The sequence below is a fragment of the Apium graveolens genome, chromosome 4 (genome assembly GCF_009905375.1).
Source record: "Apium graveolens cultivar Ventura chromosome 4, ASM990537v1, whole genome shotgun sequence".
Classification (NCBI taxonomy): Eukaryota; Viridiplantae; Streptophyta; class Magnoliopsida; order Apiales; family Apiaceae; genus Apium; species Apium graveolens.
Genome location: NC_133650.1, coordinates 309,039,397 through 309,111,485, shown reverse-complemented (window position 1 = coordinate 309,111,485; position 72,089 = coordinate 309,039,397). Strand labels below are relative to the sequence as shown.

Below are 72,089 nucleotides of genomic sequence, written 5' to 3'. Positions count from 1 at the left end.
GTTGGAACCATTAAACTTGTACCTCAACCTTCTTCTTCTTATTGCTTTTTTTGCTTCTGACTTGTGAACAATATCCATCTCAGTTCAAGTATAATATGATGCTATCTTTTGGAACCATTGATGTTATTTTCTTGCTTCTAAGTTCTTACTCACTTAAAACTAGTTAAAATATATTCATGTAAAACCTTCACGGTTACAAGGATGTTGCTACATCAAATATTAATACATATTTCTAGAGTGTACATCAAATATTATCACATCCTACATTATCATCAGCCATCCACCACCAGTCTCATTTTTCTTAAATAAACCCATCACAAATACTGCCAAGCAAACCATTAAACATGTCATCAATGAATTCTTCATCAACGATTTCTTACTTTTCAAAACTCTCTTTTCTTCCTTTTCTTCACTTAGTTTTGATTCCAGAAATATGATTTTCTCTTCAAGTAGACTCATTTTTTCCTCCAAGAATATTCGCCTATTATTCAAGAAAGTTACAACTTCCCCATGTCTTCCAACGACCACACCATCATACCACTCAAAGTAATCACATCTAGTCTCCTGCATGATGAAAATTATTAAAATTTAAGCATTCGAATGAGACATTATTCGCTAAGATAATGAGATACTACTTACCGGTTTTTGGCAACATGTATAAAATGTCCTTCCCGGATTATTTAGGGACCAGGAGGTATACATCCTAGCCTTCTTACCACATTTGCATATAAATCGAGCGGAAGATCCAATAGACGATGTGGAGATTGAAGCCATAGGGCTTTTCGATTCCACACTATTTTGAAGCAACTACTTTCACCAATTAAACTCTTACATAAGAATTATAATGTTTAGAAGAAATAAAATGAAGAACCCTAATTGTAAAGATGCTCCCATACATGTATATATAGAACTGAAGTATAATATAGCCGTTGCTAGTCCAGGTAGGAACCAACTCAACCAATCAGTGATTCTGTTTTCCACATCACATGTTGACTGTTAAAAAAAAGAGTTGACTCTAACGGCTAGAACAATATGACGTAACCAGTGTCAGACTTGAGTCAGATTGGAAAGTAGGGGGTTACTTGATACTTTTGAACGAAAGCAGGGGGCAACTTGATATTTTTCCCCTTAGTAAACTTGTAAATATAATATAAAATGTTCTTGGTGATTGTTAAATTATTGCAGTCTGGTACGATTTTCAGGTTTCTTCAGTGACTGCGATTTGTAGTCTTAGTCTCTTCGAGTTCAAGAAAGCTGAAGTTAGCACAGTTACAATAAGCGGCATTGCTGTTAAAACCCTAAAAATAAGTACAAGTTTCACACAAAATCAAAAATACTGCTTCTTTTGTTGACAATTTGAAGGGAATGAAGATTAAAAATAGATTCAAAAACATAAACTATTTTACCGGAAAAGTGAAATTAACAGAAAGCTAGAAGAACAAAACTGGTCTTTACAGGTGCTCTCAGTATCAAATGAGCCCCACATCTCTTCTATATATAATAGCACAACAAGGGGATAATATTTTGAGATTAAAAAGTCTCATTGAAAAGTCTAAACTACCCCTGTTTTTAATATTTTTATAAAAATTGTATTTTGTGGGAATCGAACTCGAGTTGCTTCATTCTTCTATACAACCTCATACCACTACACCATATTGTCACATGTGTTTTTTTATCATACACATAATATGTAAGTGTGGTAAATGAATATTTTATTTAACTTTAAAGATAGCGACTTGAATTCCACAAAAAAATAATAGTTACTTGAATATTTGTACAATTAATTTTAAAGAACTAAATTCCAGATATAAAGTTAGGCATACATAGTACATAAATGGATTATTATCTTATTTATTATTATTATTATTTAGTTTGAAAATATATCTCATATATTTTTAACATATTTTTTATTATAAAAAGTAATTAAAATGTACATATATAATTTTTAAAGAAAATATTGAAAATAAAATCGCCTATATAAATAATCTAGATTGGTATTAAATATTTAGATAAATTTGAATTATAACGAGTCAATGAATTTTAGTTTATTTTGAATTTGAAATCAGAATTTAGATAAATTTGAATTATAACGAGTCAATGAAATCAGAATTTGAATTATAACGAGTCAATAAATTATATTTTAGGAAGAGATATATTTACTATTAATTAGAAGATATCTTGAAAATGTGTACTATATAAACACAGCTTAGGATTTACACTATAAGTAACCTAGCAGCTCTTAGTGATATCATACATCACTGAGAGAGTAGTTTAACCTACTGTAACAAAGTTTATTATATTAAATAAACTTGATTATTGTTACATACTTGTGTTCTAAGTCGATTTGATTATATAAACACTATATTCAACCCCTTCTATAGTGTTGTGTAACCTAACACATATATACGTTAAATTTCAAATACTAACATTTTTCATTAAAATCAACTTTTATATTAACAGTAGTGTAAATTTTATATTATTTTATATTATGATTGCAAGTAATTCTAAATTCAGTTATTCATTTTTTAACTTTTTAAATTGAGTAAGTTAATTGTAAGTTAGTAGAGAACTCAGTAATATTATAGACCATTTATATAGTTTATTTAAATAAAATTCAAATTTTTTTGTCAACTTTGTATTCAACATATATGTTAATTTTTAACTTTTTCTTTGTAAACATACCAACGACATTCTACATATTAAGTTTATTTGTTTCATTTTAAACGTATACTGACTACCATGTTTATATTCATTCATTAAATACAATTATACAACACAAACAAGAATATATATATATATATATATATATATATATTTCTTAATGAGCTATATTGGAAACGTTGTGTAATTTAGTAATGTCTTGTATGAAAATGATACACAGATAAATACGTTAGATATTATACAACATTTACAAATAAAAATATAACTAAAAATATTATAATTGCATGCATAAAAAAACTCTAGAAAATAACCCGTGCCTCGCACGGGTTATTATGCTAGTTTCTCAGTATAGCTGAACAAAGTGATGAAGAAAACTTATTTGTAACATGCATATTTTTTGTGAGGGGTTGTTCCAATAAAAACAACCTTAAAATAAAAACTAGAAACTAGCCTAATTAACTAATGACCCAACACTTTAAAAGTCCAACCCACTTCGACCATCACCTACACACGTTCTTTCTCAATCACCTTCTTTATTCTCCATTACAACTAATAGACCACCATCTCCGATCTACCTCAACCCTACCACCATGTCCGATCTATCTTCGCCCGACATCACTACCTACCACTAAATTATTCGACTCCTATAATCACCTAACTTCAATCATTATTTATATTATATAAATCAATAGTTTGTATAACAGAAAATGATGAAGATGATCAAAGTTGGAAATACAGGACAAGGACAAGGGTGTCGGTCCTTGGGTCTATTGAACGATTACTGTGAAATAGGGGGAGATATATTAATGAAATATAAAATTATTGAACAATCACTGATAACAACCATCAATTTCCAATAAAAAATATCAGATTTGAAATTTGAACGTGATATATGAATACAAATACAAATACTTATGAAATAAATCACCAGATCTACTGTTCAAACACTAAAACGTACGACAAAAATCACTGATTTATATCACACAAATCACCAATTTGTATCATGAAAATCACCCAATATTATATACGAGACAGATATATACAAACATATTTTTACGACATAATTCGATGAAAATCGTCAATCTTGTTGGTCGGAGAAGTTGGTGATGATTTATTGTAATACGGGTATAATTAATTTATTAAGAATGAGTGGGGGAGTGTTCCAATTGATGTAGTAGGAGAATGGGATAATAGGAGATTAATGGGACACCGGGAGAAATGTATGGTACTAGAGAAAGGTGTCATGGAGAAAGACGATAAATCACTAATTATGCTTACGAGAATCGCTAAAATTTATAAAATTCTGAAATTATAAATTATAGTACTTCCAGTTTAGTGATTATGTTAAGTATAAATAGTGATTATCGTCGGAATATAGCAAATATGACATGTAAATTGATTGCTGGGAGATGGAGAAAAATATAGTGAAGTCGGATTTTAAAAAAATTGTCGATTAATGGAAAAAATTAAGTTAAAAACAGATAGAAAATTATTTGCATATAAATGTACGAGAGGGGAAATTGAAGGGAGGTTGGATAAAATTCGTATGGTGGATATTCAATTCAAGCTATAAAGTTAGTTGTTGTAACTGGTTTCTAGTTTTTAGGATAAGATTGGTTTGTATTTGATCATCTCCCTTTTTTGTTATATGCAAAAAGATGTTGTAGAGATAATTAGTTTAAAATATCGAATTTATATTTAAAAGTTAAAATTTACATAATTGGTATCAAATAAAATATTAATTAAATAATATTAATATAAAAGTAAATGAAATAGTTGAGTTTCAATATGATTTTTATGCGGTCTAGTGTGAGAGTATTTATGGATCAACATAGTTTATGAAATTTGCATTATTTTATTTTCAATCAAAAATTATAAATTATAAAAAAAATTAAATAACATTCTTAAAATTCGACACTCGTGCGGTTATATACATATGCTCGATAATAGTTTAAAATTTTAATTAAATATTAATTTTAAAAATAACTAAACAGTATTATTAAAAGCCTACGCCCCTCTCGTAAATCGTAATATACTTTTTCAATATTAGTTTAAGAATATATTTATTTGAGTTTTAATTTGTTCGATAAAATAGGTATTAATAAGCAACATACGCCGCATAACCATTTGCTCAGTAACGATTTAAGAAGTGATTTAATCAAAATACTCATATATTTAGGCACCGAAACATCAATTGTATTATTAGATTTTATTGATTTACTCAACTGATAAAAGATTTGTGTTAGTTCAATTTAATCGAGTTGGTCATGCCTCATGTATAACTTCATCAAATATCAATATAATATTTCAAAATAAAATATTAAATATGTTTTTTATTTTACGAACATTAATTTCTCAGAAATAATGTTAAAGGTCCCAATTTAAATCACGTTCTTAAAAGTTAATGGCCATCTTATTGTACACCTATTTACGTTTTAAATTTTTAATTCAAATATTACTTTATTTCGACATGTTCTAATGATAAAATATAATCTATGAAGAAAGAGTAGCGCTACATGTACAATATTAATCACACAACAAAAAAATCATGAAACAATGTGATAAATGAGGTGTGATATTTTAATTTGTATGAATACAGAGGCATATTTCAATGGGAACTTATCATATATCATTTTGTGTAAAATTTTGTATCACATTTTGTGGATGTAGTATTACTCATCGAGAAAATGATTGCATTTGATTCTTTTTTATCGAGTTGGTCACTGTCTATGTGTGACGCCCTCAAACTCGAGATTAGAAATGAAAACTGAAGACACCTTTAATACAACTAAATTAACATAATAACAATATAGTCAATCCCGAAAAACTACAAGGACCGATAACATGATAAAGTATGTGTTATTCCTAGAGGATTAACAATGAGATTTACAGAAGGGGGGTTGAATGTAAATCTCAAAACTTTTTCAAGTTTTGAGAAGTTTATTAAAGCAGTGTGTTCTAGATGAACAAGTGTATGAATTGCTTTGAGCTAATGCAGACAGATATATATTCAAACACAAAATGTAAAGAACACAACAAACTTTAAAAACTTTTCTGGTGGATTTGTTGTTCCACCAGAGATGGTATATTAGAAAATCTGTGTTCAACAATGTTGATCACAGCTGCATCCTAGTACAAACTAGATGAATTTTCTCTCAAGATATTTCTTAACAGCTCTGGAAAAATCTATCTAATTACTAGCTTCTTCTTGGTTTATATATATTACCAAGTGTACAAGTGAAAAACAATATAAAATTACAATAGTAAAATAAGTTCTTCACTTGCTTCTTTTCCTGTTCACTCAAGTACTTTGTTGACTATTGCAACTTTGTACTAAAGAAGAACGGCTGCTTTTTCTGTTGATCCTGAAATTCGGCTACCACATCTCAGGTTTTCTCTGTCAACCCACGTGCCTCTGTTTGTAGGTACAACTACCACTTATCAACGGCTAATTAGCAGAACATCCGTTGAAGCTTTCATCCGTTGATGACTTCATCCGTTGAAGGATGTTATCCGTTGAAGCTTTAGAGACATCCGTTGAAGCTTAGCTTCTCATCCGTTGAAGGTCTTTTAAGTCATCCGTTGATACCACTTCATTTATACAAAATTACAAGGCATGAAATATTTACAATTGGCCTTCCTATCTGCATATCATCTAGTAGTCAACATGACTCATAGTTTCTCTCAACTTCTAAGAATTACAATTTTAAATACAGAGACTGAAATATGCTACAATACTAGACTTATTTCTAAGTAAAGCTACACCATCAACGGATAGCCAAAGTGGTCTTATCCGTTGAGGCTACAGACACTAAATTTCTACTTAAGTGTTTTGTTAAACATATCATCAAACTAATGCACATATATTCCTAACAATCTCCCCCTATTTATGTCTATAAGAACTGTAGGCATAAATTCAGGGTTAACTTGATGATAACAAAACACTTAACAAATATTTGAATTGAAACTAAGTAGAAATATAAAAAGTGCTGCAAAAGTGTATGTACTAGGAGGTAATTGAAGATTTACAGTATTTCCAAGGGTGCTCCTCTAGCCTGAGCAAATCATCATTTTCTTCTTTGTTCCCTGGTTTTCTTTCCTAGCCCTTTGTCATTTCCCTCAATTTGGAGTTGGAGTTGTCTGAAGAATTCAGCTTCATCTTCATCACTGATATCCAACTTAGATTGCATTTCCTTGAGAGTTTCATTGCTGGCAATCTTGAGTTGGTCTTCAAGTCTGAAAAATCTTCTGACTCCTTTGTCATCTCTAAATTCCATCAACCAATGAGGTGATTTGTGAATTTTAGTTCCCCTTTCTTGTATGAGTAAGGTTCTGGGCAAAGCATTTGGTTCCCTCCAAGTCTTCCTTATGTTGGCAATCTTGTTGAGAATTTCAGTCTTGGCTGTTCTGGTAAAGCCAGAATCCTTTTTGATGGCTGAAAAGACTCTGATCAAGGTAGAGTAGCCTTCATTTAGAATCCTGTAGAGAGGCCATGTTCTTTCCCCAGCTCCCTTATATCTGAAAACCAATCTCTCTGGTAGCTGTCTGTAGGCAGCTATTCCCCTTACTTCCTCCAGCTCATCCAGATAGAGATTAATGTCTGAAGCTTCTTTTATGTCACAGATGTGAACATAATCATCTTTAGAAATGGGTGGCTTAGGGTTAGGTTTTTGTTTTTGAGTGAATTTCTTAGAGGTTAGGGGAGGTGTAGATTTAGATTTTCTTTTCTGTTTCTTTGGTAGTGGTATATTGGTTACAAAGGTAGGCAATGTGATGTTGTCCCAATCAATAGGTTCCTCTTTTGGAATGATTGGTTCACCATGGATATTTATAGAGGGATCAGCAACAAAAGGTTCAGGTATGGAAGGTAGTGGTTTAGATATAGATTTGGTATCTTCAGGGTTATCTTCACTCCTTCTGTGTGCCTTGGCCTTTCTTCTGTTTCCCTTCTGCCATTCCTCTCTTTCCTCCATATTTTCACCAAATATGCTCCCAAGAACCTCATCTAAGTTAGCAATCTTTTCTTCACCCCTGACTTCAATTCCTTTCATTTCTTCAACTTGGCTTGACTTTAGCTGTTTTTCAAGCTTTGCTTGTGCTCTTTTGTCAGCCTTGAGTTTTACAGCTTCTTTCTTCAACCTTCTGGTTTCTTCCCTTTTAGCCTTTAGAAATTTGGGATGTCCTTGCATCACACAGATACTCTTTCCCTCTCTATAGATAAAGGCCATGTTCATTCTCTCACCCTTGTCCTTGGTCTCCTTCTTCTTTATGATGCTTGCACTTAGAACTTTGTCTCCATCAGGTTTTGGAAGAGGAAAGTCTACTTCCTTTATCTGAGCAAAGTCTAGGGGATTCTTTGTGGAGTCCATACTGGATCTAGTGTTAGGCTTTAGAACCATAGGTTTTAAATTCTTGAAAGAAGTCTCTCCAACCTTATTTCTCCCTACTGGCTTGAGCTCCATGTTGATTGGTTGAATCTTTGTGCTAAATTTCACAGATGTTGATTTATTTTGTGTAGAACCAAACACCAATTGTAACCTTTCATCAATTTTCCTCCATTGTTCTTTCATTTGTATTTCAGCTGCTGCTAGCTGAATCAAATCAATTCCATCAGGTTTTCCCTTGATTTGAATGATTGGAGAGGTAGTGATGGCAGGAACTAGCACTTTAGATATCTGAATCTTTGTAGAGGGCTCTCCTTCCCCTTCCCTTTTATTCTCCCCCTTTTTGTTATCATCAAGGAAAGGGGTCAAGCCTTGTGCTTTTGCCAGCTGCATTAGGAGATTGGTTTGAGATTGTTGGTTGAGAAGAAGGGTGGCCACAGAGTCTTCAATTCCTTGAACTCTGTCTTCCAACTTGGCCAGCCTTTGTTCAGTAACTGATTCCTTTTTCAATCTCGAAACCAAGTCCTGCAAAGTACCATAGGGCATGACTGAATCCAATTTTTCTGAAGTAAAGGATTTCAAGTCAGCAATATCTTTCCTGAGATCATCTAGACTCATATTTTGCTTTACTTTCTGCAACTTCATGAGATGCAGTGAGTCCAGGTGAGCTTGGAGGATAGCCTTAATATTTGCATTTGAAGTGTTCTGAATGGCCTGTTGAATAGTGATGATTTGTTTGACCAAGTGGACATTGAATTCACCTGTTCTATGCTCCTTAGTCAGGGCCCATTCAGGTAGATTAGGAATGGAACTAGGGTCTTCATCTCCCCCTATGTTCATGCTTCCATTAGAAGAAATAGAGTCATCATCATCAGAATTTACTCCAAATTCCTCAGATGGCTCACCAGCTGTAGAAGGCATCCTGTTAATAGCAGCTTTATCCCTTTGAAGAGATTCTGTTGTGTGCACTAGATGTAGTGTCCTTTCTGCCTCCTCATTGCCCTGAGCAGCCAACATTTGATAGGCTGTCACAGGATGAGTAAAAGTGTCAGCATCCAAGGAAATGTTATCAATTACAGCTTTGTAATGTTGCTGAAATTGTCTTTCCTTTTCAGCATCATCCACAATCATTGACTCATGAGCAATGGCTGGTTTCACCCTTGTATCAACTGTACCTGCTTTTCTCTTTTTTTCTCTATGTTCTTGCATCAGGGGCTCCCCCTGGCTCACACATCTCACTCCCTCACCTTCACCTTCTAAGGTGGTACTCCACTCACTGACTTTTGCCATGCTGGAAGAAATAGCATGCATTTTTGTGCTCTCAATCTCTCCTTTTGCCTGGGAGCAACCCAGCCTCTCACTCAAATTTTCACTCCCTGCCCTCAATCCTAAAAGTGATTGCACAGTATTCATGTCTTCTACACTTGGAATCATTTCAGTTATTTGTGTAGAGACTATCAACGGATGTGGAATATCCGTTGAAGTTGAAACTGTTGTTATCAACGGATAACTGCTGTTAAGCTTATCCGTTGAAGAGCAACCACTTGTCAACGGATGAGTGATATCCGTTGAAGAAGGAAAAGAAGATGAAATTGAAAGTGATATAACTGTTGAATCTGTATAGATTGATTTGATATGTGTTGATACAGATCCTTCAATTATATCTGAAAGAATTTGCGGGTGATCCAACAAATCATCTAAAAGATGATGATCACCTGTATTTGAGTGGGGCTCCTCCCTGAGTTGTAAAGAGGGAGAATCAGGAATTGATGGGAATAGCATATCCACATCCAGAGATGGTGAAGAAGTATTTGGTGATTGATGTGTAGTTATTGTGAGAGAATGGGGCTGTGACTCCACATTTATTGGAGTCACATCAAACTGAGTTTGAGAAGGCACAGAGACAGATGGATGTATCTGTGCAGTGTGTGCACCCTGTGTAGAAGATTGGGTTCTAGCCTTCTTTCTTCTAATAAAAGCTTTTGTAGGTGAGTGTTTGGCTTTAGTGTCCCTCCCTCTTTTGTTCTGTGTTCCTGGTTGGGAACTCTTTTCAATAGTAACATCCTTTTGGGAGGATGCTACTAGGGATGTGCTAGAAACCTTTTCAACCACCACAGCTTTTTGAGAAACTGGGGCTTGGCTAGCTTGGGAAGCACTCAACTCTCCTTCCTTATCCTGGGGGTTTCTTTGATGTTCACCCCTCCCCTCACCACTCACACCCTGATCACTTCCCTCAGGGTTAATGGTTGTTGTTACAACTGTTGTCTTTTGAGAAACAACAGAGGTGGTTTTCTTTGTCTTGGATTTTGAAAGTTTAGATTTGGTGACCTTGGTAGAAATCTGTTGGGGCATTGACACAGATTTCATGGCCACACTAGAAGATAAAGAAATAGAGGGGTTGGAAGAAGTAGGAGTTGTAGAAGCAATTACCTCACCTACCTGGGGTGCATTCATGATTGGTAAATATACCAATTGCACACTGCTGTTGAGATCCATTCTCAATAAGTCTGCAAGAACTCTTTTCTCTTGTGCCCAGCACTTGAGTTTATTATTCTCATTGATAATGACTAAACCTTCAGCAACATGGTTAGCCAATAACATAAAGAATCTAGCATAATAGATGTTATTAGGTCTATTAGCTTTGTTACCTAATCTAGTACCTAATTCTAGCATCACATAGTTGCTAAAGTTAAAGTACCTATCAGAAACAAGCATATAGAACATATTAACAAGAGATGAAGTTATGGCATCAAAATTACTAATTTTCCCAGAGAAAACCTTTATGAAGGCATCCCCAAGAAAACTCCATTCTTTCCTAAGGCCTTTTCGTCTAATACCCCCTAAATTAGCAGAGTTAAGAGAGTAACCTATGGAATCTAACATGCTGGATACATCACTATCAGTGTGTGGTGTCATGGCATTGTTCTCAGGTAATTTAAAACATGCTTGTAAGTCATCACAGTTAATACAGTGATTTTTACCTTTTAGAGTGAAGGAGATAGTCATATCCATGGAGTTGAACTCAGCAGTTGTCCAAATCTCCTCAACTACTTCACAGAAAATCGTTGGGGCTTCCAGCATTGCATAGCTAAGTTTACAGTTTTTGATGAAGTCCATCATTTTGTGATAATCTGAGTGGGCTTCATTCTTTTCTACCAGAGCTATGAAATTGTTCTTCTCGTAGATGAACCCAGATTGAGACATAATCTTCACGACTGGTGCCATTGTTGTGAGTAGAAATTGCAGAGAATAACTTGAAGGTTTTGCAGAGAGAAAATGGTAAATGCTTGAAATTCTAAGAAAGCGTAAAGTAATAATGAACAATCAGAAGGGCTTATATGCTTTCAAAGAAAAAGAAATAAATAAAGGATTAATCAATAAATAGGTGTTAGTGAATTTCAGCCGTTTAAGAATAAACTGTAAGTATTCTAATAACTACCTTTAAAACCAATACATACAGATGTATGTATGGTATCAACGGTTAAGAAAATAGAATCAACGGCTGTGAAACACCTCAAACGTCTGATGTGACATTTCAACGGATAATGTAAATTGTCATCCGTTGAAAGGTACTTCAGCTTTATCCGTTGACGGATAAAAGTTCCAGAGATATACTTGTCTTTCAACGGATAATGAATATCCGTTGATAGAGCAATTTTGACTTTCAACGGATAGGGAACATCCGTTGATGGAATAAACTTTGTTAAAAGTCAAATTTGTTCTAGCAACTAATATATTTCAGGCTTCACATCAAATTGCAAAGAAGACATGAATTTTAAGAGTAATTAAGCATACCTAGCTCACTTACCAATCTTGTGAATGTTGATTCATCAAGTGGCTTGGTAAATATGTCAGCAATTTGTTGTTCACTTGGAACAAAATGTAGTTCCACTGTACCATTCATGACATGCTCCCTGATGAAGTGGTACTTAATATCAATGTGCTTGGTCCTTGAGTGCTGCACAGGATTCTCTGTTATGGCTATGGCACTTGTGTTGTCACAAAAGATAGGTATTCTATCAACATGAAGTCCATAATCAAGGAGTTGATTCCTCATCCATAACATTTGAGAACAGCAACTTCCAGCAGCAATGTATTCAGCCTCAGCTGTAGAAGTAGAGACTGAATTTTGCTTTTTGCTAAACCATGATACAAGCTTGTTTCCCAGGAATTGGCAGGAGCCTGTTGTACTTTTCCTGTCTATTTTGCAACCTGCATAGTCTGCATCTGAATAACCAATTAGATCAAAGCCAGATTCTCTAGGATACCAAATTCCTAAATTTGGTGTACCCTTGAGATATCTGAAAATTCTCTTGATAGCAATTAAGTGAGACTCCCTAGGATCAGCTTGAAATCTAGCACACAGACATGTAGCAAACATTATATCTGGTCTGCTAGCAGTTAAATATAAAAGTGAACCAACCATGCCTCTATAACTTGTAATGTCCACAGACCTTTCAGTCTTATTTAATTCAAGTTTGGTGGCAGTGGCCATGGGAGTTTTTGCAGATGAACATTCCATTAAGTCAAACTTCTTTAAAAGATCATGAATATATTTAGTTTGACTAATGAAAATTCCATTACTAACTTGTTTAATTTGTAAACCAAGAAAATAGGTTAGTTCTCCCATTAGGCTCATTTCATAATTACTTTGCATTAGCTTAGCAAACTTTTTACAAAGTTTATTATCTTTAGAACCAAATATTATGTCATCTACATAAATTTGAACAAGTATACTAGAGCCATTAACATTTCTAAAGAAGAGAGTTTTATCAACAGTACCTCTAGTGAAGTGATTCTCCAAAAGAAATTTTGATAATGTTTCATACCAGGCTCTAGGTGCTTGCTTCAGTCCATAGAGTGCTTTCAACAGATAATACACATAGTCTGGAAAATTTGGATCTTCAAATCCTGGAGGTTGACTTACATAGACTTCTTCCTCTAATTTCCCATTTAGAAATGCACTCTTGACATCCATTTGATAGACTTTGAAATTGGCATGGGCTGCATAGGCTAGAAAGATTCTGATAGCTTCAAGTCTTGCAACAGGAGCATATGTCTCATCAAAATCTATTCCCTCTTGCTGAGAATAGCCTTTAGCAACCAATCTGGCTTTATTCCTTATGATAATGCCATTTTCATCCATCTTATTTCTGAATACCCATTTTGTATCAATAGGACTCTTGTTCTTTGGTTTGGGTACCAGCTTCCAAACTTGGTTTCTCTCAAATTGGTTTAGCTCTTCCTGCATAGCTAATATCCAATCTGGATCCAATAAGGCTTCTTCCACTTTCTTAGGTTCCTCCTGAGATAGAAAACTACTATACAGACATTCATCTTGAGTAGCTCTTCTTGTTTGCACTTTAGATGATGCATCACCAATGATCAGTTCAAAGGGATGATTCTTGGTCCATTTCCTTTGAGGTGGAAGATGAGCTCTAGATGAGGTGATCTCAGTATTGTCATGATGTGAGATAGAGTTTTGATTAGTTGAAACTCCCCCTGAGTTGTTGGTCCTTTGCAGGGAACTTGGAGTTCCATCAATTAATGATGTAAATTGATTATCAGTTGATGAGCTATGATCAACGGATGCTTCATTAAGTACTTCAACGGATGATGCACAATGTCTTTCAACGGATGCTGAATTTTGTGCATTATCCAGGAGCAAATTTTGTATTCCTTTTGAAGTGTCGTCTCCATCAATCTCTTCTTCACTATCATCACAATATATTTCAATATTGTCAAATTTGAGTCTCTCATAATGTTCCTCATCTGTTAGTCCATCAATCTTTTTATCATCAAACACAACATGCACAGATTCCATAACAATGTTGGTTCTTAGATTGTAGACCCTATAAGATTTTCCAGCTGAATAACCAACAAATATTCCTTCATCAGCCTTTGCATCAAACTTCCCTTTATGGTCAGATTGATTCCTCAGTATAAAACATTTACATCCAAAGACATGAAGAAAGTTTAGAGTTGGTTTTCTTTTCTTGAACAACTGATAAGGAGTCATGCCTTTAGCTTGATTGATCAAAGAAATATTTTGAGTGAAACAGGCACAATTAACAGCTTCAGCCCAAAAATATGTTGGTAACTTTGATTCTTCAAGCATTGTTCTGGCAGCCTCAATTAAAGATCTGTTCTTTCTCTCAACTACCCCATTTTGCTGAGGTGTTCTTGGAGCTGAGAACTCATGCATGATTCCATTTTCTTCACAGAACAGCCTTAATGTCAAATTCTTGAACTCAGTTCCATTGTCACTCCTGATGTTTCTTACCTTCAAGTCAGGATGATTATTGACTTGCCTGATGTGATTGATAATGATTTCACTTGCTTCATCCTTTGATCCAAGAAAACAGACCCATGAGAACTTTGAGAAATCATCTACAATCACTAAGCAATATCTTTTTCTTGCTATTGACAATACATTGACTGGTCCAAACAAATCCATATGTAGCAGCTGTAATGGTTCATCAATTGTTGTTTCAAGCTTCTTCTGAAATGATGCTTTCCTTTGTTTGCCTTTCTGACAAGCATCACACAGACCATCCCTTGAGAATTCAACAAGAGGAATTCCTCTTACTAAGTCCTTTTTGACTAGATCATTCATTGTCTTGAAATTCAAATGGGATAGCTTCTTGTGCCATAGCCAACTCTCAACTGAACTTGCTTTGCTGAAGAGACAAGTAATAGATTCTGCATCTGTAGAGTTGAAGTCAGCTAAGTACACATTTCCTTTTCTAACTCCAGTTAGAACCACTTTGTTGTCTTTCTTACTAGTGACAACACAGGCTTCAGAATTGAAGGAAACTGTATTCCCTCTATCACATAGTTGACTGATACTCAGTAAGTTGTGCTTGAGACCATCAACTAATGCAACTTCTTCAATGATGACATTCCTTGTTGAAATCAAGCCATATCCCATAGTAACCCCTTTGCTGTCATCTCCAAAGGTTATGCTGGGGCCAGCTCTCTCTTTAAACTCTGTGAGCAGGGAGAAATCTCCAGTCATGTGTCTTGAACAGCCACTGTCCAAGTACCATAGATTTCTTCTATTTTCCTGCACACCACAAAATCAATCAATTTGATTTTGGTACCCAAGTTTCCTTGGGTCCATTCTTGTTAGCCTTTCTCCTAGACTTCATTCCTCCTGCATCTTTAGACTTAGGTGAGTTTGAGTCAACCTTGGTCTTAGATGTGGTTGGTTGAGGTGTAGAGTTAGTCACAACATTATCCAGCACATTTATAGAATTATTAGGCATGGATTGTGCATACATGTTATTCCACATTGGCATATTGTATGGCAATTGAGGCATACTGAATGCAGCAAGATAAGGATTGTTAAAATATGGCATGTTTGCAAAATGTGCATAAGGATTTTGTTGAGACATAACAGGCATAGCATGTAGAGGTGATACAGACATGTTAGGCATGGAAGAGGGTACAGTTATGGGAGATTTCTTAATAGATTTACAATTAGCAGATAGATGATTAACACTACTACAATGCACACAGCTTTTTCTAGGAGCATACTTATCAGGTGTGTAATTGTTATGTTTGTTAACTCCTACCTTCCCATTTCTGTTGGATTTCCTTTTGGATTCCTTTTTATCCTCAACCATCTTGAGCCTATTGTTTAACTGTTCTAAGGTCATGTGCCCTACATTCACCTTTCTGACATCTTTGGATGTGCTTGCTTCTTCTTTGACAAAGTTCTTTGAAGTTGAACCAAACTTTTTGTTGAGTTTCTTTAGATTTTCTCTTTTAGAAACATCTGCCTGTTTTAATTGAGGAACCTTCAACGGATGTTCCTTTTCTTCCTTCAACGGATAACTTTCATCATCCGTTGATTCCACATCCGTTGACAGTCCATCAATTAATTCCAGTTTCTTTTTATTTTTATCCCAGGCAGTTTCACAGAATGATTCAATTCCTTGGACTTTGGCAATTTGAGCACTTACATCCCTAGATATTTTCCAGGCTTTAATCACCTCTTGCTCTTTCTCTAATTGATTGGAAAGTATTTCTACTTTCTTAACAGATTCAGCTAGTTCATTCTCAACAGATATACAATGCAATTTGGTTTTCTCTAGGTCAATCAACTTATTTTCTAACACAGTATTTCTATTGCTTAAAAACAGATTGTTCTCTTTGATCCTACTATTTTCTTTAGCAAGAGATTTAAGAGACACACGCAAATGATACAATTCAGTAGACATGTCATTGAAAGCATCATTGCACTCTTCTTTAGTAAGTTGTGTTAAATCAGTAGTGATTACCTGATTGCTTGATGAACTAACTTCGTTTTCTTCAGAATCAGCCATGAGAGCAAGGTTGACATAATCCACATCTTCATCCTCTTCATCTCCATCAGCTGCCCAGTCCTTTTCTTGAGTAATGAAAGCCCTTTCCTTCTGTTTGAGTAGATCAAAATATTTCTTTTTGTAATCTACTTGTTCAAATTTCTTCTTTTCAGAGGTTGGCTTTCTGCACTCACTTGCAAAGTGTCCACTTATACCACAATTAAAACACTTGAACTTGGATTTGTCCACCATGTTCTTATAGGGTTTAGTGGCTCTAGTGTTTTTCCTGAACTTCATCTTTGCAAATCTCCTGGACAGAAATGCAAGATGCTCATCAATACAACTGAACCTCCTTTCTTTCTCCCCCTCTCCAATACCTCATCCTGTTCCAACTCTAGTTCATAAGTCTTCAAGATTCCATATAATCTTTCAAGAGTAAAGTCCTTATAATCCTGAGAGTTTCTTAAGGAAACAGTCATGGGTTTCCATTCCTTTGGTAAGGATCTCAAAAATTTAAGATTTGAATCCTTCACCTGGTACACTCTACCATACAGCTTCAGTCCATTCAACAGTTTTTGGAATCTATTGAATGTGTCATTTAAAGATTCATTCTCTTCAAAATGAAAGTACTCATACTGTTGAATGAGAAGCTGCATTTTGTTCTCTTTTACTTGTTCTGTACCTTCACACAGCAGCTGAACTGTGTCCCAAACCTCTTTGGCAGTTGAACAATTTATCACATTATCAAACATATCCTTGTCAAGACCATTAAACAAAATGTTCATAGCCTTCTTATCCTTGTGGACTTCTTCTGTGTCTTCCATTGTCCATTCTGCTCTAGGTTTTGGAATGGATTGACCAACAGCAATTGTGGCCGTAGCAACTGTGGCTACTTTGTGGGGAATGTGAGGACCATTCTCAATGCAGTTTACATAACCTTCATCTTGGGAGAGTAGATGAAGGTGCATTTTCACCTTCCAGTGGTGATAACTGTCTTTGTCAAGAACTGGGATCTTTACTCCAATATCCTTCTTACTCATCTTTGTTAGATTCCAAGATCTTTAAACTCTTTGTGTGTCAAGAGCTTGCTCTGATACCAATTGTTATTCCTAGAGGATTAACAATGAGATTTACAGAAGGGGGGGTTGAATGTAAATCTCAAAACTTTTTCAAGTTTTGAGAAGTTTATTAAAGCAGTGTGTTCTAGATGAACAAGTGTATGAATTGCTTTGAGCTAATGCAGACAGATATATATTCAAACACAAAATGTAAAAAACACAACAAACTTTAAAAACTTTTCTGGTGGATTTGTTGTTCCACCAGAGATGGTATATTAGAAAATCTGTGTTCAACAATGTTGATCACAGCTGCATCCTAGTACAAACTAGATGAATTTTCTCTCAAGATATTTCTTAACAGCTCTGGAAAAATCTATCTAATTACTAGCTTCTTCTTGGTTTATATATATTACCAAGTGTACAAGTGAAAAACAATATAAAATTACAATAGTAAAATAAGTTCTTCACTTGCTTCTTTTCCTGTTCACTCAAGTACTTTGTTGACTATTGCAACTTTGTACTAAAGAAGAACGGCTGCTTTTTCTGTTGATCCTGAAATTCGGCTACCACATCTCAGGTTTTCTCTGTCAACCCACGTGCCTCTGTTTGTAGGTACAACTACCACTTATCAACGGCTAATTAGCAGAACATCCGTTGAAGCTTTCATCCGTTGATGACTTCATCCGTTGAAGGATGTTATCCGTTGAAGCTTTAGAGACATCCGTTGAAGCTTAGCTTCTCATCCGTTGAAGGTCTTTTAAGTCATCCGTTGATACCACTTCATTTATACAAAATTACAAGGCATGAAATATTTACAATTGGCCTTCCTATCTGCATATCATCTAGTAGTCAACATGACTCATAGTTTCTCTCAACTTCTAAGAATTACAATTTTAAATACAGAGACTGAAATATGCTACAATACTAGACTTATTTCTAAGTAAAGCTACACCATCAACGGATAGCCAAAGTGGTCTTATCCGTTGAGGCTACAGACACTAAATTTCTACTTAAGTGTTTTGTTAAACATATCATCAAACTAATGCACATATATTCCTAACAGTATGAAACAAGATTACCATTATCAACCATGAAAAATATATATTATACAACTCTTTTTCAAATTATTCAAAACATAATTTCGACTCGAAATTGCCAGATAAACCAAATGTATCTGATTACCAACTATTACATTTCCAAAATCAACCAACGCTTCCTCACACCAACTTTTACGGGACCACAAAAAAGTCAACTATTACATTTTATAATACCTATTTTATAGAAAAGTTTACAAGAAAACCTTAATAATTTATTTATGTACGTAAGTTTGTACTTTTTTAGCCTCTCTTTCTTTCCGAGGTCCCGTTACCTCTATGCATATACACAAAGTATCGACTAACCGTCATTATTTTAATTAATTTATAAGGTTTGATTTTTGTTTTCTTTTTTTGCAAGAGTGAATTGATCTATATAACAAGGTTTACAAAAATAATCTTGTAATGTCTTTTAGTGTTTCTTTTTTAATGAGTCGGTCGATATAAGTTGTTGTTTTAATATATTTATATGAATTGACTTTTGTGCATAATATTTTTTTTAATTTTATAGGTATCCTAATATCAATTAACAAAACTTACGCATTTTTACTTATCGTGTGGTAGGCTATGTTTATATAGTTTTTTGAATGTGCGCGCTTTTATGCATATGAAGTTCTATTTTTTTAATTATATAGGTATGCTGAGATCAATTTACAAGGTTTACGCACACTTGTACTAATCGTGTGATGGGCTAACTAGTACAACATCCCACAATCTCGATCCTGTAGCCCAGGACCCCACCACCGTGATTTCGCGTTCACTTGAAATTGAACCTAAGATCTTGGTGCCGTAACCTAATAACTCGGTTTCAACTAACTAAACTACTTGATATTTGGATCATAATTTAAATCTTTGCTCGATTTTGATTGATTTGTAAGTGTTGCTTTTTATTTTTTATATGCTCAATAACATGACATGTCATGACTGTTCTAAACTTATATTAAACATATTTGATGGGATGATGTTACATTACATGAACTAAGGAAGTAATTAATGTAAAATTTTAATATTGATATTATATTATGCATTTTAAAATATGAATAATATTTGAAATTTGAAAAAAGTGATAAATATAATGATATTAGAGATAATATTAAAATAATAAGATAAACAAATGTCTTTTTATATATATATAGAAATTCACACAACAGGAATTATCCCACTACAGTAAACATGTTTAACGAGATAGCGGTTTTTGAAGTTTGTATATCCATTATTCAGAATTTTAGAATGATCAATATTAAATAGGAAATGCAAAAAAAAAATAAACAAATAAAGATGCGTGTATTGGTAGATATGGAAAAATATCAAAGTGATAATTCAACTGAACGTCATGTATTAATTTAATCATCAAAATTAAAGGTGTATCATTTGAATCACTAAAGTCATAATAAATATCAAACAAATATCTCAAATATGTGCTCAAAAATTAAAAATTATTTTATGGAGTTATAATTTTTTTAAATCCTATTACAACCAAATGAAAAGTTATGAAATCATAGTAATTTAGATGATATACTGAGATTTTTAAAAATTAATCTACTAATCTTTTTTATTTAAATAAAGAAAATGACTCCAAAATTAAAAAATAAATAATAGATTTTTTTTTTAAAAAAATATTACTATATTATCTAAAATATTAGAATTCATAAATTTTTATTTAGTTGAAATATGATTCAAGAAAAATATACAAAATTACATAAAATAGTTTTTAATTCTCGAACAAATATTTTGAAGTATGTGTTTGATATTTACGGTGACTTTATAGATTCAAATGAAATCACGTTAACTTTGATATTTAAACTGATATATGACCTTTAGTTGAGTGTCCAGTTTGATATTTAACCCGACATGAAAATAGTCGTTATAAAGTGCATTGAAATAGGAGAAATAAAATTGATACAATAAAATTAAATAATTTTATTGTTGTATTTAACTATTTAAGTACAATTAATTTATGAATAAGTAATTTTTGTTAAAAAAATTAATTTGTTAATAATATTCTCGTAATATTATCCAAACCCTAGTTGCTTCCGCCCCAAAATTTATAGATTCATATCTATCTCTCTATTTATTCATCATCTTCTCCATTTATCTCACTCAATTCACTCTCAAAAATCTCGAAAATTTGAAAAAAGATGTCGCACTTCGGGAGAGCAGGACCTCCGGATATCAAAGACACCTACTCTCTTCTCGTTCTCAACATCACTTTTCGTACGTTTTTGGTAACCTAATTTCCCCAATTGATTGTGAACAGAATTCGATTTTATTAATTGGTTTTTTGTTTTGATTTTTCAGGTACTAGTGCTGATGATTTGTTTCCTCTGTTTGATAAGTATGGCAAGGTCGTTGATGTTTTCATTCCTCGTGACCGGAGGTCATCTCTCTCTCTCTCTCTCCATCTCTCTCTCCCCCCCTCCCTCACTCCCCCTCCCTCACTCCCGCTCCATCTCTCTCTCTCTCTCTCTCTCTCTCTCTCTCTCTCTCTCCCTCACTCCCGCCCCATCTCTCTCTCTCTCTCTCTCTCTCCCCCTCCCTCCCGCTCCATCTCTCTCTCCCTCTCTCTCTCTCTCCCCCTCCATCCCTCTCCCTCTCCCTCCCTCCCCCCTCCCTCCCCCTCCCTCTCTCTCCCCTCCCTCTCCCTCCCTCTCCCTCTCTCTCTCTTTCTCCCTCTCTCTCTCCCTCTCTCTCTCTCCCTCGCTTTCCCCCTCTCCCTTTCTCTCTCTCTCTCTCCCTCTCCCACTCTCTCTCTCCATTTCCTCTCTCTTCTCCTTCTGCCCCCTCTCTCTCCTCTCTCTTATATGCATGTGTTGGAGTTTAATTTTGTTACTTTGTAGGTATATATACGTAGGTTTTGTTATCTGTTACTTTTTGTGTGTAATTGTAGATGGACTAATTTTTTTGAAATGGTGATTGTGTATGTGTGTGTGTAAATTGTTAATTGTGTTTTTGTATGTGGATTGAACTTTAGAACTGGTGATTCGCGGGGATTTGCGTTTGTTCGGTATAAGTATGCTGACGAGGCTCAGAAGGCTGTGGAAAGGCTCGATGGCAAGTTTTCTGCCGTGTTTTATTATTTTGGCAATTATATGTATTTATTGTCCGTATTGCCGGTTTTTTGTGATTGATGTGAGTTTATTGATTATGCAGGGAAAGTTGTTGATGGAAGGGAAATAATGGTTCAGTTTGCTAAGTATGGACCTAATGCTGAAAGAATGTAAGTTGATTTTCTGCGCTTGCTGTTATTGATATTGGTTATAAGCAGAGGTTTTGTACATATATTCGAAGTTTATTTGGAGAGAAAAAGATAATCTTTATGTTATGATAATGCTTCTTTGAAGTTACTGATAGTTTAGCTCTGTACCTTTTGCTACACGTGTTTTTAAAAGAAAGTAACTTGTTTCAAGAATAGGTTACGCTGATTACATTTGTTGGCTGGTCACCAAGGGAAAGGCCCTTTTAGCCATACTTTGCCATTTGGGATTAAAATGCCCAAAAGAGAATGGCTAAAAGAGTGCCCTATTTAGTACTAATAAACTGTCTAAATATTTGTGTCTATAAAAAACAAAAGATATAGTGCCCAGCGGTATAATGTTGGACAGTTGGGCTGCAGGAGTTTGAATCCCGCATAATGCATACATTTTTAAACATTACTAAAATAAAACGCATTGTATGCACGTGTTTGTCATATGTATAGAAAGTTAAAAATGCCTTCTACAGCTGAGCAACCGGACTAGTTAACATAACACTAATATTAAATGTGGCCTAGACGTGCATCATATTGTGTTTTTGGGTGCTACAGAGGGATAAATTCTTTTTGCGTGCTATTTTGGCATGTTCATCCCAAATTGTTTTATAAAGTGCCAACATCTGGTTATTAACCTTTTGTGAAGCCAAGAGAAACATAACATAAATGCTAAGGGTGGTGTACTGCTTTCTTCGTACAGGAAGAAATTTGTTGTCAATATTCTTTAGCTGCAATTGTACTAATTGGTAAAATAATGTGTAAGCATCAATTATGTAGTTAGTATATTTAAATTTACGCAATTTAAGGCGTATAATGGAATATATGAGTAAATTATAAATGTGTCTGAGTATAATACTACTAGTCTTTTTGTTTTTTGCATTTAAACTGTTTATCTGATTCTTAGGCCGTCAATATTATCCGCAAATTTTCAAGTTCTTTTGTTTTATTAGGAAAGGACGAGCCAGTTTTTTCTCATTTAATTATCACAGTGGTTTGTGTTTATATCTTGCTAACTGTGCTTTATAAGAGGCTTGTTTGCTTTTCTTTTTTAGATTTATTTAATTTATTTGTGGTTTGGGTTTTAGCTCTAAAGGGAGGATTCTTGAACCAGTGGAGAAGTTGGGAAGGTCAAGGAGCCGTAGTCCTCGTCCGAGGTATTGTTTGTTGTTTTCTGTAAAGAAATTTTTTATTATTCTGTGGAATGCATTTTTTGATTATGATCGAATATGAAGGCTAGGAGTAGATAAAGAAATAAGTCTAGAAGAAAACTGGGCACGATTAAACACAACAATTCTATGTATGGTAGCAGAATAAATTTCAAAACCGATATGGGGTGTTGACGACTTATGAAATCATCCATGTCGATTTTTTTTATGTATAGACTATAGAGTAGAGTTGTGTATAAATGATATTCTACTCCATACTTGACTAGTAATCTGCATAAGGATGCTACTTAGCCAACACCCTGCAACCCACTGCACAGGCATAGAGTCCCTTCACCATACATCTAATGGAACTTTACTTAGTATTTGACTCTCTGTTTGCTGAATGTTCCTGTTTTCTAATTACATCCACCTGTCTTAGGTTTAAATTTTACTCTTCGCCTTTTCAAAAAATAATAAAAATAAATAACCATCGCCTGTGTCACAACATTGTGGTTTGTTTGTAAGGATGCCATAATATCTGTTACTTGCTGCACAGCTGTCATGATCTTAAAACGACAAGTATCCTGTCATGATCTTCACCTTTCAGTTACAAACCTGGAGTTGGAATCGATATTGCAGTCACTTCCATAATGCAGCATTTCCTCCCAAGCAAAAACGTTTTTTGGAAATACATAAATTTAATATTAGTGTTGACTGTTGTGTAATCTTCTTTTAGTGTGGCTTTCAAAGATGACAATGCATGTGTGACTGTTATTTCTATTAAGTGTGATTTGCGCTGTCCGTTGACATAGGTAACTGAGTGCTTGATGGTAAATATTGCACTGCTTTTGATCTTTTAATGACATTTTTAGATACAGAGATGAATATAGAGACAAGGGCAGGAGGAGAAGTCGTAGTCGAAGTAGGGACAGATCTTCCCGTGATTACCGTGGAAGGGACAGGGATTATCATCACAGGAGCAGAAATCGCAGCTTAAGCCCAGATTATCGTAAAGACCGTGAAAGAAGCCGATATGATGATGCAAGGCGTAGTAGGAGCAGGTCTCGGGGAAGGTAGTCGTAATCTACTCAGTTTTGTCACTAATTGTTTTTCTAATTTTAACTGTAGTTCTAATGCTACATGGATTGGTTTGTAGTGCTTCTCCTAGGCGTAGCCTCAGTCCTCGAAGGAGCTTATCCCCGAAAAAATCACCAACTAGGGATAGAAGTTCTGATGCCCGTGACCTCAAGGAACGTTCTTCCCCTGTTGCGCGGAGTGTTTCCCCCCGGCCTCGACCTGCTGATTCTCGAACTCCATCACCTCGCAATTCTGATGCTGAGGTAAGTCAAAGAAAACTATCATATTATGATTTAAAAAGCAATTAAAAAAGAGTGAAATAAATCTGCTAGCATTATGTTATATGCTAGATGGTTGCTTCCTTATATGATATTTTATTTCCTGCAGGAATAAGAGATGGATGATTTGTTTATTTTGCTCTGCATGGTTAAATTACTCTGGCGAGTACTTTTCCGAATTTGCATGTTGTGCTCTGTATGAGGATTTGTAGAATTCAGTGCCGGAGTTGACTTATAAGGTTATCTATTCCGTTGTAGTACTGGATGCATGTGCGATTCTACTTTTGTGGTAGTCTTGATACTTTGGTATTGTCATTGGTGTCTTCAAATTGTTCATCTAGTATCTTTAAAATTTCTTTCCCTATGATGAATTTATCGTGTTTGTTTCTAATAATTCTGATTTAACTTGAGCATGCTTATGGTTCATTAATTTTCTGGAAGACTAAATTTTAACTTATGATGGACCATGTACTGATTTTGTTCGGGAAGATTTAATGTGGCTGACTGGTGAGATGATGTAGCAGCTGTTGCTGATGCAATGACTTTGCTGTTTGTTGACATTATTTTTATGCTGGTCGCCATACTATCAGTGTTACAATTTTCTTGCTGGTTGCCAAACTACAAGTTTTACAGTATATGACTGATGCTGTCTTGATTGGTAAGAGTTAAAAAACCTTGTATTAACTGAAGTCACCATGAGATTTTAAAATTTTGAATTATCATAGTTACTCACTCATTACATTGGGTCAGAAGGGAGTGGTAGTAGCAGTGAGGCTGTGATGAACCTGAGATGATTTGCGATTATACCATATTTGTTATATGTGGTTGCTGCAGTTATCTGAAGCATCAGTTAACATATGAATGCTGACCTATATGATCCTGTAATGCTGATCGACAATGATAATATGCTGTTAGTCGTAGCAAGGGATGCGTAGCTGTTGTTCGTGTCCAGTTTTGGGTAGACTTTATTATGATGCTGTTAAGGTTCAGCTGTAGCAATTTAAAGAATTGGGTATATGATGGCTTGCACAAACAGTTGCTGCTTGACGTAGCTGTGAGAGCAGTAGTCAGTATTATCAAGTTTTGCCGCAACTTTAGCCCCTAATCTCTTAGTAGGTCTTTTGTTAATGATGTTTAGTAGCTGTTGCACTAGAATACTCGCTCTCTGCTCTTTACCTTTGCTAGAAGCCTCTTGCGGATTTAGAGTACAATTTTTTTTTTCGAGTCAGTAGTACAATTATAATTTTAAATAGTAGTGCATGCATTAAAGTGATGTTAGCATATTGATTACCACACAATTATAATGTTCGAAATAACTAAATGTGTAATGACTGCATTCTGGGCACATTATATTTAGTTTGCTGGCAAGAACATTTTCACGTTTTTTTGAGCCCCGAAGTTTATTTATTTAGGAAACCTAAAACGTATCCACAATTGTTAGAGCAATGAAGACTTGCCTATGTAATATCTTTTGTGATGTGAACTTTTGGCAATTTTTAGAATAATTATAGTTCTAAGATTTAGTGGTATATACTGTATGAACTATTTGTTTGCAGAACTGAGATATTTTACGAACACGAACTGAAAATTAATGAACCGAACAATGTTCATTAACTTATCGAACAAAATTCTTTGTCCGAACTCGAGTTCTGTTATTCCCGAATCGAACACGAGTTCTTCGCGAACCTACTGAACTCGAAGTGAACCGAATCGAGTTCGGACAACTAGTTAAAAGTTTTTGAGCCATTGTTATATAAGCCCAATGACTAAACAATAAAACATAAACAATTACTTAAAACTTTAGTATTCACAATCATAATTCAATTCATATGCACTCGGAGGCTTTGAGAAATTACTTACAACAAGGTCGAAAAGATGCGAGACGACTGCAAGATCAACAGACTGGAGAGAGGCTAAGAATCGAAGCTTGAAGATATGAATTAGGTAAGAATTTTCTTAATTATAACCTCTTGAACTTTTAGGGGTTTCAACACAATTTATAACCTCTTTAATTATAACATGTGTTCGTACGTTAAGTTTATCGAACAAAATATTTGGTTCGAACTCGAGTTCGGTAACCTCTAACGAGCGAGCTTAACGAACAGTTCGTTTACAGCCGGACCTGGGATGTACTTGATGTGAACTCTTGCAAACATTTGGATATGTCATCTGTGTAAAAACATCGGTTGGAGGGCTTAATAATGAATATTCAATCTGCGACAATCAAATGCAACTTCTTACACAAAATAAGATTTTGTGTTTTCACAGTCCTCATGTCTTGTGAGCAGAAAACTGTCATGGGAGGTGAGGAACAATGTGGATATGCCCGTGCCTGAAAAGGTTATGTCTAAAATTGTTCGAGAGGGAGATTCCAGCAGACAATGAAAGGGCAACGATAGCTGAAATTCGGGTAAAAAATCAAGGTCGGAGATGAAAGGTATTTGCAGAAATGTCGCAGTTTGGGATTTTCAGAAGGTTACGGACGAGGTAATGTGGCGACAAATTGGTGCCCCTGATTGCTTCACAAACGAAATAAGAACAACTTACAGATGCTAATAACACCACCAACAATGTCAGATTTCAGTGCAATGCAAGCTGCTCTCTAAACTATGGCGTATACTTGCAGGTATATCTTTTCTCTATTCTTAAGGAATTACATAGAAGAAGAATTATACTAAACATGGTGCATTTTTATAAACTGTAAAACTGTTTCGAGGACATCACAGAGAACACCAACATCTTGAAACAGAGAATTTTGGCTTTCCTCTTTTCTCTATCCTTTCTGATCCTTAGGCCCGATGTCTCGACACCAATCCAGCATACCATTTCGGCTTTCCTGCCAGCAACATCCAGTATCCAATAATAAAGGCCGGTGCCACTCCATAGACGTATCCAATCAACACAGCTTTCCAAGTAAAACCACCAGAAAAGAAACTATCATTGTCCTCATCCTCTTCCTCTTCCTCTTCTTCTTGCATTACGATATCATGTTCACACTTGTTGTGCAATGGATGTCCACACAGCCTCAGATTACCAACATAGCTATCATTGTCAAATGTATCAAATTGAGCGCCTCGAGGAATATGACCGCTAAGTTCATTATGAGACAAATTTAGAACCCCGAGCGTATATATACCACTGAGCTGTTGGGGAATTTGTCCTTCAAGTTGGTTGAATGACAGGTCTAGTGACTCCAGCATTGACAATTTTCCGAGTATGAAGGGGATGCTGCCTGTGAGATTATTGTGAGATAGATTTAGATACCGGAGGGACTGAAGATTGCCAATATATTCAGGTATCTCTTCTTCAAAGTTGTTGCAAGATAGATCAATGGTTGTGAATACCGTTAGAATTTTGACTAGCTTAGTTTCAGCTTTTTTTATTACCAGAGTAAGGGAGTCAGAGTAAGATGCTATATAGTTAATCTGCAGATAACTAAGATCATTAAACCTAAGCCCCATATAAGTGCGCTCTATCTTATTGACATCACCATTCATCATAGCTTTGAAGTTTTTGAAATACAATGATGGCAGTGGACCAGAAAACTCGTTGTACGACAGGTCAATTATTCTCAAGCTAGGGAATGGGCGCTTTGTTTTAGACTTCTGGTGTATCACACCGTGAAATCTATTGGATTTCAGAATAAGCACTTGGAGACTGGGAAGTGCTTCCAAACACCGCGGGAATGTATCATTTATTAGATTTTCTCCGAGATCAAAAACTTCTAAATGATCAAATTCAGCAAAAGAATGTGGAATTCTTCCTTTCAATTTATTTCCATGCAAATATAAACTTCTTAGCTTACGGAAATTTGATAAGGTTGCTGGAAGGCTTCCCTCAATCTTATTCATCCGCGTATCAAAAACTGAAAGTGAGTATGGTACGTTATCTGGACAAATAGGCAGTAAACCACTGAAGTTGTTATAAGACAAGTTCAGGATGACAAGGTCGCTTGAATTGCAGATCAAGCTGGGCACCGATCCATTGAGCATATTGGATCGAAGATCGAGATATGATAAATTATTCCAAGGTAGTTGCTCAAGACCACCTGTTAGACTGTTGTATGAAAGATTCAGATAACTGTCCTTACCCATTGATCCAACCCAATGAGGAATCTCCCCATCAATTAGATTTGCTGAAAGGTCAAGCACTCGTAGTTGAGTAGGTACACTGAAAGATTTAGGTATATTTCCAGTGAGGTGGTTGTTCCCAAGCCGGAGCGTTACCAAGCTTGAGCAACCTTTTAAGCTTCTCGGGATTGAACCGTCGAGCATGTTGTAATTTGCGGTAAAGTTTTCAAGTTTCCCACCATCACAAATGTTTTCTGGCAGAGATCCAGAAAATTGATTTATGCCCATCTCGAGAACAGTCAAGTTCAACCTCCCCAACCCTTGTGGTATATGACCTGAGAGTTTATTATGATGAACATACAAGGATTGCAAGTTGCTCAAATTACCAAAGGAAGCCGGAATTGAACCATTGAGGTTATTCACACTCAATTCTAGATCATTCATGGACTTCATGTTTCCTAATGCATCAGGAATTGAGCCAGAAAGTCCATTACTGTAGATATGTAATAGACTAAGTGACTGAAGATCACCTAATGATGATGGGATTGAGCCAGTAAGATTATTAGAATGAAGGCTCAGACTCTCAAGGAACTTCAACTTTCCTAGTTCAGAAGGAATAGAACCAGAGAGTTGATTGTTAAAGAGATGCAAATATGTTAAGTTTGTGAAGTTTCCGAAATAGGATGGAATAGGACCAGTCAGGAGGTTGGTGTCCATGAAAAGCATGACAAGATTGATGAGAGAACTGAATTCAGGAGGGATGGCATTTGACAGTTTGTTTTCGTAAAGATAAAGATTAGCCAAGTTGCTCAATCTTCCGAAAGAAGCAGGAATGGGACCTTCAAGATTGTTTGTATACAAGGCAAGTTCAACAAGAGAGCTTAAGTTCCCCATCTCTTCTGGGATCGAACCATTCAACTGATTCTGAACGAGGTGGAGAACTTCAAGATTAGTTAACTTTCCAATTTCTTGTGGAATATTCCCAGAAAATTGATTGGTAGACAAATCAAGATAAACTAGCCTGGAAAGAGAACCAATTTGTGATGGAATGTTGCCATAGAACTCATTGATTGCAAAATCGATATGTGTAAGATTCGGAAGAGAGGAGAAGGGGAAGCGAGACAGAGTTCCATTAACATTCGAAACAGAGAGATTTAAGCGAGTTACACTTCCAAAACTGTTGCATGAAACTCCATGCCAAGTTGAGCATGGAGAGGTTTCACTAGAAGGAAGAGTCCATGTACTCAACGCTGAATTGTTTCCAAGAGTGGCTTTCCATTCAAGAAGAGAAGTTGCTTCTTCAGAAGCATCTGCTGCAGCAAAAGCAGAGAAGAATGGAAATGCAACTGTTATAAACAAAATGAAGGAATCAAGATATGAATATTTTGCCATGCTTAAAGGCATGGTTTGTGTTTTGTTTGGTAGAAACACTAGTGACATAAAGATTGTTATTTATAGACAGCAAGGACAGATGCATTAGTATGCAAATGTTAAAGCCGCTGAAAACCCCTCAGATAACAGAGGCGGCTACTTCAATCATATTTTCTCTGTAATGCAAAATCTTGATTATACTCGAAGCATGTGTTATGAACAGTTCTTAAATTTGAGAAAATATATACAAGTCTGCATTGGATAGTTTTTTTAGTATCTGAAAGTTCTTTCTTATTTCTGTGCAAACCAGGTATATTCTGAAATTGCATTCGAGCCTGCATTTATAAACTGCGTTAGGGGGCTTGATTTAGAGGTCCTTTCTTAAGTGTGTGTTTAAAAGTACTAATAGGTCTAAGATTTTTTTTAGTGTGTGTCCGTGGACAACTGCTGCTAAGAGTTATACTTTGATGAGCTATCCATAAAATATTGGTGGAAAATTTATTAATAATGATGGATCCTTGTACAAAAATTTTCATCAATAAAATCTGTACAACTCGTCAGTCACACTTTCTTAGAATATGTTCATGAGCACACACCAGACAAACCGTTGATCTAATCATAGTATGAAGTTCATCACCTTGTTGGTTCAAACAAGCAGGATCCAAGAAATTAAACCACCTCGACTTGACTATGGAGTAAAGTTTGGTTTAGTTGTGTTAGTATTTGAGAGGGGGGTCATGTTGCATGATAATTGTGTGTTAATTAAGCTTTATCTAACATACTACTTCACGAACGTCGGATCTGTATTTCAAGGACCCAGATTTAAGGACAAAAAAAAATTTCTATGATCTGGGCCCTTAAAATAATGATCTAAGGATTTTTGAACAGTATGTTAGATATGGTTTATATAAATCCTTGAGGGGGAAGTCAACTTTTTTTTTTCTAAAGTCTGAACCCCGGTTTAGAAAATCTTTACAACATTAATTAAGAGTTGAAGTTTTGTATGGAGTGGCTTGCACCGGATTATTCAAAGATATATTCGACAAGCAAGAAAGAGTGATGTGATTGCATGTTATAGTTTCGATATAGGCCCGTAACCGAGTCCAGCCGAGTCTTGTTCTAAACGAGCAGAGCTTTTTTATTGTACAAAAAATGTGTTCAAACTCGAGTTTGTTAGTCGTTAAAGAACTAAGCTACATTTCGCTATTTATCGAATAAAAAATGAGTTATTTGAGCTCGAGCCTAAACTTTTTAATCAAATTTGAGCCGAGCCTAACACTGTTCGACTCGGCTCATCTCATTTACATCTCTATCCGAGACATTTAATACAAAAATGAAGTGACGTTTATATGTCTATATACGTTTTGAAGCCTAAACACTCTACCACTTACAAATTAGGAAATTATACGCAGGCTTAATTACAACTTGAACCTTGAAGTATAATGATGTGTACACATAAATCCTTGAAGATAAAACTTGTACACAGCAATCCCTTATGTATCAAAAGTGTATATCTTGACCCTTAGCACAACAAACACTCCTAAATCGTTAAATGGTAGGTATCGTTTGAGGGTTATCTCAATAAATAAATTCGATAGATTCATCTCATGTCATATAGGAGGGAGGTTAATGTATTGGACGTATAACTGACTTAAGACTTGGAGCGAAAAAATAATTTTTTACCCCGAAACTTGCCTGAAAATTTGAGATTTCATAATTCGAAATTTTTGGCCGAAATAAGGATCATGATGTATATATTTTGATACATCAGGGGTTGACGTGTATGACCTGTTTCTTTAAGGATGTATACGTACATTCGATCATACTTCGGGGGTTAAGTTATAATTAAGCCTTATACATAACACATTTAATTAAGCTGGGTTAAGTTATTCGTGTATGTATGTCAAGTTGGTCAGTCACATGGAGGTGACTTCTGACAATTTACAAAAAAATTATCACATTTCAAATTTGTGGAATATGAGAAAATATTTGTTTGAATTCAATTTAATCAGAATTTGACAAAGATGGTTTTTGCATTAGTGATAGATTAACAACAGCAGAACAATTAACAAAACAATCAGGTAAAGAGACTGACTACTGGATTGTGATATAATTCCAGAGGCCTTGGGGTTGAAAGACTCTGGAGTGGCCTTGGGGTCGAAAAACTTCTTAATATCTATAAAGATAACTTACCATATCAGTGGCGGAACCAGAGGGGGGCTATGGGGTGCTCGAGACCTCCCGGACCTCATAAAAATGGTAAAAATAAAATTTTTACCCTCGATAAAATTATTGATGTTAGTAGAAAGAAAATTTTTGCACACGGTCTAAATTTCATGTTAAATTTCGAGCACCCTCTAAATTTTAATCCTAATTCCGCCACTGCTTACCTTACCGCAGGTTGTTTATATTTTCTAAAGTTTCTTCTAGCCACACAGGGTTAAAGTTATAGGGCCTCTTTGACTTGTCTTTAAAGTGGAACCACAACTGTGTCCCTGGAAATTTCTCCACAACTATCTCAATCAAATTTGAAGTTGTGCACTAACACCAAAGTCAAGTCTTTCTAGATAGGAATGGGAGTAATAACAAAAATAATTAAAAACTGGGGTCAGCTGAATGCTAATGCTCTCCACAGGCTTTGAATATTACTGGTTAATTTTGAAGACTTGATCCAGCAGTGGTGTTTGAGTGCACCTCAGCTTAGTGCTAAGCAACACTGTCTCGGACTCGGTTCGGTTTCGGTTTCGGTTTTTCTCGGCCCGTCTTGGTTATATGTTTCAAGATAACTAAGAAATGAATTGAAAAATAGTTAATTTTAAATTTACCTCAAGATGTTACATAAACTCAAGCCTACTGGCATGAAAACAAGAAGTTGCAGAGTTATGTATCTGTCCTCAGAGTCTATAAATAACAATCTTTATGTCACTAGTTTTTCTATCAAACAAAACACAAACCATGCCTTTAAGCATGGCAAAATATTCATATCTTGATTCCTTCATATTGTTTATAATAGTTGCATTTCCATTCTTCTCTGCTTTTGCTGCAGCAAATGCTTCTGAAGAAGCTAATTCTCTTCTTGAATGGAAAGCCACTCTTCGAAACAACTCAGCGTTGAGTACATGGGCTCTTCCTTCAGGTAAAACCTCTCCATGCTCAACTTGGTATGGAGTTTCATGCAACAGTTTTGGAAGTGTAACTCGCTTAAATCTCTCTGTTTCGAATGTTAATGGAACTCTGTCTCGCTTCCCCTTCTCCTCTCTTCCGAATCTTACACATATCGATTTTGCAATCAATGAGTTCTATGGCACCATTCCATCACAAATTGGTTCTCTTTCCGGGCTAATTTATCTTGATTTGTCTACCAATCAATTTTCTGGGAATATTCCACAAGAAATTGGAAAGTTAACTAATCTTGAAGTTCTCCACCTCGTTCAGAATCAGTTGAATGGTTCGATCCCAGAAGAGATGGGGAACTTAAGCTCTCTTGTTGAACTTGCCTTGTATACAAACAATCTTGAAGGTCCCATTCCTGCTTCTTTCGGAAGGTTAAGCAACTTGACTAATCTTTATATTTACGAAAACAAACTGTCAAATGCCATCCCTCCTGAATTCAGTTCTCTCATCAATCTTGTCATGCTCTTCATGGACAGCAACCTCCTGACTGGTCCTATTCCATCCTTTTTCGGAAACTTCACAAACTTAACATACTTGCATCTGTTTAACAATCAACTCTCTGGTTCTATTCCGTCTGAACTAGGAAAGTTGAAGTTCCTTGAGAGTCTGAGCCTTCATTCAAATTATCTTAATGGCTCAATCCCTTCATCATTAGGTGATCTTCAGTCACTTAGTCTATTACATCTCTACAGTAATAGACTTTCTGGCCCAATTCCTGATGCATTAGGAAACATGAAGTCCATGAATGATCTAGAATTGAGTCAGAATAGCCTCACTGGTTCAATTCCGGCTTCCTTTGGTGATTTGAGCAACTTGGAATACTTGTATGTTCGCGAGAATCAACTCTCTGGTCCTATACCACAGGAGTTGGGAAATTTGAAGTTAATTGTTATCGAGATGGACACAAATCAATTCTCTGGATCTTTGCCAGATAATATTTGTGAAGGTGGGAAACTTACTAACCTTACTGCAAATGACAACATGTTCAACGGCTCAATCCCTAAAAGCTTTAAAGGTTGCTCAAGCTTCATGAGGCTCCGCCTTGATAACAACCAATTTGATGGAAATATATCAGAAGCTTTTGGAGTGTATCCTGACTTGGATTTCCTGAATCTTAACAATAACAAGTTTTACGGGGAGATCTCGAGAAACTTGTCAAAGTGCAAGAAATTAACAGCATTGCTCATTTCTGGGAACAGTATCAGTGGCAGCATACCCCCAGAAATCAGTAATATTACTCGTCTACAAAAGCTTGATCTTTCAACAAATCAACTTGTTGGGGAGATTCCTAAAGATCTTGGAAGGTTGACTAATCTCTTGGATCTACGTCTATCCAATAACCAACTCTCAGGCAATGTGCCCTTAGAACTCGGATTAATTTCTACACTTAATTATCTTGATCTGTCAAGAAACAGTTTTAATGGTTCGATACCAGGAAACATTGGAAACTCTCAGCAGCTGTTTTACTTGAACTTTAGCATCAACAATTTGAGCCAGGAAATCCCAACAGGGATATCAAAGTTATCTCATCTAACTTCTCTTGATCTTAGCTATAACGCGCTTACAGGGAAGATACCGTCACAGATTAGCAGCATGGGAAGCTTGGAGTCACTGAACATTTCCCATAATATTATCTCTGGTTCCCTCCCAAAGGCTTTTGATGATATGCCTGGTCTTTTGCACGTTGACATATCGTTCAATAAGCTTCAAGGCCCAATCCCCAATAGCAAAGCCTTCATGAATGCTTCGATTGAAACTGTACAAGGAAATGATGGTCTGTGTGGGAACATCACTGGCTTGCAACCTTGCACAAATCCTTCATCTGCAGATAGAAACTCATCGAAAAAAGATCACAAACTCATCCTTCTTATATTACTTCCTTGTCTGGGAGCAGCTCTACTTATTTGGGCAGCATTAGGGATCCTTGTGTATTTACGGAAGAAAAGAACCACAGAGATCCAAATAAATGATCAGGAAAATGAAGAGCTGTTTATGGTGTCCTCTTTTAATGGAAAAGAACTGTACAATGAGATCATAAAATCCACAAAGGACTTTGACGATTTCTATTGCATTGGTAAGGGAGGATTTGGAAGTGTTTACAAGGCAATGCTACAATCAACTGATACTGTAGCAGTAAAGAAGCTTCACTCATCATCTGAAATAGCTGACCGTTCAGGTTTCATTAACGAGGTGAGGGCACTGACTGAGATAAGGCATCGGAACATTGTTAAACTTCTGGGGTATTGTTCACAGCATCCACATTCATTCTTGGTTTACCAGTACCTTGAAAATGGCAGCTTGGAAGCAATGCTGAGTAAAGATGTGGAAGCTAAAGAATTGAACTGGCAAATGAGGGTAAAAATTATCAAAGGTGTGGCTCATGCATTATCTTACATGCACCATGACTGTTCACCTCCAATTGTTCATCGCGACATTTCAAGCAAAAACATTCTTCTCAATTCAGACTATGAAGCTTGTATTTCTGATTTTGGCACTGCTAAGTTGTTGAAAACAGACTCGTCGAATTGGAGTGCAGTTGCAGGCACATATGGATATGTTGCACCAGGTACCATTGATTTCTACTCTTAGGGTATCTATTAGGCTATTGTCCAGGAACCAGTTACTCTAAAACCTTAAGGTGTTAGAGAATGACCCTTTCCCCCTTTCCAGGATCTTATATTATTCTCTACCAGCCTGAGCTCTGATACCATGTCAAGGAACCAGTTACTCTAAAACCTCAAGGTGTTAGAGAATGACCTTTTTCAGGATCTTATATTATTCTAACAGCTATAACATTTTCTTATTCGTTTTGAATTGTTGCAGAATGTGCTTACACAATGAAGGTAACAGAGAAATGCGACGTTTATAGCTTTGGAGTACTAACCTTAGAAGTGATCAAAGGGAGGCATCCGGGAGATCAGTCAAATGCATCGCCATTTTCTCCATTGAGAGAGACTATAGAGCTTAAAGATTATGTTGATCAGAGGATCCCCCCTCCTTCAGATGACCTGCAAGAGTTTTTGATTCAGATGATAAAACTGGCAAATGCATGTTTGCATTCAAATCCAAAAGCAAGGCCAACAATGTACATTGTTAGTCAGCTGTTTGAGACCAAAGCAAATCACGCCCACAAGCCTCTTAATTCGGCAATCCAAGAAAAATAATCTGTTAAATAGTTAACAGATGGTCAGAGTCAAACGATTGTTATCAGCATAACATATGTCTGGAAATTACCTGAGTACGTGTAAAGATGACCTCATGCATGCGTTCTGAAAGCACATTGTGCACTTACCGAGGTAATTTATCGTTATATAATATGTTGCAACAATTATTTATTCCTGACCGGACCCTTATGTAAAATATTTTTTTTTATTGATTCTCTTCCTCTTTATGTAAGTTGTTTGTGTGGGAGGTAGAAGCAGAGATAGGTAAACGGTAAACACAAATGTACAGCAAGGGCTACTATCACGCCAACTCAAATAAACTATTCTTACTGTTTTATCAATATTTTTATAAATTTGATTAATATTTAAACTAATTATTTTGACTATACTTCGATTATATCCAATTAATAGTTAGATCGTTTTATCGACTAGGGCCGATTACGTAGTTCACCTTTTTATTGAAGTACATTTTGTAAAACGTGTTATTTTATAAAACATGTTTTACAAATATTATTACTTCAACAAAATTATGCAAATTTCATACATTTATAAGTACAATACGTATCAGCAATATGTTCTGTAACATGAACATTTATATTCTGCAAACTAAATATACTTTGTAGAATAATATATTTTGTAATATTCTGCTTGTAAAATTTATGTAATCTACAAGATTTTCAATAAAATAATGATATTTGTCGAAAAATAATAAGTTTTAAGATATTTTAAACCATATCTTCTTGCGGAACATATATGACTCTAAGTACTTCAATGAAATAATGAACTCCATAAAACGTAATTCATACTATATATTGAAAAAATTTCTTCGAAATTTATCAAAATGACACGACATATTTTTATTTATGAAATTTATATTAATACGCAAGATATCTACCTCATTTATGAGTAAATATCAAATATCATAATGATAACTCATTATTCGGGAAACGGTTTTTGAGTGCATAATCTGCCCGTTTGGGAAACTGAATTTCATTCGAAATTCTAAATTTGATCAAATAAGTTGTTTGAGAATTTAGATTTGGATTTTATTTGAAATTCAAGACATTCAAATATTAATATAAATATTAGAATTTGAAATAACAACTCAAATTCTATTATTTGAAATCACTCATTTGAAATGAAATATAAGTTTACAAACGCCTTTTTAATTTTATTTTATTTTGACAAATATGCTTCTAGACTTACAAATGAGTATCTGTTCTCATAAATTCTCGGGGTGAGCGAGGATCAAAGACAGAAAATAAACTTTTAACTAATTGAGTTATCCAACCGTGCTCAAACGCACTCTTAATTCAGGGAAATCAAATGCAAGATCCCAAAAAGTTGAAATCCCGACGCAAAATAAGACAATTAGTCCACATTAGTAGTTGAGTAGCTGAGTAATGGCCGGTCCTACCATGGGCCCGACATCATGCATGTCCATACATCTTTCACAAATACGTGTCAGAGATCAATCATATCTTCAAATCCTTACAATAACCTATTAAAGAAAAATCATTTATTAATCCTTATCTAAACCATACTTTTATTGCGTTATTTGCTGCTACGAGACATTTCAAATCATATCGGAGTTACTTTCATTTCGGATCTTGAATTCGATTTATATTCATTCTAAAATACACAAAAATCTTATTATTCATTTATTCTAATTATTTTATTCTCTATTATCCGAGTACTGAGTTCGATACTAACTGATCCCAAAAATTTATGAACACAGATACTCATTTATAAGACTCTAAACCATATTTGTCAAAAAAAATAATCATATTATTAACCGAGATTTTATAATGTGATTCCTTGCATTATATAATTTTTTCCCTAAATTAACATAATCATATACGTGAAAAATGATAACGAGACGGTAGATACGAATACGAACAAAATGGAAAATACTACTCCCTCCGTCCCACTGGACTGTTTACGTTATTTTTCGGCACGTTTTTCAATGATCGTTTAAAGTATAACTTCATAATATTTTTTTAAAAAAATCCGAAAAAAAATTTCATGTTTAAACTTTTATTCAAAAAAAATTTAAGAAAAAATATTATTAAAATATATTTTATTAAAATCTCGAAATACGTGCAAACAGTGGAGATAAACTATCTATCCAGCGGGCCGAAGGGAGTAAAAATGTAACCGAAAGTCAAGAAGGCCTGTCGGTTTCCTACATAATAGTACTCCCTATAAATAGAATGATCACGTAAATAAATAAATACAATCCTGTAATATTATTAAAAATCTTGTTGTTTTGCATTCGTTTTCGAGTTTTGACGAACAAATCAAGGAAAATGTCGACCCTCTGTGTCCCCTCTCAAGTTCCTCCCGTTTCCGATGACTGTGAACAGCTTCACAAGGCCTTTAAAGGTGGTACTCTTCATATATCTACATGTTTTTTTTTGTTTATATAAATTTACATGATCTATCAACTTGTTTTGTTATGATCTTTAATGATGCATTGTGTGGATCTTTAATCTTGTATTTGAAATGGGTTTTGTTTGTTTGGATCTAATGATTTTTGTAGTTTTGTGATTATGATCTCAAAGATGAGCTGCAAGACACAAGACTGATCATGAGAGAGGGAGAGGGAGAGAGAGAGGGAGCGGGAGAGAGAGAGGGAGAGAGAGGGAGAGAGAGAGGGAGAGAGAGGGAGAGGGAGAGGGAGAGGGAGAGAGAGAGAGAGAGTGTAGATGTAGAATTTTAAGATTTTGTGATTTTGTATCTTATATAGATGAATTATGTTTTTTATGTGTGTACAAGATTTTGATGTGGTGATAAGATTTTTGGATGGTGTACATTATGTTCTTGCCGGATCTTTTTAATTTAAATTAGGGTCTAGGTCCTGACATTGGATGGCCGTAGTTATCTATGACCGAAATTTTTCACCGATAGATTTAACGCTGGAAATTGATGTGAATTCTGGGGGTCACGTCACTCTATCTGTGCTTAATTTGTTAGTCCTTAGTTATAAGAAAACATTGTATTAATGTCAGATCTGTATGTATTAAGTTTACTTTGTGGTTGTAGTTACTGTGTTGAGTTCATTTTTTCTTTTGTTTTGGAGATGATGATGTTTTTGCTAATTACCTAATAAATTGTTGATTTTGTGATTTTAGGGCTATTTAGGATTAAAATTGACTTGTTCTGTGTTTTTGCTTTTGCAGGCTGGGGAACGAATGAGGGATTGATCATTTCAATTTTGGGTCATAGAAATGCTGCTCAGCGCAAGGTGATTCAGAAAACATATGCTGAAACTTATGGTGAAGATCTTCTCAAAGTCTTGGATAAGGAACTCTCGAGCGATTTTGAGGTTAGTTTAAAGCATAAATCAAGAATTTTTCTTCACAGTAGGATGATTCTCATTTGAATCAAAGCCTATATCTATTTGGCATCAAGATTTTATTGGTTATCTTTGATTTTGTATTATGCCTCAAACACGCAAATCTGCAGATAAACACATTGGTAGTAGACAACTAACTAATGCATTTTTTTATACTTGTCCAAATTAGAGGATTGTTAAGCTCTGGGCACTTGATCCTCCTGAGCGTGATGCTCAGCTGGCTAATGAAGCGACAAAAAGATGGACTAAAAGCAATCAGGTTCTTGTCGAAATAGCTTGTACAAGGTCTGCACAGGACTTGCTTCATGCCAAGCAGGCTTATCATGCTCTTTACAAGAAGTCCCTTGAAGAAGATGTCGCTTATCACACTACTGGAGACTTCCGCAAGGTATAATTATTAGTTATAAAGAAAATAGGTTAACCTGTGCTCGGCTTTTCTAGTGCCAGCTTAAACATTTCATTTGTTATGCTTCCAGCTTCTGTTGCCTCTGGTAAGTACTTACAGATACGAGGGAGATGAGGTCAACATGACTATTGCAAAAGCCGAGGCTAAGATACTCCATGAGAAAATTTGTGAAAAAGCTTATGCTGATGATGACCTGATTAGGATACTTGCCACAAGGAGCAAAACCCAGATCAATGCAACTCTGAATCATTACAAAAATGAATTCGGCAAAGACATAAACAAGGTATGCATTTAAATATAATGTAGCTGCATCTGTTTTAGTCGATTCCTTCACTAGCTGTGATGTTAGCTTGTCGCGATACTTGTCTCCCACTAACTGCTTCTTAACATCTCGACTCCTTCAAAATTTTGCTGATTAAATTTCTGCCAACAAAATGATGATGTCCGATACTGTATAACATACTGGCCTAAAAATTTATAGCTGTTCAATGGTAACTCCAGTTGATGATCCCCCTGATTACTGCCTATCGATTGTTTAAGATGATTGTACACCATATAGACCTACCTAGTTTAGTTTCTAGTTCTTCTGCAGTACTTAAATTATAATCCATTTTGAACTCAGGATCTTAAAGCTGACCCAAAGGACGAGTTCCTTGCACTTTTGAGATCCGCGATCAAGTGTCTGAACTTCCCTGAGAAGTACTTTGAGAAGTCTCTCCGCCTGGCAATCAACAAGACCGGTACAGATGAAGGAGCTCTCACCAGAGTTGTTGCGACAAGAGCTGAAGTCGACATGAAGACTATCAAAGAATGTTTTGAGAAAAGGAACACTGTCCCTCTCGACAAAGCCATTGTCAAGGACACCACCGGAGATTATGAGAAAATGCTCCTCACTCTGATTGGTCATGGTGATGCCTAAACTGATGACCTTGTTTCAGCTATAGAATGGTCTATGCAACAACAGTTTGGCTGAGTTTGTTTTCCTTGTGTGCTCTTTGCCGTTAATATTACAAACAGTTTGTGTATTTGGCAAAGTTTTTTTTCCTCCAGTGATCTTCTGTATTCCCAGTATGGTGGAACACTTCAGTAACTTGCTCTCCTTTAAATAAATAACAATGTGTGCCCTCCTAGAGAGCAAAAGCTTCTCAGCTTTCATTTTGATATTGTGTTTCAGAATCTTGGATGAGATCCCGGGGCAAACAATTGTTGCAACATATCATACGTATGCGGTATGGGATGCTTGCAACATTGCTTACTCCTGACCATTAAGATAAAATTCATCAGATCTCTAGTGTCATTTCTTTTATTAGTAAGAGTTTAATAAAAGAAAAAATATATTATGATAATGATAATAATTAATTTTCTTAAATTAATATATTTAGTGTGATAAATTAATTATTTTGTTTATTTTATTAAACACATCCAATTGATTCTCCGACTAATCAAACCCAATTAATCACCGAAAGGTTACTCAACCGAACAATACCGATTTAACCGAAAGGTTACTCAACTGAACAATACCGATATCGAACAATGGTTTTAATGTATAACCATAATCTCTATATTCTATTATACTGAATAATAAATAGCCTTGCAACTTTAAGACAAAAAATTTAATAATCATCTTTCTAACAAAAGTGTGTTTCTAATTACTTGTCATTCTCAACTTCAAAAGCATGCCTGTTTATAACTTTTTTTTCTTCTTGGTCACTAAAACATTAATTTGAAGTACCACAATTGGGTTATGAAATTAGAGGGAATTTATATATGACCAACATACTGAAGGATCTAATATCTAACTCTGATACATAATTTATACAGAGTCCAAACAATACCAGCTGCTGAGCCTGGGGCATAATTTCCTATCTATAAAAGCATAACTATACAAACAGCGAAGGCCACATTGTAACAAGTTTACGGAACAATTGGTCTGGTATTTTACCAGCTCGGTAGGTTGTATCAGATGCAGTCGAACAACCCAACGCTAAGATATCCATGAAGGTATCGGTGAGACTGCAATATATTCCGCGAACAGTTGCACACCGCTGGTCATCTTTTACCTCCGTTTTTTGATCTTCTGTTGTATCGCTTTCTTTCAACTTTCCATCCTACTACGGGGTTGATGACCCTAACCACTTTCAATGCCAGCTTCAGCATCTGTCAAGCTTGCATCATTTTCAATCAGTAAGTAGTCACAAAGCTCCAAAAGCTGATCTGCAAGTGGTGGAATACCAGGGTTACGCTTATCATTATAAAGGTGAGCGTTGTACGTGATTTGCCACATATCATGCCTAAATTCCTTGCGGCTCTTGTATTCCAAGTTTCTCGCTTTCTCCTTGATTGTAGAAAGATCCATCGGTCTCTTCACAATTCTATGGTAATCAGGGGCTTCCTTCCTCAATACTGGCTTCAGAAACAGATATGAAATTTCTATCTTCCCCTTGAGAATCTCAACAATGTTCTCCAAGATATTTGCCAAGCCAACCTGTAAAAAATGAAATAAAGAAAGTATGCAAATTGATTATTTTCCTCTAGTTCGGGCATAAATAAAAAATATTTGATATACAAAGAAGAAACTGTCCAAGAGAACCCAACACCTCTTGGTGTAGTGGTATCTCCCTCGCTCCCTCTACAGAAGGTCGAGGGTTCGAGGGCTTGTGAAGTGTTTAACTAACAAAAAAACTGTCCAAAGACTTCAACTGCACTACATTTAGGGAAGTAGTAAGTGTATGTAACTAAACTATTTTTGAACAATAATGATAGCTCAGAGGAGTAATAACAACTCTAAAATGACTGTTTAACTTGCTAGCAGCATTTAACAGAAAATAACAAGCAGTTTGGTTACTGACAAATTCATCAACTCAATCAAAAGAACTTGGAACAAAAATAAAAATACTATAAGGCTACAGTAGAGTATTCTTTTATTATCTGGAAAATTCATCAACTTAATCAAAAGAACTTGGAAAAAAAATAGAATACTATAAAACTACGGTAGACTATTTTTTAGTTATATGTTTTCTATAGTATTAGCTGGTTGAAATCCACAAACTACACAATAGGAGGATAGTACAGGCATGCAACCCAAGGACCAAGGAGAATTTCAATTTATACAAAGCTTATGAATTATGGTTTAAAGCTTTCTGACAAAGACACCTAAAACAACTGCGATCCTTTCTCAACTGTCAGAAGTTCGGCATGTAAAGTCATAGTCTATAATTGTACATGCAGCACAAGTAATCCGCATACTGAGCAAAATACAGAAAAGAAATAAACAATTACCTCTCCCCCTCCCCCTCTACGACGCTTTGTAGGTGGGGTATGTTCGGCACCATATCTTACCGACTCAAACACAGACTGCCTCTTTGTAGTTCGCTCCCTTCCTGGAATCCTCCTATCAATTCTTCGAGGGGGAAAGTCATCCATATAATCATCTCTAAGGTCAGTTCTTTTATTCTTCTGTTTCTTTTTCTTTGCCCTTTGAAGTTCCTCTTCCTCCCTCTCTCTTCTGATGACTTCCTCATATCTTCTAATCTCCGCTACTCTTTCTTGTTCTTCTAGCTTGATAGACTGCTCCTTCTGAAACCTCTTTCTCTCTGCATCTCTCCTCTTCTGCTCCTCTTCCCACATTCGATTGTTTTCTCTATTTTTTCTCCTGGATGCTTCAGCAAAATGGATGCTGCTATCCTGCTCTCTATAATCCTCAAAACTCGACAACTCAATAATTTTTTTGGTCTTCCGCGAGTCTAGGTCAGTGCTTTCTTCCTGGCTGATCTGGTCATTATCAATGTGTTCTTTTGGTCGTTTAATTATAAGCTTCTTACGAGGCTGTTCTCTATCCATCTCAACAGGTGGTTTTATCACAATCGATGGCTTGTGCTGTTCAACTTGGGTATCTTCAGGTCTGGTCTTGTTAGCAAAAATTATTTTATTAACTTTAAATGTAGGCCTACTTGCGGTATCTGTATCTGATGTTATTGGCATATCAGAAATCTGGGAGGTGGCTGGAGTTGCTTTATCTAGAAGCTTGTCAGTGGAGCTACATTTGACCTTTAATATCTTTGCCTTCGAAGTAGACTTGTCTTCTTCAGCAGTTTCTACCAAAAGAATTTTTGCAACGCTTTTGGGTGTGCTCTTTTTTAGTAGAGGTCTCTGCTGTGAGACAGCTGTCTTATCTAAAGAATTAAGTTTACCCGAAACCTTTTCTGTATCTCTACTTTCAGGCTGGGGTTCCGGATCTTCCCCATATTTAGGGCAATTCTTGTTGGTCCTCATGTGACCAAGCTGAAAGATGTCAAGTTAAATTTAGAAAAAATTGTACTTAATGTATGTTGAAATATAGTAAAGTTCCATATGAGAAAACACACCTGACCACAAGCTCCACATACAAAACTATCTCTTGCTGATTTTTTTTCTTTCAGAGTCTGGTGAAGACAAACACATAAGTTTTGTGGGGTTGGTGGAAGTACTATTTATTAATTTTGTTTCTATTGGACATTAGAAACAACGCAAAATAAAGTGATGCACATATACTAAAAAAGAACTATACCTTGATTCCTTCTCCTAATATTTTTACTTTTTTTAGAAAACCCAAATGTTCGATGTCAATCTTTTTCTTTGTCTTCAATTTCGTGGAGAAGCTCTTACTATTAGGCAACCTATCATCCTGCCGAAAAAGATAAGTCGTTAATTGCCATCCAAAAATCCACCTACTCTCCTAAAAGTTTAACACAGAGTCACAGACCAAAAACAACTGAATGCATGTACCTCTTTCATATCTATATTATAATTATCCTTTGCTGTGAGTCGAGGTTGAACAATAGGGGTAATTTTTTTAAACCCTGCATTGGTCTTCTTGACTCTTTCCACACTTTCAAAACCGTGTGACCCTGGAGCCTGTCTCAATTGTGGCCCACCCATTCGTATCTTTTTTTTCTTCTTCCTCTCAGCCTCATCATCTGCAATATAATTGTTATTACAGCAGGTCAATAATTCAATTAACCTTAACTTGCCAAGAAGACTACACTAACATGGAAAACATTGGTTTATAAGAAACAAACTACCAGTTGAGAAAGTTAACTCAGTCAATCATTTGGTTCGTGTGACGGGGATACAAAAAAATACAACAGGTATCCATGTTCCGGGCTAACCACTCCCCTTCACATTGTTAACTTATTTTTACTTGCAAACTTGTTTAATAATCAATTCATATTGGTGACTTATTCATACTTGGAAAATATAGTTATACTTATTTATAATCAACTCATTGCAGAGTGATATGAAAGGTCTGATATCTTCTGCTCAGTAGCATTTCCAATAAAAAATTATATCAATATACGAATGAAACAAGATGAGTAACTAGAACAGGGCATTAGAGATAAAACATGGTCTCAGTACCGAAATCAAATTAATAAGAAGGTATCAGAATACCAGAAACAGTCATTAGGGTTGTAAAAGTGCAGTTCAGCTTAACAGACAGAATCATGCAAACGTAACTGACAACTGAGCCATGTACAAGTTTCTACATGAAAATGATACTGAATAATAATTATTAAAATACAAAAAAAATAATGAGACATGTGATAGGTACATGACTAGATATAAAAGAAATTATAATCATGCATATGGCAGCGATGTACATTACAATAGAGTTCTATAACTTTTGAAGCATTTCATAAATTTGCAAATACAAAGTTTATTTTAGATTTTTATAAATGATATATATTTACATGTTTAGATTAAGATACAGTTCTCAGGCTGTAATATGCAATACTGCATTGAAAATGGAACATGTAACCTACGACAATATTGAAATAACTCAGAGCCTTAACGAGGAAACGAGAATGCCTAGAAAGTAAACTAGAATACGATAATAATAAATTTAATGCAAAAAATAAATCACGACATATACTGTAATACATTATAGATTTATAAATTATAAAACTATAAGAAAAAATATATTATGATAATGATAATACAACTAAATCAGCACATAAATTCAAAGTCAAAGTGACAAAATTTAGCAACAAAAAAAGTGAAAAAGAAATGCCCAACTAATTCAATATTCTTCATCTTCATACAACACTCAATTGTCAATTCATATAGCTTAGTACAGACTAATTAGTGACAAAGAAACAATTAAAAGATATAAGGGTGATGGCCCTTTATGGCACGAACTGGGAAAAATGGTCGAAAATAGCACAATTCAGAAAACGGCCCTTTTTATCACCTAAAAACGCAACATTAACTAGGGTTACTTAAAAACTTAACTTCATTTTGCTTTTTTGCTTTTTTTCTTAAAAATAATGCAAGTTCGATTGATGTTTCAAAAGAAGAAGAAGAAGAAGAAACGCAACATCAAAATTTCTAGTCAAAGCTGGCTTTGGTTGGTGCTATGCAGGCCCAAATATGGGCAAGCCCAATAAGAGAAGAAGCTGTCAAATGTTAACATGTAGAAACGTAAACCTCTTCCGTTTATCGATGATAATTAAGGCCATTTTTTTCAATTGTGTTGTTTGGGGCAATTTAACTTCAAGTTGTGTTAAAAAGGGGCCTTTTCTCATATTTAAAATAAGCACAAATCATGTGTAAAATTAGTGCATATAGTAAGTATATTAGTGCATGTGTGACTATCTGTTTATGTGTATTTCAGTACGTGTGTGTTTTAGTCGCCGTTTGTATGGAAGGAGGAGAAGAGGACGTGTATTTGTTGGATGAGAAAGAGGGTTGATACGAACCAGTCAAAGATAAAAGTTAACATCTGAAAAGAAGCGCGCTTCAGCTGTGCTTTTCTGCGAAGCCCCAGATATGCACAAGTAATTAGGAACGCAGGCAGTATATAATAATCCTATTTGAGCATCATTCATATACTGTATGTAAACAATAATGACAAAAATACATCAAGTAGAAAGAAACCAAACAACTTTATAATACATACCGTCCATAAGCATTCTGCATAATTCTGCTGCTTCAGCAGCCTCATCTTCAAACTCCTCTTCTGCTTGAGCTTGGGAAGAATGCCTTCTCATTTTAAACCCCTTAACACCATCAGTATTATCATGCTTGGACTCGCAATTACGCTCCTCTCCTTCTTCAAATTCTTCTGCATCCAATAGGTTTTCCAGGTCCCCGGCAAAAGAATCCAGATCACTATTTGCTTCAGTGTCGCTCTCGTTTTCTTCGCCATCAACAGCAGCAAGACTTTCAACCTGTTTATCCCAAATTTCCTGACACTTCTCCCTTGTCTGCTGCTGAAGCTGCAAAAACGACATTCGCTGCCCGCGAGCATATTTACTGATTGTAGTTGGGTCAACCTTGACACCTGCGGCAGCTTGTTCACTTGAAAGCTTGCGAATCATAGCAATTCGATGCCACCTAGTCAATTTTGCTATCTGCTCCTCAGGGATATTGAATTTAAGAAGAACCTAGATGATATCAAACTGGTCACAAATTGACGATGTCGGCCTTATTGAAGGATTATGCACAAGATATATGAAATGAGAATCATCCAAAAAAATAAAATCCTAACGCACTTGGCCACAATCAAAGCATTCTGTACATCAAATTGGTCTAGGTTCCTGTGTGTGTGTGTGTGTGTAAATATAAGAAAACAAATTTGTTATAACTGTGCCCATCAGAAGGCTTATGACAACATAGCTAACATGTACGGATGTGAGACCTTCACAATCACATTGCCTTTAATTGGCTGACAGTGTCTAGGAGAGACGTGTTAAAATGTCTAAAAGCAGAGCAGATAGTATTCCAGCTCACTGTTGACATGCTCTTAATAAAGCTAATATGTGCTATTGAGATAAGATAAGTAGGCAGGAAAATTTGTACCACTTCATTTGGCTGCATCGAGACAAACAAACATGTTCAATCCAGGACAAGGCAACAAGGATAGACAAAAACAGTAAGTCCCAATCAATAGCAGGTTCCGGAATCAACACAGCATTGCTCAGTAGCACAAAAAAATATATTCTAGTATAAAGCGAAGTTAAAAACATTACCAGCTAGTGACATTTGGAGGGTGTTTGAAGCAACACCAAAATTTAGTTTAAGTAAAAAAATATGTGTTTGTGTAATAAGTAAGAAAGTTGTACCCGTTTGGGAAATCTTAAAATAAGTAACTTATAACTTAAAATACATAAGCAACTTATAAAAAATACATAAGCAACTTATAAGTGATAAGTAGATGAAACACTTATAAGTTATATAAGTGTTTGGATAATTTACTTATATGTCAGGATTTTTTGTACTTAAATGAACTAAAATAAATAATTTTAAAATACAACTATCTTAATTCGTGAAATTTAAAATTTTAATAACATTTACAAACATATATTTCAAAACTAAAATTAAAAAAAAAAACGAAACATCAAAATAAGTTAAGAAAAAGTACGTCATCACTAACATTCAACTTATCAGCTTATAAGTTATAAATTCAACTTATAAGTTGGGTCGACAAACAATCGTCGATAAGTACTTACGGACTTATAAGTCAATAAGCCACTTATTTGGCATCACCCAAACAGGTAATACCTTATTTAATACCTTATTAAAAATAAGGTATTAAAAATCGGCTTTCAGTTGGGAGTTAATGCGAGACTTTTTTAATACCTTATTTTGTTTTTGAAATTATAATTGATGAAAGCGAACATCTTCATCCACATGTAAAACTTATAATTATTTTTAATAGCTCACAAGTTACACAACAAATTTAACGAGACATATACTTAATTTCAACGTAATTTTTTCAAATACACCCAAACATGCTCTTGGACCGAACTTTACATAAGAAAATATATCCTACATATTATTTTTAAAAATAAGCAAAATACTATTATCATATTTAAAATACTTACTTTATCGGCATATTAGATAATGTACGCTCAAGTAATTATGATGAAGAGAACTTTCATTAAGAGTTATAATTTAATAAAATATACGCATGTAATTACATTTAAAATATAAGAAGCAACACATTAATAATTAATAATTGAATTAATTCATAGTATAAATAAAACAAGCAAATGTAGAGCCCATGCAAGGATCTATTAAGAAATGAAGCTTTCATATATCAAAACTATCACTAATGTACAGTGCATTTTTTTTTTAAAAATGTAACGAGAAACCTATTTTCAATCGAATCCTCTTTTATTAATCTGAATGTACTTTTTAAACCTGATTGTTTTTCATATTATAGTATATATGCCCCTTTCCACAAAATTCCACATTTACCTCGAATTGTAAAATATTTTTAACACTCTAGGATTATTCATATTAATCATCTTTTTTAATCCAACTAATGTGCCACATACTTTACATGATTCTTTATCTCAATTCCCGTTAATTTTCGATCAACCGGATTAGTTTCTATAAACTCATCTTTTTTAGACACGGTGAGATACTTTTAACCCAATTATACTAGCTAGCTCATAGGCCTGAAGTACTGATGACTGATCTACTACCAAAATCTCAACTACTACTTTAATAGTATAGTATAGATACTGATTTAGACTCCTCCATCTGAAATTTTATAATAATTGATATACAACCATTACATTTTTAGAAATCTAAATTTTTTAAAAACCTTAATATGTTTTAACCCGATAACATTTTATATACTATCGACATCTAAATCCCTGTTTTTAACATTCCACCTTTTTTATAACCCAATTAAACAAATTTCCTCCATAATTTTAAACATTAACTTTAATCTGCAATCCTAGCCTTAAAAGCCTATCTTCTCTTTATGCCAATTATATATTTAGCTCAAATTTATTAGCGACCTATAACATATCTTTTTCAAAGATTATTATCTAAACTGCCCATATGCCAAAGTCCTGGTTACCAAAAAGTTCAAATTCAACTTTAACGGTATCTATTATATTTATAAGCACATTTTATATTTCAGCTCAATAATTTAAAGTGTTGCATAGCCAAAGTAATGACCTACTACTAAAACTCTCAGGTTCGGCTTTGATTGGACTTTTACGGTAAAGCATAAATATTCATATATGCATGTAACTCTATAAAATTATTGATTAGGAAACTAATTGGTATATGTAGTGACATAAAGGCCTTCCAAGCGAAGTGTTATCTTATTATTTTATTAACGTTTCTAGTTTTATGCGATTGACAGCTCAAGACCAAAGCTACAAAAAGGTCGAACAAAAATAATATTTACAGAGGTTACTAAATTTAATGACTGATATGCAAAGGAGGTTTTACTTACGAACTTTAAGGAATAATATTACTAAAAAAAGTTATTTCGAATCATACTTGAATTAACCAGGTCATTTTCGACTTTGTCTCTTTGAATTGTGTCGTAATTCAGGATTCTATCAGAAATGTTACCATGCAAACCTTTTGACGCATGACAGTCTGAATTAAGAAATTAAAGAATCTAGAGGTTGTAGAAGAATTCCTTTTCTCTTTCCTACTCCAATTATGTAAGACATAAACACTTTTACAAGCCACAATTTCCAAGAGCTTTCAAACATTAACACTAAGTAGATTAAGATGAACAATGATAAAGCTTGTGTACCTCCCTAGCAGCATCCATGCTCAACCTGCGTAAGTCTGCATCCGTTCCTGTAACAGTCGAGCTTACTCTACTGACAGCTGCTTTTTTCTTCACAATTGCATTTGAGACTGGTGCCTTTGGGGCAGTACGAACATAACTGAAACCTAGGCCCCGTCCTGAAGGATCACCAACGCCAGTTATTTCCAGACGCTCTATATTTTCCCTGTCCTGCGGAATAGAGAACAAGAAAACAATATTAATATTGATTTCTTACCCAAAAAAAAAAAATAGTTCAGGCAACACAATCACCTCTACTACGTTACTCGGATTCGGATTCTTTTAAAAAAAACAGGCAAGGCGACACCATCCAAATTTGGACACAAATACAGCGACACGAGAAATTTTAATTAAGCTATTTAAATTTTTATGTAATAAGAATAAATAAGAAATATAGTTTTAGTTATATTATTGATTATTTTTAAAAAAATAGATTTTTTAATATATAATTTATTATATATTATATATTGCACGTCCTCACTTCCAGTAGTCATATTTTATCGTCTTCTTCGTGTTGCCTTCTCTTTCAGTTTTTTTCTTGTTCTCCATCTTCTATATCTCATATTTTGTAATCTCTCTGCAAAAACATGATTCATCTCCGGTGATCTTCGGTTTTGATTTTTCCGGCAACTTCCGATTTCTACGGCGACGGAGAAGAAGTGGACGAATCCGGCACGTGTCCCGAGTTGTGTCGTGTCGACACGGGTAAGGCCGCCGGTATAGGCGACTCACAGTAACGTAGCTCTACAATCTAAGTTCTTGCCTGATATGCAAAACAGATAGGTCTATTGTCTTGCAACATATATTTAAAAACATATGAAGAATAAATTTCTGTCAATAGTCTTTGAAATAAATAGTTTATGATGCTATCTAGGTCAAGTAATCTCAATTCTCAAGCCTATAAATAGGCTTCTATGTTTGTATTGTAAACTAACACACACTTAAGTGAAAACCAGATAGAAAAAACAGAGAAAAGAAAAGAGCCGGAGTTCTCTCTGCATGTAAGAACCTGTAGCTATCATATATGTATAAAGCTTGTTTGTGTTTTATATTACCATCACCTGTTCATATCATTCACATCACAAGTACATACATATACACCTGGTTGTGAGGTAGAAAAATCAAAGACATTCGTCGAAAAATCCGCATTCGTCCGAAAAATCCGCATTCGAATCCGAAATAAAGCGGATATTATTCGTATCCGAAACAAAACGGATATTATCCGTATTCGAATCCGAGGATTGCGGATACGGATATAGGCATATTCGTATCCAATAATATCCGAATCCGAATAAATATATTTTATATTTAAATAATTTAAAAATATAATATATTAAATTTATAGTGTGTTTATGTGTATATACACACACACATAAATATATATTAAATATTATGTTTATACAAATGTTTTAGACATATAGAAAAAAATCATTTGAGTTCAACAACTTGAAGATAACGATTATATTGAAAAGAAATATAAAATTATTTTTTTGCAAAATCAAAATATGATTAAATCACTTTATCTCTTATTTTATTTTTTTTAAAATAAATTTTTAATTTTTTACTATTATTTTCATTTTTTTTAATTTTTAACATAAAATAAAAAAATCTGATTGAAAATCGGATTCGGTTCCGGATATTATCCGTATCCGTATAATATTCGTCGGATCCGGATTCAGATATTATTCTTTAAATATTTCCGGATTCGGATACGGATATGAATTTTCGGATCCGGATACAAATATAGGCAGATCCGTATCCAAATTATCCGTTTGACAGCCCTAGACATATATTTAAAAACATATGAAGAATAAATTTCAAGCACACATGCAACTGCATTTCCTGATTCCCGACAAGAAATTTACTCAAGACGCCTATGTGCCATTATAGCATTCTAAGGACTTACTGCATTATATTAAACATTTTTTGAGGACATTACTATACTTGCAAAATCAGTGTTTCAGCAAATAAAGCTGATACAAAGTAATGCCCGAAACTAGGTATCAAGATTTACCTGATTTGTGCAAGCAACAAAATTGCTACTTAAGTTCCATGGAGTTATTTGTAGTTCTCTCTCAATATGAGATGCGGCTGCCAAAGCAATAGCTTCATCTGGAAGCTGATTCATTGCTGAAGAAAGGCCTGTAGGAGATGTCAGCCTTGTGATTCCTAAACGTTTTAGCCTGTACAAGCCAGCTTGCATGCTTTCGTATGAACATACCTGATGCACAACCGAGTGGTTGCTATAAGATTAGTATAAAGATAAGAACAAAGTTTGAAAGAAAACACAAAACAATGTTTCCACTTCAGATGCATCTAACTGATTTAACTTATCAAGTTAGCAAACATACCCACCCAAAGCCAGGCCGTACCACAATAACATTCACAAGAAAAAGTGATGTACCTTCCGAATTATTTCTTTCTTAAGACTATAATCTAAATTAGAGAATTATAAGTTAGGGGTACAAAAGTCATACCATAGCACAAGTGGTTATTAACTACATGGAGCAAGGTATGTTTTATACAAACTTAAGGACAGTAAAATTTCATTTTTAATTTGATTGTAGACTTGCAGGCTTGCATTAATCCATTTTGTTATGCAATACGCAGACCGCCTTTTTTGTCAATTTTTACCATCGACTGTAACAGGTATGCATATGATTCAACCCTGATGTTTCAGCAAACTAATGTTGAGGTAGTTGTGAGCAACATATGGTGTCTTGGTATAATGTGAGACCATCTCCAACCCAACTCTAAATATTCACTTTTACACCATTTTGGTGTAAACCTCCTCTCCCACCCAACTCTAAATGTTACACCATTTTGGTGTGACACCAAAAGTTACACCAAATTTGGTGTCACGCTAATAAAACAAATTCCTATGTTACCCTTGTACTCATTTAATAAAACAAATTTGTTTCATTTGTATCCCATCACTTTATTACTTTTAACCTTACTTTTGTACTATAGTAATAAAATAATCTATATAGTACAAGAGTGGTGTAAAATTTAGTGTTGATGGGTTGGAGTTGAATTTAAGAATAGTGTAATGGGTTGGAGATGCTCTGACTACAGTGATAAGATCATACTTGAGATGGGTTTGGAAGATTAACGGCAAGCAACCCAGCAAAAATACTACCAGGAAAAACAAGGTAAAAGGTGAAGCCTATAATTGAGCTAATGAGGTTACAACCTTTTGTAGATATAGTTATAATACATGATTTCTCTGGAGTACTCCAGGATTGACTCTACTGTTGGTGTTTACTGGCTTCCATCAGCAGAGCATCGACTCTGAACCACCGTTCTACTGACTGATGGTTGCACACCTCCAGGATTATCTATGGGCATGTACATAGTTCCTATGCACCTTAACCTGCCTGCTACCACCACTAATACGTCCTTAAAGAAAAGAAAGCGTCCAGATCATACATAACAACTAGTTGGGTAAAAGGAAAACTTCAGGATGGCTTAACAACACCAGAGAATACTTGCACATCAAACCTTTTTCGAAACTGAGCCTAAAGATGCTGCATCAAAATACAGTCATGTACCAACAACTGGGGTTCAAGAATTGAAGCCAGCATGAGGCAACTTGGGAAGATATGTACCTCTTCAAGGTGTATTCAATAAAATACATAATCCATGAGGACATGAATATTTTTTTAAGTGGAATACTATTTTAAAAAGCATCTCCGTGTTACTTTCCAATATAAAAATCTATTTTTATTTGACTATAGTGTTTTAAACTTCTAATGGTGCCATTCCAGTTGTTTCAGCTAACATGGTAAACAAATGCTATAACTATTCATGTTTAGACACTTCTTAAAATTTTGTCCACTCTCGTTACTAAATTCTCTTATTCACTGATCTTACTCTGCCCTATCACTCGTATATATCTTCCATATTATGTCATAACAGATGGACTAGCTTTAGCTCGAGAATAAGAGGAGAGGCACACTCAAAATTGACAAAATATCCCCTAAGAAGAAACACAGGTAAAACCAATCGATAAATCTTACATCTTCTGGCGTTACCATCCTTCTCAACTGCTCCTCCAGAGGAATGCGAAAATTGCGTCTCATCACCCAAAACAGACCGTTCGATTGCTTCTGCAAAGATTTACATGCACACTAAGCATCCAGAACAATTGCGAAAACATAGTAATATATGAAACCTTGGCAATTTACAAATCCCTTCCAAGGTGGTAATGGTTTAACATTCTTGTCTTCTGGCTCTTTTCATGAAATAATTTAAGAAAACTTTGAAAGTAAGAACGTGGGGGATAGAATTCAAATATGGAAAGTAAAGGCATCAATACCTGAAAGTCAGCACAATGCTTTAACCTTTTGCGAAGAAGGGCTTCATTCATATTAGGGAATTGGGCAGAGAGCTCATCCACTCGGATCGAGGGGCGCAAACCACGTTTTTCAATAGCACGAAATTCACGATATAAATACACCAATAATCTGTTCATAGTATACGTCTGAACACCCTTGGAAGCAGGAGACATTACCTCAACATGTGGTTCCTACAGATGAAAACCGCAAACAAATTTTACCACGAAACTCGAAGTTTCCAATTAGACCAAAATTTACGATAGAAAGGGACTCTCATAACGCAGGTGGAGAATCACATAAAACTTTAAAAGTGTATTTCCCTAAAATAAGTGTATTTTGCCAAAACATTAAAGATTAAAGACTAACCATACATGCATGTATGTTTAACATATGTTCAGCGTGAAGTACCAACAGTTAAATCTAAGACACCTAGCCATATTGTCAAGTTGACTACAGAACTCGGCAGATTAATATTTTTGTTCACATGTTAACTTTTAGGGCTCACCCTAGATATATTATCAAATAGCACAAGTAATGTCCTAGGTAGATAATACATGCAAAAACAAAGCTGTCCTCTTCCAAATATAACTGAGAATCTCAGGAATGCTGCACATAACTCTAATCCTAAACAAGGCAGAATAAGATAATCCCAGATTATCATCGAACTCACTATGTACTCACTATGTACTTCTCTATATATCGAAGGAACCAAAGTAATTTGAGAATGTCTATCAAAGATGCCAGTGGTCCAACAACAATCCCTTATATTGATAAACACTCATGGTCGTCTGAACACCACTGTTTGTAAAAAAAACAGATGCACTCTGAAATAGATTGATAGTATACAATCCAGGAATTCAAAAGTATCAGTATAACCTGTTGCCCAACAACATCAATTCTGTCAATTCGTCTTATGGAGAGCTTTCCCTTTGGAGATCGAACCAATAAAAAGTCGGTTGACGATACTTTATGTGGAAAAATGGGAGCCCTGTACATATTGGTTTCTATACATGACTGGCTACAACTAGCTCTTATATCTCCAAGAAAAGGAGATTTATCAGATGGGTCAAGGGTGAGAAGATTCCCCAAACCGGTACTTCCACTCCTCAAGGAAATTCCAGTTTGGTCACCCGTGGATGATTTCTGGTAGTAAGTGCATAGTCTAGCACCCATCCCGGCATTTCCAATTAGTAAAGGTCTTTCTTCACAGTACCTGAATCAAGAGAATGAAATTAGATCTTATAAAGAGATATTCACACAAAACAAAACTTATCATGAACAGGACATAAAAGAACTGTTGAGATATTTATAGTTCAAGAAACTAATAAGATTAGTGATGACCCTGGATATGAAGCCGACACCAAGGCCACAAATACCCAAATCACGTAGTAAGAGCAATCCAGTTCAGTTAGAAGCATGAAAAAGATAACTACAAGGCCCTAAATATGAGTTTATATTATATATTGGGTTTACCGTTTAAGTATTAAAACTAAGTATTGAAAACCAAGTACCAAAAAAAGGTACTGTACTGACCGACTACCAAACTTCTTATGCTTAGGCATTAATAATATAGTACTAGCTTATAGCTCGTGCAATGCACGGCTTATATTTTTTTAATATTTGTTATCTTTTTGTTTGTATTTTACCAAATAATTTTCAATTGAAAGAAAATAATTATTAAAAAATATCAAGAATAGAGTTCCAACCCCAACCCCATATCAATTTAAACCCATAGAGAAACTTCTAAGAAAAGCTGCATAGAGAAAACGAAAACAAGAAACGGCACAACAACCAGCAAGTGTAGACAACATGAATAACACACAACTTGTTGCTCTATAGTCATTTGTAAAACCAAAATTAGCACACAAGTTAACATAAGTTAAATAACAGTATTAAAAAATCATAACCAGCCTCATTCTTCTTAAATGTAAATCATTTTCTTCATACATATTATGAGAGGGTGTTGGTATTGAAGTAGGTGCATATCACAGAAAGACTCAAAAATCATAATAATACTTTGGCATAAGAATAATCGTTGAAGCTGGTGACTCCTCGTGTTAGTACACTTTTCCACTTCTACATGTTAGAAGACCACCAAGGGAATACTAACTTCATCAACAAATAATAGAGAATCTAGAACATTCCACATGTTAAGACATAATTAAAGTTTAAAAGCGATACTAAATGCAATCAATATTTGATGAATACTAAATGCAGTCAATAATCGATATTTTGGCGAATCGTTGAAGCTGGTGACTCCTCATTTTAGTACAATCTTCCACTTCAACATGTTAGAAGACCACCAAGAGAATACTAACTTCATTAACAAATATTAGAGAGTCCAGAACATTCTGCATGTAAAGACATAATTAAAGCGATACTAAATGCAATCAATATTTGGTGAATACTAAATGCAGTCAATATTTGGTGAATTGGCAGTAAGAGTTCGGAAACTTACTCCATTAAGAAAACATGGCCATCTTTGACAGAAAGATCAGCTTTTCTCTTAAATGCTCCAGGTGGACGCAACGACTTGTTCTCACCAGGAACTTTTTGTGCCCTTGGCAACAAATGTATTTTAGTACGAACAAGATGCAACAAAGAGTTGGGCCTAACATTTTGCAGAGCAAGAGATTTCTGGTCATCGAGTTCCACCCCACAATAAAATATCTTTACTGCCTCCGTTGGTTTAAAATCTAAAGTACAAACATGAAGAGTAGAATGATAAAATTGAGAAGTTTAAAATTATCGATAAAGCTTTAATTAAAAAATTATGAACCAAAAAGTGAAAGAGCTAAATGTGTGTCAAAGTTATAGAGACGGAATTATATAGGCCGTAGATTCTAAAGTGCATGGCGAATCACTAACCCAGCTTTTTGGAGGCTTTTGCCTTAACAGAAGAAACGGTCTCCTCGGCATCAACATGAAGTTTACTGCCTTTCCCACCCAAGCTCTTAAGTATAATTTTCATTGATCCTTGCGTAGGTAATTTTCCTTGTTCCTTGAGTACAACCTCATTGTCATGCGGATACCATAAAGCTTTTGGACGATGAAAATTGGCAATATCTTTACTGCAAAAGTAATAGATAGGACTCCAAGTCAATACAGGGAAAATTCAGGCAGGTAATACTCCAAGTCAATTCAGGGAAAATTCAAGCATATATCAAGTTACTAATTAAAATCATGCAGTAATATCTTCACGGGAATAAAAGAAAGAAATACGTAAAACTCCAAGAAAAACATGTATGAGATCTCTGAACCACACGAATGCAGCGTAAGGGAAAAATTGATGCAGGAAAAAACTTAACAGTAAAAATTGGCAACAGTGAGTATCAGGGACTATACAATTCAAAATATAGTTGTGACAAGGCAAATGACTGGATGCGGAGAACATAGATTCCATTGAAGTGGACAATGGAAGATAATTGTAAGGATATCAGATAAATGATCAAATCAGAAAGTACGCTATTGGTAGTAAGGTACGAATGGCAATTCAACAAATAAACGAGTCTAGATCTGTTTAGACTCGTTCACCCAGAAGAAGCTACATAGCAATTCATAACATACTAATATTACATACAGGGGATATCAATCTTGTTTTTTTGTTTTGCTAACACTAGTTTACCCTACAAAAATACTGGGTAATAAAATCCAGCGAAGAAAAAAAAACCCACTATCAGACTAACCACTACCAAGTCAAAGAGCTACTAAAACATGTAACGTAGAAGTACTATAAAAAAAATTTACTCTATCTTACTTGCTTAGCTTTGCCTTCATTGTCTGCAGCTTAAGTCCGGGTATTGAATGCAAAACTTTGACACCATGAGCAGTTCGCTTTTTTGAATGTGATTTTAGCTGCTGAGAAGATTTCCTACTTGAGTAAAATTTGTCATTAGATATATTAAACGACTCCCCAAGTAACGCTCCATGCCCACTCATCCCAACCATATCACCGTTGGTGAACTTCACAGAACGAGAAATGACCATAGCCCCTGCGTGGCGCTTAAGATGCTTACCATCCTTATCATCTAAAATCTCAAAAAGCATTTGTTCATCCTGAAGATCAAGTATGAGCTTTGGCTTCGTCGTCGATTGATATGGTTCCCAGATTACATTGTCTAACCAAGACCCTTCCAATAAGTCTTTATTAAGCAGAGTCACCTTGTTATAAGACTGTATGGCATCACGCTGCCCCGCCTCTTCAGTGGTACTGTTTTCCTTTTTACCATCTGAACCTGTTTCAAGCCGAGACTCCAACCTCAGAAGTTGAGGATGAAATTCTCTTTCTGATGAAATAAAACCCGAAAATTTTCTAGAGCCGAAGGGCTCCACGGAAACAGGATAACTTCGCTGGAAAGTTATGTTATCTGTCTCATCCGTTTCCATCTGCAGCTCTTGATAAATATTTTGCTCCTCGGTATTAGACTCCAAATTTTCAGCAACTAAAGCACCAGAGTCAGGTCCAGAGATCTCTAAAGTCTCTGCAAAACGGTCACTTAATTCTGGGGAATTGTCCCAAATAATTCTATCTTCCCAGTCCTGCTGTTCGAGCAAATAAAGTTCCGGGGAGAGAGATGTGACCTTTTCTGAAAATGGATCTATTGCAATATCTCCTTTCATCGGTTCATCACTAAGACAAGTGTCTCTCCGATTCTGAGCAACTTCAGAAGCCACTGTACCGAGATGCTGAACAAATTTTGATGTTTCCGGATCTGATTCACCATCTTCAATGGCTAAGTTTTCATCATTTACATGTGTCCGACACTTCCAGGTAAAGCCTTGGCATAATCCCTTGAGAAATGTCTCGTCATCTCCTTCAACGACATCAGCAGTACCCGCGGACATGTACTTGTCTGGAAGAGGGAAAAACATCTTTTCATAACACTGAATACATATATAAACATGATGTCTTCTTCAGGTCCGATTCCACAATGATAAAATCAAGCATCACATTTCCCTCGAACAATATTGAAGTTCAAAAGCTTGCAAAAAGGCACTTCTATATCATTTTGATTGAGTTACATTTCAGTTAAAATGTTTCTGAGCACAGATTAAGGAGGTAAACAAACATCTAGAGAAAACTGTTACATACTGTGCGTGTGCGGCTCAACAAAAAAGCCAGGTAGACATTTTAACTCAGAATTAAAAATATATTACCTTTGGGAACCGAATACCTACATTCCCTCTTTTCTGATTTCTTCGAAGACTTGTGGATACCAAAAATTTCAGAAAAACGTAGAATTACGGCTCCATCCTCTGTGTATAAGATCGGAAGTGGAGTCACATTCTGTTTATTAACAGGCTCTTCCGGAATATCAGGTTCTTCCTGAAAATGACCGAAACAGCATTGCACTTTATGAATATAAGTAGAGATGGAGAAAGTACAATTTTGTGGGTGACGCAGGACAAATGGCAAATAGTGGTAAGCATTCAATAAGGGTACAGTTGCATCCAGACGGATAAAACTAGAATAGAAGAACAATTACATTGCATAATTCACATAATTCTCTTGTAACTCGGAGCAAGCCACACATTGTGGAATAAGCCTTTAAATAATTACAAGTGGGATTACAGTTTTTCAAACCATAAAAACCAAAAATTAGTATTCACTTGATGGACAAACAAGACAAAAATCAGTATTCACTTAATGGACATACAAGATTGAAATTAACAGATTTTTAATGTATCATGTCTTTAAACATAGGAATAAAGATGAAAAATCAATGCATGGATAAACACAACTGAAATGAACAAGATGTGAGATCATTATATCTTTATACGGGAGAAAAAGTGAACATTTTATCTTGAATATAGCATTTCTCACAGGAATATCAATTTTTTTCTTCTAAGCATTTACCATGTTTGGTATAACAAGTAGATGAAGAAGATCTATTAGGCAGCAACTTTAAACATGAATTTTATCATGTAGAAGCCAATACGGGACCCATAATTAACTACAACATAAAGACCTTGACAATATAGAAGAATAAGTAGAGACCCAAAATACAGTTTAGACCTATTTACCAACCTTGAGAAAATCTTCCAAATAGGGAGTCAGTTCTTCAGTTTCAGAAGCACCATTGACTATATCACCCTGTAGAGAGTCTTCCCCTTGAGAAAGCACTACAAGGTTACCACCATCACCTAAGATTGATAATTTTACAAGTCAAAATAAAAATTAAAAAAGTAATACGTAGTAAATCATATTTGATGACTGATCCTGAGCCAAAGCAGAAAATTTATCGCTAATGGGGTAAAGCAGCACTATAGGACAGTAGTTCCAACTTCCAACACACAATAGTACAACAAACTGAATCAGAACCATTTTATTCAGAAAGTGCACTAGTCCAACCACTACACGTTCAGGTGCCACCGCTAAAGACCCCTTACAGAAAAAACACACCACGGGACCTATATATGCACCTATCTTATGCACGAACATACTGATATCAATTACAAATATATCATGGTTATCCGAAAATACTCATACAATTCAGAAGACCTGATAATTTAATAGAACATTCATGAAGAGTCTACCATTAGTCAGAGTCTCCAATCAGCTGACCTATTATATTGAAGAAAGGGGTATAAAACTCACAACAAAATGAAAATATTAATTTGTGATCAATTAGCCAATTCACATATATCATGATAAAGATAATTACTTGCCCATATTTTTGTATGAGCATACTTATATACACTTATTTCTGAATTAAAAGGATCTGATCTACTATTGAACCAACTATATTTGGATCGCAATAATGAAACCTGTTAAGGGAGCAGTTTCAAATTCAGTATTGTTTTCATCAGCCTCGGTTTCCTTTTCAGATTCCTCCTCATCATAATTCTCATCATCAAACACAGAAGTTACAGCCTTAGCAGAAGATGCTGATCCTTGAGTAGAGATATAATCCTTTTTTGGCAATAAATTGTCCTCCTCTGTTATAGCTTGGACCTCAGGTCCTTCATACTGTTCCTCGATGTCTTCATAGTCCACCGCATCTTCAGCCTTCTCATCGTAATCTATTCAAGAAAAAGCATACGGCAAGAGATCTTGAAGTTACTGATTATATGAGAATAAAGTTTCTTTAATTTCAGAAGGCAATTAAGTTGGAACTCAATAAAACACCGAGCAAAAACACAATTAATCGAGGTAATAGAACTATTGTGTACAGGAGAAAATAAGTAAACATACGAATAGCAAATTAATCCATTTGAGACCTTCCAGATATCGACTCTGTTTGCTACTAATTATGTTTCCTTTTTTCCCAAAATGACAAGGGTTTGCTCAAATAGCAGAAATCAACATAGCATGTCAATTTCCAGTAAAAAATTGAAGGTATCGCTGACACTATGAGACTTTGTCTCCGCTTCTCAATTATACATGGAACTTGTACTTGTACATCTGTGGTACTGCTGAGGCAATGAACTGATGTTCCCAGAACCTAACCAACTCTGAATTGATATAAAAGGGTACATCATTTAACAAGTTTACCAAAAGAGCCTTCATTTAGAGGCGATTAATATACTAAATGGTTTAATTAAGGAATACTCTACTGTGTTACATGTACGTTGCAGAAAAAGTGTATCTCCATATAGTGTATCAGTTTATTTATTGTGCTGATTCAGGTTGGCTATTCTCATGCAAAGGCCTTCCTTGTGTATGCTGAAAATCTCTTGACAACGACATTTATACATGTTCTTAAAATATTACTGCTTTCCATTTATATTGGGGCCACTGAAATGAGTAAAATCAAAGGTTCTATACATGTCTGTATTGCAGCAGTGTATCCAGACTCCAGGTGTGATGAGGAGTCTGCGCACTAATGAAAACATTGTGTATGGGAACTTGGTGAGTCGAGATACAAAGACTACAGTACACAATTCTACCCAGCACCGTTGATAGGGAACATAAGTCAAACCCATCTATAGAAATCATACTTCTATATGTTCATGAACAGAAATTAATTGTATTCTATACCGAAAGATTTGATGTAGTCTATTAATTCAAGAAAAGTGTGAATTCAGGATAGATAAAAATATCTGAATTGGTATTAAAACATAGCCATTGTTGTTGTTCAGTGCATATTCTAGATAGTTATTGGTGTTTCACATTCCACGTCAATTGGTAATATTCGTTTATAAAAGAAAAAAGGTAATGCTCCCACCCACCTGACCAATAGATATATACTTCAATACCAATGAGAAACTAGTTTATGTCTAAAACAAGGCTTTGCTTTAGGGATACAATTTGTGTTATTTGTTAGGGCTTCCAATTTCCATATTCAGGTTTTGTAGTTGTTCAGCATGCTTATTCTGTTTATCATACCCAATCTCTTCTTCTTCGTAACTTCCAGATTATTACAAAAAGCATAAAAATTCAGTTTCTGGTAAAATCTTTGATTCTCAATGCAAACTTAGAAACTTGAACAATTAGCAGTCTTAAAAGTTATAATTCCAGCAACCACACGACAGGAACTAGTGGTCACAATAAGGGACCGCCGAACAGTGCATCTTTCTCGTGCATCATAGATATCGCATAAATTAATTGCAGTGTACATTTCAATAATTGATTTGCACAGAGATCCCTCGATGAGTGCAAGGATGCAAGTGGATTCAATCTACTATCTAACTATTGATATGATTGATTAAACCTAAAGTGCATATGTGGCTCTTAATGATTTTAGTTCCACTTATTTAATCTTTGCACCAATTGTAGATATCTCATGAAATTATGGCATGGCGGTAGGCTTCGATAATATAAAGTGTCAATGCCAAGAAAGAACATAAGACGACAGAAGTTTACGATTTTAGACACAAAAGGATACCTATAAACAATAGTAAGTGGAAACATATTTGAGATTGTTCCTCACACAGAAAGAATTTACCTTGTTCAGTTGCATCTGCAGATGTATGTACAGATCTTACTGACAACTAAAAGATAACAAAAAAAATGTATAAGCAACTAAAAAAGAGGAAGATATTAAGTCATAAACTAAAAAAATATTTGTATTATTAATACTGATAGTGAAACAAATAAGAGGATTACAAAACTATGGGCTAGTTGCATTAAAAATAGCATTGCTCATTTATTATACAAACTGTAGGTGAAGATATTCAAACTAGACTACCATACATTTATATCCGTCAATGATGAACCAAGTTTGTCAGCCAATGCACCAAGATGCTCCTTTGCCTCCTAATAAGCAGAACAACAACATTAGCATGTCACTTAATCATCTTAGCCAGGCTGATTATTAACTAAATATCAACGAGATTTCCCAAAAATACTTAAATCTAATTTACAGGGAATTTCATAAAATGCTGAACATTTGATTAAAGAGCAACTACAATCAAAACTGCATGTGGTGAAAAGCACCTTACAAGTATAAACGAAAAGAAAACATTGCTAAGTGATTACCACTCACCATAATAGTTGCATGCCGTGTTGATGAAAGAGCTAAATTTCCATGAACTAAGAGTACCAACCGGAACATAAAAGTATAGGCTATTGTGATTCTAACAACAAAACACTTAATATAGTGGATTTTTCTTGGCGAGATGAGAGAAAATTGATCTCAACGAATAGAGTGACCATAAACTTTACATAGGTTAAATTTATTCAAAATCGGTTTAACATGATGATGTATATCTAGACACATTTATTAAATAATATGCTTAACAACAATCTTATTCAATAGCTTAATTACCTCGATGCCAGGCAATTTATAAATATTATATAAATAACGACGTGATAAATTATTCTCCTCAAAAGTTCTAATTTTTATAATGCCAAATGAGAACTTCTTTGAGGTTATTACTTCAAAGGTTGACTGGAATTTTTCGCAATGGTATCAGCAAAATACATTTCAAATATCTTCTACAGACTACAGGAGCAACTTATTATGTGAATACCATGAAGATATGGGACCGATGACAGACAAAATTAAGACCACTGATCTCCCACATATCTATAATAGCAAAATCACACACTTAGTCAACTCGATAGTTCGAACTAATCCCGGGAGAACTATCAGCATAAACTGACGCCCAATGATTCTGCTTCAAATTCATGTTGGCCTATATTCTACTTCTGGACAAAATTTGACTGAAGGTACATATTATCAATGTGATCAACATAAAGGTAAAGTATAGTCGTGTGCATATAAATAGTATACTGAATTTCAGTCTAAATAATTTAGGTCAGTAAGAAAACCTATAACAACATCAGCATACATAATTAGGAAAAAGTTTACCTCATCTAGGTAATCAATGTCAAGATCACCAGCCCCATCTACATTTCCGAACATAAATCCTAAAAGACGGTTACCCCCTTCAGCCTCTTCATATTCGTCTTCATCATCTGTGGGATAAAAATTCAGGAACCTTAACGAGATAGTATAAATCATAGGCAAATTCTAAAACTGTAAAAGATATATTTTATTATACATGGTAAATCTATTGGAATGTATCACCCATCTCTACGCATAGCAAAATCACTAGGAGCCAGTTCCCCTAATTCACAACTCCATTAGAACAGCATAATAATGTTAAATAAATGGTCAAACATTTTTCTTGACCACGTGTTAACTTTAGACAAGATCATCATTCATCACCATGTATATTATTGAGCATCCCAACACCCTTCTTATAAATTCACTAGAAATTTCATAGCATAATATTAGGGAATACAATTCGTCGTATTACTCAAACAAGCATTTAAAATATGCCTGCACATTTGTCCAGATTTCAAATCGAATATAAGAATAATTATTGAAGAATCATATAATGGGTATGCACCACTAGTGTAGTAGGACAGATAATATACAGAAACAAAACAAATCTTTCCAATGCCAAAGCCACCTTTGTGGCTGACTGGGAAACGGAACGCACTAAACTTACGATCATACATATATCTTTATTACAATAACTACATTAGCATTTTGACCTCATAACCTCATTCAACTTAATTAAGTTACAGAACATCTTAAATTTCTGGCCACATTAAAACCAACTTTACACTCTGCAGTTTTCCGCCCCTTATCCTCCCGAATACCCAAGAAAACAAAAGAATTAATAACTAAAAAAAGCATACTTTAAGCTAAGTTTGCCAAGATTGAACCCGAAAATCCCAAATTCATCACCCATCAAACTGCAAACAACTAGAAAATCGAGCAATACTACACCTTTTCATATACTCAAATGCTAGATTGCCAACTTATTAAAGTATTCTAATTTTTCTACAGCACGTGACAAAATCAAATCACAAAAAAAAACATTTTTCGTAAAAATAACTGACCCTCAAATCAAATCACAAAAAAAAACATTTTTCGTAAAAATAACTGACCCTCCGAATAATATTAAAATAACTACATTCAAATTTGACCTCATTCAACTTAATTAAGTTACCAAACATCCTAGAAACCAACTTCACACTATACACACTTCACTCCTTTTCCTCCCGAATACCAAGAAAATAAAAGAACTAATAACTAAAAAAAGACTTTTAGCTAACTTTACCAAGATCAAACCCAAAGATCCAAAATTTATGTAACTTTTACACCTTTCTCCATATTCCACTCCCAGACTGTCACATTATTAAGGCATTCCAATTTTTTCACAGCACTTAACATAAAAGACAACATTTTTCGGAAAAACCACTGACCCTGCAAAAAATATTACAATAACTACATTCAAATTTTGACCTCATTCAACTTAACTAAGTTATCAAACATCCTACATTACTGACTACATTAAAAACCAACTTCACACTACGCAGTCTTTGCTCCTTTTTCTCCCGATTCCCGAATACCCAAAAAACCAAAAGAATCAATAACTAGAAAAACCATACTTTTAGCTAAGTTTGCCAAGATCAAACCCAAAGATCCCAAATTTAACACTCTACTTGCCTCAAACAACTAGAAATTTTTAAATTCTAAAAATTTTACACCTTTGTCATACATTCCATTAGTATAATGACAAATTATTAAGGCATTCCGATTTTTCCACATCACATAACATAATCAAATCACAAATAAAGACACCATTTTTCGAAAAACAAACTGACCCTCGAAAAAAAATTGCTACAGTTCATCAAAAAAAGTTAAATTTAAGCTAACTAAAAAGTGAATTACCTTCATCACGAGCATCTTGAGATGTACTACAACTCCCTTGCTCTAACCCCATCTTTTAATTTATTTATTTTAATTAACAACACTGCAATTCAAATAAAACCCATTTAATTAACTAGCTAATTTGGTACAAAAATACAAAATCTTGAATTATAGATACATGTATACGAAGAAAACAAACCTGGGTATTTCGAGAATTGTGATGAATTGCCCTAATTTGAATACAAGAATTCAAGAATTGATGGGTGGTTTCTGATTGGGAGAGATTGAAGAAGCTGGGAATTTGTTACTGGGAGAGAAATCTTGGAGAGCAGAGAGAGAGAAGAGAGGGCTAGCGAGAGAGATTTAATTTATTTATATATACGAGAGAGAGAGAGAGAGAGAGAGAGATTGAACGAAGTGCAGTACATGTATAGCGGTATATATAGAGAAGGGAGGAGAGCTAATCACAATTCTTGTGTGAATAAAGGCGGTTTTTTTATTATTATATTAACAAAATTAATAAATAATTTATTTCATTTAATTTAAGTTTATTCGATATTCTAAAAATCTCCTATTCAACTAATTAATCACCTACAAAGTATCCGACCGATTCAATTTTTGAAATCCGATTAATTTTTACGAATTTTCTTTATTGAAGTATATATAATTATTTATTAAAATTAAAATACTATATTAATTTAAATATGAATAAGTATAGAAATTATGATATAATAAATATATTTATTAATAAATAACTAATATAATGATAATAATATATTAAATATAATTTCAAATTATAATACATCTGATTTTTACTCCGATTGATCTTTCCAATTAATTCTCAATTTTTAATTAATTCTTATAACCTTTTAAATATTTAGAAAATTTAACTTACCGACTAATGATCTTCACAGGACTCGTAACAAACTTCAAATTATTTTTTTGATAATATGCTAGGCTAATTTATTGTTACGAGAAATGTTATAGTTCACGAAAAAAAAATTAAATTTTTTTCAAATGCTCAGTTGTAACATGTTCTTATTATTATTATTATTATTATTATTATTATTATTATTATTATTATTATTATTATTATTATTATTATTATTATTATTATTATTATTATTATTATTATTATTATTACTATCTTATGAATAATATATGGATCCTTAGTATATATATTATATAAATTAACCAAAATACGCCAATTTTGAATTTAACTATCCAAAATATCTCCATCAGTGAACTAGAGATGCACAAAAAATTCATCAGACCGGATTTTATCCGCACTTTAAAAAATCCGATTTTTTTGAAAACAAATCGGGTCGGGCTATTTTAATAATCGGGCTAGACCGGGTCGGGCTTCCTAAAAAATAAAAGACCCATTTTAGGCCCGCGGGGCGGGCTGAATCGGGCTGTACCGGCCTTTTTATTTATATATTAAAAATTATTTTAATATTTTATAACTCGAATTATGAGTAGTTTAAATACCATAGAAATTAATATTTTTTAATATATTAGATAGAGTAGTTCAGACATCGAAATAAATAATTATTTTTTAATATAAGATATAAATAATCATATATACCTTAATTTCTTACAATATGATATTTTAAAAATCATAAAAAATATTGTATATGTTCTAATTTTATATAAAAAATTTGGTTTTTCAATCGGGATTTTCAAAAAATCCAGGTTTTTATCCATGCCGAATCGGGCTTTTATCCGGACTTTTTTAGATCCGGGCTTTGTTAAATCCGGATTTTTTGGGTTTCAGGTCGGGCCGGATTTTCGAGAAAAGAGAAGGACCGCGGGCGGGGCCGAACTGGGCCGGGTTTTTTCCGGATCGGACTTTTCGGGTTTTTTTCCACATCGGATCATATCGGATTTCGGCTTTCAGATTTTTGGAACATCTCTAGCATGAGCATTGTCCAAAATATTTACAGAGTACACATAAATAATATTTATGGAGGACGCATAAAGATAATGCATATTCAAGTTTTTAAAAATTAATAAGGATTCAACATGCTTATTCACTTTTATTTTCCATTTTTATGAAAATGTATATGCATGTCCCATATTATAAGTGTTTCGTGGGTATTTTAGGCGGAATATGCCGCCTTTAAGTATTTTGCCTAATTCAACCTGCGAAACTGGGTATTTTGGTACGAAATCTGGATATGTACGAATCCCACCAAGATTTCACTCGAGTTATGTAGTAATATTTGTAACTTATTTGTAAAAAAAAATCCAAAATCTAATGTCTTTTAGTTGCTTTCTTGGTGCGAGTATACTATTATCAAATCTCTTCTATATACTATTATCTGAATAGTTACTTAAATATTTGAACAGTTAATTTTAAACAACTTCATTTCAGATTTAAAGTTAGATATAATATATAAATGAATTATTATCTTATTTATTAATTATTTTTTAGTCTGAAAATATATCTTATATATTTTTAACATATTTTTTTATTATAAAAAGTAATTAAAATGTATATATATAATTTTTTTTTAAAAATATTGAAAATAGAATCGCTTATATATAAATAATCTATATTGTTATTATATATTTAGATAAGTTCGAATTATAATGAGTAAATGCATTTTAGTTTATTTCGAATTTGAAATCAAAACTTGGCCTATAGTTAGAAAAAGTACTCAAAATTTGACTACACGACAAATTTAAACTTTTGACTACACGATCCGGCCGAAAAATCTCGTCACATTCTATGTTTAGTAATTTAAATTACAAGCTCGATGAGAATATATTACCAATAATGTAAAATATTTTAATATTTTATGTTAATATAAATTAATGTATTTGAGGTATTTATATGATCAAGTCAATTGATTATTTGTATTAAAATTACTAACTTCACTGGTAACGTATTATTGTTTTTGGGAGTTGTCCCGGTTTTAAAAATATGGAAATTTGATATAAGATCTCACGAGATTTGTTAAAACTACAATGATATATTAAATCTATTTATTATTCATTTTTCACTTGAAAAAGACTAGCCTTTTAAAAAGAATTATTTTTGGTAAGCAATATTCATTGATTAAGAAAATATTGTACAAATATTTTTAATTGTTTTAATATTTAAAAATTTTCAAATAAAAGTTATAACTATACTATATTATAGCATTTGATTCAATGCATTTTATATTATTTAAAGGAAAAATATATACTATTCAATAATTTGAAGGAATTAATCAGTTCAACTGATATTTATAAAACTTTATCGAATTAAAAAATATTCCATTTTAGAAGAATAGTATACAATATTATCAAATTATTATATGAAGAAATATTAGAGTGGTAATAAAAGAAACTTAAAAACGGTTTAAATAACGATATAATTACAATTTTTACTTCGAATTCTTGAAAAAAAATCATGAATATCAATAACAAGTCTTTACAATTTACAATTTAATTTTATGTTACAACCATGATTGGTATTTGATTGCGTAAAAAATAGTTATGAATTTGTTGTCAGTGATAATGTGAAAACCATATATAAATTATTGCAATTTATTTATTACATAATTTTAATTTTTGAATAATTATAAATGCATGTTATTTAAGTAATCAATTGTCTCACTAGATGTTAATAATGAATATACATGTACATAAATCAGATATTTAGCATATAAATAATTGAAATCATCGTAATTTACTAAGAATTGTAACATACGATAATTTACATGTTGACACTAGAGCCAGCCAAACGAGCGGTTTGGCTCGGCCCGAACGTAACTCAGCTCGCAAAAAATTCGCTAGACTCGTCTCGCCACGTGCCGGTTCAATAATCGGCACTAACCGTGAATCCACACGAGCCGAACATGAATTATAAAATCTAAAATCGGAACCGGCCCGGAACCGCTCGCCAAAACCGCATCTGAATAAGTATTTATAAAACGATTAATCGACCCGCCTAATCGCGGTTATTCGGCCCGCCTAACCGCTGTAACTCGCGGTTATTCGTGGTTATTCAAGAAAACATTAGACTTGCACACAACTTATGTCGTGTTCAATTAATTGACTGAGGTTTAGGATAATTATAATAATAATAGTAATAAAACTATTTGTGCAGTTGAGAAAAGTGGATGAGCTTTGAAAAAGAGAAAATTGTGGGGATCGTTATCCATAAGCAAATTGCTATACGCATCCTCAAACGGTCAAACCCTTTCGTGGAAGCATATTATTATATGTGAGGATAATAATAATAATAATAATAATAATAATAATAATAATAATAAAACTAATTTTTTAACAGAAAAAAATTAGATAGAAAAAAAGGTAAAAACTAAACTAAACTAACATTTGTACACATATGTGTACAAAACAAAAAAACAAACAAAAACAAAAATAAATAGTAAAAATGTGTATGTGAAAAACAAAGAAAAAAACAAAAGTAAAAAGTAAAAAGAAAGTAAAAGGAAAAGGGAAACAAATTAGCTTCTGTTCAAGGCGTAAAAAACAATAAACTATTTGTCGCCTGTATTCGTCTGTATTCGCCGGTTAACAGGTGGTTCATTTTATTCGCCTGATTCGTGGTCCGTACACGGTTTAGTTGTGTTAATAACTGGCGCGGCACGGCACGGACCGTTTATTTACCCGGGCCGTTCGCGATTCCAGTTGTAAATAAACCGGCCCGTTAAATATTCGGTCTGGCACGCACGACCCGTTCGTTTGGCCGACTCTAGTTGACACACATATAATTTAATCTTACTTTGTTAACGGTAGTGTAAATAAAAAACTAACATTTTTCCATACATGCTTACGTTGAATTTTAAAAAGTAATATTTTTCATTAAAATCAACTTTTATATTAACAGTAGTGTAAATTTTACATTATTGTATATTATGATTGCAAGTCATTCTGACTTCAGTTATGCATTTTTTATCTTTTTAAATTGAGTAAGTTAATTGTAAGTTAGCAGTGAACTCGGTAATAATACAGAGCAGTACATATAGTTTATTTAAATAAAATTCAAATTTGTTGGTCAACTCTATATTGAACATATATGTTAATTTTTAGCTTTTTTTGTAAACTTAGTAACGGCATAATCATTTCATTTTAAACGTACACTGATTATCATGTTTATATTCATTCATTAAATACAAATTACACAACACAAACAAGAATATATATATATATATATTGCTTAATGAGCTAAAACGTTATTTAATTTGGTAGTGTCTTGTATGAAAATAATACATGATGATAAATAATCAACTTGTATTTAATATACA

General features: G+C 34.3%; 5 protein-coding genes across 12 annotated transcripts; 3 read left to right on the top strand and 2 right to left on the bottom strand.

Moving 5' to 3' along the window:
* The first annotated feature begins 20,543 nt into the window (after positions 1-20,543).
* On the top strand, positions 20,544-25,598 carry LOC141721677 (uncharacterized). Of its 8 annotated transcripts, none has more exons than XR_012574818.1 (10): positions 20,547-20,720; positions 20,805-20,883; positions 21,478-21,557; positions 21,657-21,723; positions 22,839-22,907; positions 23,771-23,974; positions 24,055-24,238; positions 24,363-24,492; positions 24,743-24,911; positions 25,088-25,598. XR_012574818.1 is itself a non-coding variant. In XM_074524705.1 (8 exons), exons 1-8 carry the CDS (start codon positions 20,645-20,647, stop codon positions 24,366-24,368), a joined length of 759 nt encoding a protein of 252 aa, XP_074380806.1. In that variant the 5' UTR covers positions 20,544-20,644; the 3' UTR covers positions 24,369-24,679. The 8 variants fall into 8 exon arrangements, 3 of the variants coding, with proteins under 3 accessions (XP_074380806.1, XP_074380803.1, XP_074380805.1); XR_012574815.1 differs by having other exon boundaries at positions 25,007-25,598; XR_012574816.1 differs by having other exon boundaries at positions 25,004-25,598.
* A 1,203-nt stretch (positions 25,599-26,801) lies between these two features.
* LOC141721678 (uncharacterized) lies at positions 26,802-29,866 on the bottom strand. The gene has a single exon (XM_074524706.1). It carries the CDS (start codon positions 29,713-29,715, stop codon positions 27,043-27,045), a length of 2,673 nt encoding a protein of 890 aa, XP_074380807.1. The 5' UTR covers positions 29,716-29,866; the 3' UTR covers positions 26,802-27,042.
* A 2,679-nt stretch (positions 29,867-32,545) lies between these two features.
* On the top strand, positions 32,546-36,259 carry LOC141721668 (uncharacterized). The gene is made up of 2 exons (XM_074524692.1): positions 32,546-35,434; positions 35,692-36,259. Exons 1-2 carry the CDS (start codon positions 32,614-32,616, stop codon positions 36,030-36,032), a joined length of 3,162 nt encoding a protein of 1,053 aa, XP_074380793.1. The 5' UTR covers positions 32,546-32,613; the 3' UTR covers positions 36,033-36,259.
* A 1,999-nt stretch (positions 36,260-38,258) lies between these two features.
* LOC141721673 (annexin Gh1-like) lies at positions 38,259-40,957 on the top strand. The gene is made up of 5 exons (XM_074524699.1): positions 38,259-38,417; positions 39,215-39,360; positions 39,560-39,778; positions 39,867-40,079; positions 40,419-40,957. Exons 1-5 carry the CDS (start codon positions 38,342-38,344, stop codon positions 40,713-40,715), a joined length of 951 nt encoding a protein of 316 aa, XP_074380800.1. The 5' UTR covers positions 38,259-38,341; the 3' UTR covers positions 40,716-40,957.
* Positions 40,958-41,538: 581 nt separating this feature from the next.
* LOC141721664 (transcription initiation factor TFIID subunit 1) lies at positions 41,539-67,235 on the bottom strand. Its single transcript, XM_074524679.1, has 22 exons — positions 67,028-67,235; positions 66,850-66,931; positions 64,972-65,078; positions 63,852-63,914; positions 63,604-63,649; positions 61,484-61,738; positions 60,744-60,859; positions 59,873-60,041; positions 58,473-59,568; positions 57,584-57,786; positions 57,174-57,411; positions 55,592-55,928; positions 54,697-54,906; positions 54,398-54,487; positions 52,393-52,599; positions 50,343-50,549; positions 46,731-47,217; positions 44,561-44,751; positions 44,343-44,459; positions 44,161-44,217; positions 43,076-44,077; positions 41,539-42,281 (listed from the first exon to the last, which is right to left on the bottom strand). The coding sequence occupies exons 2-22, from the start codon at positions 66,899-66,901 to the stop codon at positions 41,925-41,927; spliced, it is 5,607 nt and encodes a 1,868-aa protein (XP_074380780.1). The 5' UTR covers positions 66,902-66,931; positions 67,028-67,235; the 3' UTR covers positions 41,539-41,924.
* Between the last annotated feature and the right edge of the window lie 4,854 nt (positions 67,236-72,089).

Bases quoted from the DNA above. Each gene is read 5' to 3' on its own strand.
- LOC141721677 (XM_074524702.1), top strand. From the start codon at position 20,645: ATGTCGCACTTCGGGAGAGCAGGACCTCCGGATATCAAAGACACCTAC. The intron at 20,884-21,477 runs GTCATCTCTCTC...ATTGAACTTTAG, and splicing joins TTCATTCCTCGTGACCGGAG to AACTGGTGATTCGCGGGGAT. The intron at 21,724-22,838 runs GTAAGTTGATTT...TTTGGGTTTTAG, and splicing joins GGACCTAATGCTGAAAGAAT to CTCTAAAGGGAGGATTCTTG.
- LOC141721668 (XM_074524692.1), top strand. From the start codon at position 32,614: ATGTCACTAGTTTTTCTATCAAACAAAACACAAACCATGCCTTTAAGC. The intron at 35,435-35,691 runs GTACCATTGATT...GAATTGTTGCAG, and splicing joins ATATGGATATGTTGCACCAG to AATGTGCTTACACAATGAAG.
- LOC141721678 (XM_074524706.1), bottom strand. From the start codon at position 29,715: ATGGCAAAATATTCATATCTTGATTCCTTCATTTTGTTTATAACAGTT.
- LOC141721664 (XM_074524679.1), bottom strand. From the start codon at position 66,901: ATGGGGTTAGAGCAAGGGAGTTGTAGTACATCTCAAGATGCTCGTGAT. The intron at 65,079-66,849 runs GTAATTCACTTT...TTTATCCCACAG, and splicing joins TCAAGATGCTCGTGATGAAG to ATGATGAAGACGAATATGAA. The intron at 50,550-52,392 runs GTAAATCTTGAT...TCTATTCCGCAG, and splicing joins TTGTTGCTTGCACAAATCAG to GACAGGGAAAATATAGAGCG.
- LOC141721673 (XM_074524699.1), top strand. From the start codon at position 38,342: ATGTCGACCCTCTGTGTCCCCTCTCAAGTTCCTCCCGTTTCCGATGAC. The intron at 38,418-39,214 runs GTGGTACTCTTC...TTGCTTTTGCAG, and splicing joins GCTTCACAAGGCCTTTAAAG to GCTGGGGAACGAATGAGGGA. The intron at 39,361-39,559 runs GTTAGTTTAAAG...TGTCCAAATTAG, and splicing joins AACTCTCGAGCGATTTTGAG to AGGATTGTTAAGCTCTGGGC.